Here is a 54,114-nt window from a genome sequence, read left to right on the forward strand (position 1 = left end):
ACAAATGCAAAAACAAGATAAAAAGTAGTTTCAAAAATTTTTATTAATTGTTGTAATCATCAATTAGCGAAAACGTCAATACGTTTAAAGGCCGAAGCCGCACAGGCATAACGTCCTCTGTTGTGGTTAGTGTGGACTGCGATGATTACTTACTATCAGGTAAACCTCATGTACGTTTATTACCCTTTCATCTAAAAAAGTACTGAAATATCGCATTGCACTAATTTTGTAAACTAAATGGTGTTGTACATATCTATTAGCGAGGGTTAATACTTTCTATTAAATGAATTGCAGCTTGTGGTACAAAAATAAACATCGTAATTGTTCACTTTACGACACCATTATAAGTAAATAATTGTAATGTCCGTAATACATGTTGTGTAGAAAAAAAAATAATTAATTGATCAATTAATGTATTAATAATCTGCTTAATTTATTGTTACATGTCATGGTTGTTTCACATGCACAAAATTTCTGAGCAACAGGCCCAAGAATTTTTCTGCAAACCAGGTAACATTTTTAAAAATATTTAGAGATACGTTTTGTAAAGTTAATTAATTTGTGTGGGCACGTTAATATTGTAAATATAAAAATCCGAGCTTTTTCAAATAAATTTTGATTTAATTTTACTAGAGCGATACTGCATACAAAAGTGGTTTGGATACATAAATATCTTTGTTCCACTCCTGTCTCTACTGCCAAATATCTATGTTTGCATATATATATTTATATTGCTCATACTATGTTTTAGCGTATGTAGAAGGAATATTAAGAAGCTATGTAGATGTTTCCATTTGAAGAGTAAGTACGAGTATTTTAGGATAAGACGATAAGATTACAGGAGGAGATATTGATATAGAGATATTGCAGCCGCAGCGTATTCTGTGATATCCATGGCTCGTATCTATAGGGGACAGTTACCATTTTCCGTCTGGTAGGTTGTCGGCTTGGTTGAAAACTTACTAACTCCTCTCACTACTTACCTAATCTAACATTGTACAGTTGAGTGTATATTTGTTTATTTAATTCGTTGTATATTTGAGCCCATTGATGCCATTCGATAAGCGCTTTGCCTACGTTCATATATTATGTCAATTTAATCTATTTGTATCTCGCTCGATCCTATCAATTAAGACAAATATATGACCATAATTTAACTACTAGTAGTTTATAAGAATATAGCACCTACCTAGTATTGCTTTATATAGTTACACCTTGAGCTCATACATTGCATACAAGAATTATGTTACGTGAACAATATAATTATATTGTTCACGTAACATAATTCTTGTATCAACAATCGTGATTTCGTTCCCATGACTGGAATATGTTGATTGACCAGAATAAATAGTAAATTTTGTCCTTCTCCATGCTAAATAGAAAAAGGAAAATATCAAAAGTACCCTGTACTGTGTTTACTAATGGGGAAAAATAGTATAAAAATCAAAACGATATTTTTATATATTTATTAAAAAAAAAAAAACATTTGGTAACATGTAAACAGCCAAATATTAAAATAACATTGATTGTAGGCGCCCAATGCGATTCATAACCCCGGTATCAAATTTGAAACTTCAGGTATTTAAGCGTTAATAAAATTGAGTGTAAATATCAATATCGTAATTTCCTACTATTTGATCGAATTAATAGTATAGTACAGTTGTTTTAAAAATTGTTGTTGAAATCGCTTAAAAAGTAAAAGTTAAACAGTATTCGAAGCTTTTTTTTAAAAGTCGATTACTCCTATTTTACCTTTTCCATAACGTGTTTTCTTCATTCTATAACCTCGAATCCTTCAAACGTAGCGTTAAAAAGCATTTAGTGAGCCGACATAGTGCGGCCAAACGTTGAGAGAAGAACATTCTCTTTTCGGTTGATCGCATCATACAGTTCTTGTTCAAACATGAGATTAAATGACTTTTATTACTGTTTATTATACGGAACAATTACCTAATATATATATATGTATGTATATATATATATATATATATATATATATATATATATATATATATATATATATATATATATATATATATATATATACACGATTAAATATAATATAATATAATATAATTGTTATTATATAATTCTATTATATAATTATTTTTTCGTTTCCCAAACTTCAGAATTGGCATTACACAGTGTCGCCATATGCTGTTTTATCTCGTTTTTAAACTTTAGTTTCGACCCTATAAAGAGAGCAATGTCAGAAAAGATTTTGTTATCTTGTAACTGTATTACTTGGTAATTTGACAAATAAAGAATTTTTGCCATAATTAGTAATATGGCGTACACATAAAAAAGTAAGTATTTCTGACAATTATATGAACTAATATTTTCGTTATTTTATTTTATTTAAAAACAGTATCACTCCTGTGATACTGTTTTCTTTTTTAAAACAAAATTTTACATTACCTATAATGACACAAAGTAACAGATTCCACTTACATATTAAAGGATTTTTATAATATTGTTTAGTAAAAGTATTTAAAGTAAAATTCTAAGAAAATATATACAGTATATTGGTCGTTCGATTAATTAAAGAGCTTCAGTAATTCGATACAGGGACGAATCGATTGTGTATGTATACCGATCGTGTTTGTTTGCCCTATACAGAAGCTAGTAGAAAACAAAAAGTAGTCAGTTTGCTACGTGTAATCAACTGCCGAAGTTTCTAGAATTGGATTTTCGCACAACTGTTACTTTCTCTTGGGTCGTTAAGCAAGGGCTGAATGTAGTCGTTCACTATAATATATGACACCAAATTGTTTGTTCGTTGGACCTTAATATCTTTGGAGCCTGATGTTTTGAATATTGCAATTGATTAATATATCAATTGTTTATTGGAAAACTTTGGAAATTGAAATGATTAGTATGGAAAATTATTGCCGTAAAAAATTATAACGGAATTTCATATTGCATACAAATCTGTTCCATACATAAAAATGTATACAAAAACATAGGTGATATGTTAATAGACATATCACCTTTGTTTTTATTTCAGTAGCCTATATAAACAAAACACAGCTTTACAGTTATGATAAATTTAATTAGTACAATTATAACTAGCAAATTAAAAACATAACTATTTTATTCAAAAGGAACTATTTAAAAAAAATAGCCACTCTCATTGGAGATAATATAAAGATTCAAACGATCCCGTATACATACATATATGTAAGTCTGTTCAGGCATTTAGTAGTTATGCGATTAAGCGAAGCTAATAATTATCTATGACAAGTTCTATAATAATAAAATAGTTATACATATCTACGGCGCTGTTCATAATGTATTATTAGCTGTAATATATTATTACTTTTGCTCAGTAAAGTAAAAAACTATACATGTGTATTAAAAAAAAGTAGTAGTTCTAATGAATAAAGTAGGTTGTAAATTATTGAATAATATATAAACATACGTAATATATGATCGCCATAAATCATGCTTCATTTTCAGCTTATACCTAATTTGAATTATAATTTGGAAATGGCCGATAAACGTAATACTCAAAGCATGTAACTTTCATGAATGTATTCATACGCAAGATGGTACGTGACTCAAATTGTTTATCCACCATGCAATCTGATTGAATTGGATTTATATGGCAAGGGCCTTTGATAAGAGTGTATAGAGACCTATAGATTGTAACCGGTGCAATGAAAAAATAAGTAGTAGAAATAGTTTCGTAAATACATATATTGTTTGCTTTTGGATTTTTTTTTAATATTATTTAGTAGTTTTCCTTAAGTAATGAAATGGATACATATATGTATATAATGTATATGAACGTAATATAAAAAAAATAAACATCCTAACATCTTTACAAACATTATATTTAAATTAAAGATCGGAACACCATTACAGATAAATATTTTAGTATTTGGATATCTAAAGACAGCAATAATAGGTATATTAGATATTATTTCCTCGAAATGGAGTCGTATTAAGTCCCGATTATAAATTTTAATATGTGTTAATAATGAGAAAGATAAAAATTAACTACTTATGACACCCACGGTAAAGAAAGGGGTGGCCTATTCTATAGTGAGTAATAACTACTGGGGTTACAATACATAATTTAAGGTTAGTAATAAAAATAATAAATATATATTCATTATTATTACGATATTGCGTAAGGTAAATATTTTAAAAGATATACGTTAAATACTTGCTAATAATAGTAATTAATGTATAATTAAGTATATTAACGATACGAGATAACGTTAATTATCAAGAAATTACAATTATGAACGTACTTAAGTTTTAATTAATATTCTACCAGGGTTTGTACAGTTTAATTTATTGAAAGGTATATTAAAAATATCCTTCGGTATTGTATCGCAAAATTTAATGGAGCAGCATGAGTGTAGGCTAATTTTCAAAACCAGTCAACTGATTTTAACGAAATTTTGGTATTGTTTGAACTTGAAAGACAGGGTAGTTTTTATTCTAAAAAAAACAACAGAGTACAGACGCTACAGGAAGCAAAACTAGGTCTAATGGGTTATCTATATTTGTTTATAATTTTACTTGGACAAGGAAAATAAAAACATAATAATTCATGAATATTTATTCTACTAAATGATACTTACAGTATTTTGTACGGGTATTGTTTTAATAAACTGAATATTTACTGTGTATCAATCTAATAATTAACAGTTTTTATAGCAAAAGCCCTTATTTTAAATCAATATCTTGTATTATTTAACCGAAAATAAATAAAATATTAAACTATTATCACAAATGTTAAGTAGAAAAATAAATTTCTGTATTACCATCAACACACTTCACATAGGAAAATATCGTCCACACCTTATTACAGATTAAATTTTTATATAATTATGAAGGCAGTACATTGATAAGTATAATCAAGCGTCTAATCAAGTGACATTGAACAGAATATATGTCAAATTAAAAGTATATACTTAGTGCTGAAATAAATAAGAAATATATATACAGTAAGCCAGTTAATCGTTATAATTTTTTTAAGATATATAATTATATTCTTCTATACACATATGTAGACAAAAGCCTTAATTTTATTTATTAGTGTCGTTCTATTATTATATATTATATAGGGCTTTTGTTAACCTCGTTGTATCCGTTATGTAAAGCCTTACGTCGTCATTGTAGAATAGGATTGTCATTTATGTGCTGTGAAGTTTCAAAGTTTAAGAGGCATTTAATGATTCAAATTACTTGAACATTTTTACACTAAAGTCGCTGAGCTGGACTAACACAGATTCAAACTTTTGAAAGAATCACAAGACCTGTTGCAATATTTCCTGATAGAGATAGAGAAAAACTGTTTGTATTATGTTTCAACGGAATTATTAATCTCGTGTTCTTCATGGTTATTATCGCCTGTTCTCATCTTCCGTTTCTCTATGACCTCCTTCGATACTGATTTCATGTCATAAGCCCATCCAATTTTAGCCATCAAGTTTATAAATCTCGTGGTCAAGTTAAGGGGTGCACCTAATTCAGCTGTTCTGTAGTCCCATGGGAACGTGTGGTGGTAGTTATGGTAGCCTTCTCCGAGTACCATCAAGGCTAAGATCTTATCGTCACCAGGGTTTATATTCTTGTCGTATGGTCTGTAACCCCACTTGTGGGCTGCAGAATTTATTAGCCACGTAACATTCATACCAACAATGAATCGGAAAACTGCACATACAAAGAAAGCATTCCATGCCGTCTCTCCCCACAATGTGGGTATGTATGTAGGAAGTATAAAGCAGGTCACCAACATAAGAGGCATGTAGTATCTGAAAAAAAAATATAATATAGAAGAAAATCTTACTTTATTGTTCCTATTTTTGTTCGTACTTTATTGTGTGCATATTGTGCAATATGATTGCCAATAATTAACTGATTTCGATCGTAGTTTTTCAAGCAATTAATCAATGAAAGTTTACGTCTGCACTAATATGATATTTATTTTAGTAGCACATCATATGTAAATATTATATACATATACATATATATTTATATATATGTATATTTTTTTTAATTTATATATGAATTTGTTATGTTTGTATGAGTAAAATATAAATTATTTTTTCATTTATTCGATTATCTCTGCACATCATAAAGATTGATTGGTAGAGAATTCCTATAGCATTAAATCCGCTATTAATATCAGATTATATTGGTCTAAATAAAAAACAAAAGTTATTAGTTTAAATAGATGAGTTTCATATGATAGAAGAACTCTGTATTCTTTTTTCCTACTTGATAAATACAATTTTAGTAGATATGTATGATGTAAACAATATCATAAAACAACAGTGCTTGCATTGTTGTTTCGGTTTAAATCTATATGTTATACTGTGTGTGAAATGATGCCGTGAAATTATAGTATATGGAATTATAACACCATAATTCATAGGACTGGCAACAGACGACACTATCGCGTTTGATACAGTATATATTGTAGTATCCACAAAGTTGTTTACTTCTAATAATGCTTATAGGGACCAATTATAATTTTTCATCAACTTCATGGACTTCTATATTGTATAAAAATACTTACTTTTCCTGGTATCGAAGCACAGGATCAGCATATAAGTCGCTGAGGTCGATTTGCTGTCCTTTAGTTTTCACTTCTGGATGCTTCCGGAGCAGTAGCCAGCCGATATGAGAGAAGAAAAAGCCTCGAGTTGCGTTGTAAGGATCAGCATCGGTGTCTGAGTACTTGTGGTGGGCTCGGTGGTCGCGTGCCCATCTAAGCACGGGGTGCTGTAAAAAGGCCATGACATATTTTGTTATTTTTAAAATAAATTCCATTCTTTTAAAGTGTTTACTGAACACTAAAAATAAACAACTATATTGGCCCGTCTGGGTATTGTCGCCAGAATCCTTCTCCTATAAGGAAAGGTCCACTTCTAGCAGTGGTATATTCATGGGCGGTTAATAAGTTACGTTTGATATGAAGTAAAAAGTACAACAGAAGTTAATATTTAATACACAATATTTTTATAGTTCTATAAAAAAAATGTGTATTAAATTTTAAATACAAATTAAAATCAAAATCTTTGTCTAACCTGAAATGCCATACTGTTGAAGATTGCAAGGATGACACGTAAAGGAAAACGAGCTTTGTATGCTCTATGAGACCAGAGTCTGTGCACGCCCGCTGTAATGCCTAATCCGGCAATTATAAGCACAACGAAAGCTATAAGGGAAAAATTACACAATTATTATCTGTCGCAATTATTAAAATAAAGTAAAAATAAAGTTATAAATCATATATATTATATATCATAATATATATATTATTTAACAGGTTTTTGGTCATATGCGTGGAATTTAGAATTAGGTAACAAGTTCTAGATGGCATTTTAACATAAAACGTTTAAAAGATTTAAATTTAGATTTTTAGGATATAATTTTTTCAAAATATCTTTTATGTATAGACATTGTCAAGTTGCAATATTTTGTATGTATACAATTTTTTATATGTATAGATACCATGCATTTAAAAAAACATATTTAGAATTCTAATAATGTTATTATTTTAGTAATAAATTATATATTACCAAAGATACAGGTTAATAGTTTTACTTGTCCAAGGAAAAGATAGCAGCCGTAGAGGCCGGCGATATGTGCTATGAGAAATATGAATACATTAGGCCACACTATATCCCATTCTCTATCTTCAGCTGATCGTGGAATTACTTTTTCGAAATCTTTTTCTGATTGTTCGTTCTCGAACAACACATAAGATCCTTTCCTTTCTTCTCGTGGAGCCATTATTCTGTAACAGTAACGTTCAGTTTTTCTAAAATGTTCTTAACATTTAAAGATCGAGGACAATTTTATTCGCTTAAAAGTTATCAAGCTTTCTTATTCTAGCATAAGAATTTTATTACAAGTTTAAATTTCAAACATGAAGAAAAATAAAAAAAAACTTTTTTTATAATTTAAATTAATATTCTTTCTTATGTCTGTTACATGTTAATTGTCTTGCTTATTTCCTTATTGTATAATACAAATAAAGTATACTTATTCATTGATATTGGCATAGTCTGGCATTCTCTTTTTATGGTTTGTTAGGAACAAATCATAGATTAAGGATAGGAATTGTTACGAAACGGATAGATCTGAGGGAAAGTAAGCATTTAACTAGCAGAAAAAGACCGCCGTCATACTATCATTAATCTGTGAATAGAACAGATACATTTTAATAAAAGCATAAATAATAGTACCTACTGTCGATTCAGATTTATTCAAAAATAATATAAGGATAAGCGAACAAAATAAAACTGTGAGACGTAAGAAAGAAAAAAATTCAAATTGTAAATAAATAAAACACTAAAAAGGTGCATGTTGTAAATAAATGGCTTTTGGCTTATAACTTCATGGCGACTAGTATGAAATTATCAAAAATCCGTATAACTCTTATTTATATATTATACATAAAATTTGTAATAATGTTTCTCGGCTTTATATAAATATAAGCAATATTCCTTTGCATGAAAAGAAATAGGGAGAAATTATTCCATCTTTCATTATAAATGAAATGTATATTTTTAGGTATTTAACCTAACGGACATACTAATTTGAAAAACAAATCTTCAATCTGATTGAATTAATAAAATATTTCTTTTTTTTTCTGTTTTAGGAGAAGTAGAATAATAAGAAATATTTTTCAAAATCTCTATGGGTGTGGATGATATAGAGTAATAATATATTATAATTTTCATAGCAAATATTTTAAAATAATTTAAAATATAAAATAATAATTTAAAACAAAATACCATTTTACTTACATAACTTATAAACGGAAAATTCCTTTTAAGTTATAATTAGATGCAAATCTGATTTAATTTCAGCTAGCACCTTAATATTTAGAGGAGCTCTAGGTATTCATCGGCACAAATGCACGATTTCATTACCCAGAAAAGACTGGAGACAGAAAATTTCTCAAGCTCTTTATATATCATTAGTTTGTTTACAATAGCACGAAAAATAACTATTATCAATCAATCAAATAATCGTTCAATAATTTATTTGTTTAAATATAGGCATAATATTATATACACATAGATATAAATATTTTATACTCTGTAAATGCTGTGTTTTGCTATTATTGTGCGTACAAATATTATTACATAATTTTAATCTATTTTATATTTTAAGCTTACTGAATAAAAAATCTCTTTCCAATGTAAAAAAATAAAACGTGTTTTTTTTTTACAACACAGGGGGCAAACGAGCATGCGGCTCACCTGATGGTAAGTGACCGCCACCCATGATCACCTACAACACCAACGGCGTAGCAGGTATGCTGCCAGCCTTTTAAAAAGGAATATGCTCTTTTCTTGAGGGTTATGATGTCGTATCGGTTCAGAAATACTGCTGGCGGAAGTTGATTCCAAAGAGTGGGTGGGCGTGGAAGAAAGTGTCTTCAAAAACGCACAGGGAAGACTGCCATTTGTCCAGATGATTAGGATGAAATTTTAGTTTATGGCGGGTTGTGTCCCTATTTACAATTTTAAAATTATGAATCTTAAGATGGTGTCTAAATCATGTTATTATTGTCATAAAAATTCTGTGCAATATGGGTAATTATTTTAAGTTATTCGGTAATAATTTGTTGTAAATTTTTAGATTATTTGTAAATTATTTTTCTTTTGAGTCAAACGTTGTGAATGATATTATCAAGCAAGCATGGGAACAAAGCCACTCCTTACTCATAAATGTTTGTCAAAATTAATAATTTCAGAGAACAAAAGATGCGTCCTAAATGCGAACGCATCTTTCATTCTCTTAAAATATAATTTTTTTTTATTCGACATATATGCATTTTTCTGTACTCTAAAAATATTCAGTATTTTAAATGAATTCCCCTAAAATATAATTCCAAATTTTAACACGGGGCAGAAAACTATGGTAAGCAGTAAGCAAAGATTCTCTATTACATATTTTAGATAACTGATATAAGGCGTAGAAATACTTGTTGAGTTTTTTAATTATTTGTTTATATTTCTATGTTAAATTCTTATTTAATTGTTTAATTTTAATGTTCTTTTGTTAAGGAAATATTAAGTTTTCCTGGTAAAAATGAATAAAGAATGTTTATATAATATTGATTTTATGACGTGATTAAATTGTCGGAGTGGGTCAAAAGATTATACATATTTAAACAACTGCCTAGAAACGTGACTTTCTGAGCGTAGTTATTGTTTTTATATAATAATGTGCAATTAAATAGTTTGTACGTGACCAGGATTTGTTGACTGACCAGAACAAAAAAGACAGTGTTATTTTTACATCGATCTATCTATTTTTTCTTTGATCAATTTCCTTTGTTTGCATAAAAATAAGTCCAAATTATTAAATTATTTCGGTCGAGTCAATTTAGAACGTTAACTTTTCCACATTGGCTTCTGTATTCTTGGACTTCAGCTACAAACTTAAGAGTGTTTATATAGAAGAATCGAAGTGTCGTCCCGGTATAGGATAGGCCGCCCCTTCTTTTCCCGTGGGTGTCGTAAGAGGCGACTAAGGGAACTTAATGGTCGAGGAATGGGGAATGATATGTAAATATCATCAAAGTCTAACTGCGAAATCCAAGCTTATCTTATTAAACATAGCAACTAGTAGCAAAACCCCCTAATATGGGGAGACCTATGTTCAACAGTGGACGAATAGCGGCTAATATCATGATAATGATGATAATATAGAAGTATGTATTATTTGCTAATTTACAAATTAAAAATGTATAACAAAAAATATATTTTCTTTATTTATAAATGTTTTTGTAGCATATTAAAATGTGAATTATGCAATTAGATTCGTAGGTTTTTTTGATGGTACAGATGTATTTACAAAACGCAAAAACAAGATAAAAAAGTTTCAAAGATTCAAAGATTGTTATTAATCATCAATTAACAAAAAACGTCAATACCTTTGAAGGCCGGTGCCGCACAGGCAATACGTCCTTTGATGTTATTAGTGTCTATGGACTGTACAGATCACTCACTATCAGGGACATTTTCGTTAGTCACACTGCCATGTAGGAAAAAGTGCTGAAATATCGCAGTGCATTTATTTTGTGAACTCTATGGTGCTGTACATGTCTATTGGCGAAAAATTACTTTCTGTTAGATGAATTGCAGCTTGTTGTACAAAAATATTGCTGAATGTTTAGTAGTGAGGTAGATAAAAGCAATTATCCAATGATAATTGTTAACACTACGACACCATTATAGATAAATAATTCTAATGTCCATAATACGTGTCGCGTAAAAAAATAATTAATTGATAATTAATTTATTAATTATCCGCTTAATTTATTGTTGTCATAAACTCTGCACCAAGAAGTGTTTATTTAAAATGTAATTACGTTCAAACCCTAATCTATAAGTTGTTTTTAAAAGCATGTTTATCAATATCTAACCAACTACAGAGCAAAGATTCGATCTTTTGTTTGTAATAGATAAACTCAAAAGTTACTCAACTGATTTTAAAAATTCTTTCACTAATAGAAAGCTACATTATCAGCAATCTGATCGACTATTTTCTTTGGGGATATTTTAGAGAAGCTGTGTATGAAAAGTAAAATAGAGCTTCGACAAAAATTACATAGCAGATATAGTTCGAAGTAATATAAGAAGTAAGAATAATAGAAAATAAATAAATAAATAAATAAATAATTCTAAATACTGTGTATCATGTATGTACTTCATCTTTCAAACTGAAACAAGATGTATCCATGCAGACGATTTATATACAGCGTTTCTCTGGTAACTTGAAAACTTTTTGTTGTCAATTAACAATAAGTAAGTTCTAAATTAGACTATATAACGATAAGATGATAAATAGATAATAATAAGACGATAGATAGGTTTTTTATTGATGGGTGAAAATGGAATGGTAACCCCGCCTGCGCTAACGGGATACGCTGGCGGAGTACCAGTGAAGGGTGATAGATAAAAATGAAAACAAGCCAGTTAGCCTGATTAATCATTCATCAGGAATTAACCATGATAGTTTCCAGGGGGAACCGCGTGGAGATCGACTTGGTTGGGTATATTGCTAGCAATGGGACTCTCAGTCTACATTTCTAACAATCACTCTCCCCCCCCCCCCCCGATAAATAGGTTGTAATGACGATAGTTAATCATTACAACCTATTTATCGTCCACATATGAACATATGTCTTTCTTAAACTTTACTACAAAATATGATCTTGAACTACATGTACCATAAACCTCTTGGATCACTTTTGAGGTTGTCGCTCACTCTTGCAGGGAGTCGATCCAGACTACGTATATATCTGTATATGGTCGCCACTCGAGAATCTTTCCTTTTTATTCTAAAGGTCGGGAAGTGGACATTTCGCTGATTAAATAAAAAAGGTAAATTTCTTGTCTAACATAGTGTCTGTGTTTTAGTCTGTTTTTGTTGTTGAGTTTTAGCAAGACTAACGATCAGAAATTATTTACATATATATGTATATATATTTTGTATGTGGTGTCATATCAACGGCGGTTAATATTAGTTATATTTGTCTAGAGCGTCGAAATGGTTTAAGCTCTTAAAGCTAACAAAGTAATGGCTATATAAATATCATTATAATGTACGTGCATTCCATCAAGGTAACGCACATAAAACTAACATTTGTGATCATGTTTTGTTTCATAAGATCAAAATATAAACATACTATCAACATAATATGCAAAACAATACATATACAACAACATGCATAGCATTTTCTTGACTATGTTTATCTCTCGTTTGTTTCAAACTCTGATACTTTCGAAGAAGTTTCATTATTTTTCTCTGTAATATTCAGTTTACATGTGTATATTTAGGAGAGACCACATATTTCTACTACATTAAAAAAAGGACAAGCGTTCTTTAACCCCTAAATTCTAGAAGCAATTAAGTTTGAACATTCCATTATTTTATTTAATGGGTGCTGTTGCAATATATAGTACGTGAGAATCAGTACGGGCACGTTTTTCCCCTAGCTGGCACAATTCCAATTTCAATTCAGAAATCTATTTGACTATTAAGCGCTACATATCCCATATCAATGACTAAAAGTATTTACGAAGTATACTTTTTGTTCTAATTAATTAATACATACTATTATGAACATAATGTTATAAGGCTGATCCGAGTAGATTTGTTCACTATGGAAATTGATATAATCCCTTGGATGGAGAATGATGCAATATTTATAATAAATTGGTAATAAGAGTTAAGAATAATATTTAATAGGGTTGAAAATATGTTTATTTATCCATAATATAATAATGAATCGTTGAATGGGTTGCAAAAGCGCAAATCTCGTTCTCGAGATTAGCGAAATTAACGAAAAAAATTACCGATTTCGCTAATTTTTTTTTTAGAATATTTCTTGAAGTACGAGGATGGATTTTACGGAGAAAAAAAAATTAAAAAATTGCCTGAAAATGTCTAAAAACAATGTTTATCTATACTCCCATACAAACGATTCGTAAATATACTTAAAAGTAAATTTGAATTTTAATACCATACCATAAAGTTTAAGTGTCAGTGGAGAGGTTCCGGGAAAGAAAAACAATTGAGTGATGTGGCACGGCGTGTTTTACAATTTTTATTTTTTGACATAATGTAATTGTTGACTTATTAACTTTCTTTTTTCTTATTTTATCTTACTAGCTGACCCGCCGTCCCGAATAGCAGAATAAGTAAAAACTAAAACAATAAAGAATCGACTGTTAGGCGGTACGAAGCTCGCGGGGTCAATTCGTTTTTTATAATATTGTTTATAAAGTTTCTTAAAGGTCAGTACCGCGCGCGTGACATCCCTGGTATTACACGCGGCCATAGACTACGATAACCATGTTCACCATCAGATGGACCGTATGCTTGTTTGGCACCATAGTAGTATAAAAAAATTTGTTATCTTTAGTACTAAAAACGAGAAATATATATTTAAAATATAATTACAAAAATTATACTAACATTTTTATACATGTGGTGAATGAGTGCTTATGACTTTTATTAATAAATAATTAATACTAATAAATAATTAATAATAATATCGGTTCGAGATAATATTAATTATCTAAATGATCGGGAACTATGAAACGTAAAAGTACAGTCGATTATTAATATGCATATGCTAGGGTTTGTTCGGTATAAATTTGGTAAGTATATCAAATTTGTGCTTCGGTATCTTGCTTTAAAATTTATTAAAGCTTTTTTTATGTATGTCTTTGAGAACTGATTGAAGAATATGTTTATATAGATAATATAATGTGTAGATTTGCGGCGTTTGGAGTTGAAACTCTGGGTCCGTGGGGCCCCGAGGCCATGAAGCTTTTCAAAGAGATTTCACGCCGGCTGGTGGAAACCTCTGGTGACCAGGAGGCTGGCCTATACTTTGGTCAACGCATTTCCATTGCTATTCAGCGTGGAAATACAGCAAGTATCCTAGGCACCCTACCAGCTGGCAGTGATCTCACAGAATTTTTTTATCTTTAAATAATTTTTAAAATTTTTACTTACTTTTTCATGTGTAGATAATGTTAATATATATGTAACTATAAACTCCATTTTCAATTTCAACTTTTAGTTAGGGTTTGTTTTTTAGAGACAAAGCTAATGTTATATGTATGCTATGTAGTATGTATATATATACTGTGCGCTGTTGAACGCACACTATAATGATATAGAAAGGAGGAGTTTTGCCAACAGTTGCCATGCTGTGTATACAGGTTGGTAATCGCAATCAATCGCAATTAGGCTTTGGTGATGTTTTAAGAGGGACGCTGCTGTCCTTCTCTCGATTATTAAGTACCCTTTGTTTACTCTATGCCGGGACCAAACGGTATTATGTATTATTGTAAATGACGTACATTTTATATTAATCATAACATATTTTGTATATTATTATTTTATAGTAATTATAATTTTATGTATTCGTTTTTCATAATTTAGTTTATTAGTCTTTTTTATGTTTGTTATATAGATTATCTGGAATTCTTCTTTTACGGACTGTTTGAAATAAATCATAGATTGAGGTTAGTGCCTGCTAAGAAACGGATGGATCTCAGAAAAAGCAAGCATTCAACTCGCAGAAAGAGAATGCCACCAAAATATCCTTAATATAGAAGGTCATAGTAGAAATAAACTTTTTAGCAGCAACCATATATTTTGTAAATACAGATACAAGTTAAGAAAACAATTCGAAGAAAAACTAAATACAATAAGGAAAATAATATCCACATAAACATGTGGCCAGACTTAAATCTACTTATTGATTACAAAAAAGTTTCAATATTTAATCTATGAATAGACTATTTCAGTAAGTAACGATACAGCATAAAGACAGTACCTTAAAAATTGCAGTACCTGAGGTCGATACAAAGTTATTCACAGCGAAGAGAATACATGAGCAAGCGAAAAACAGAAAATTGTGAGACGTAAGAAAGAAGAATAATTCAAATTACAAAAAAAAGGTACGTTTAAAAAAGTGCAATTCGTGGATAATTGGGTTTTAGCTTGTAACCCCATGGCGATTGACCTTATATACCAAATATAAAATTATGAACAAAGATTAACATTGAAAATCTGTGTTATTTATATTCTATTACGTGAAAAAGAATGGGAGGGGGGATATTATTTCTAATTGTATTATAGGTGAAATGTATATTTAATGTAATTTGAGAAACAAGTCGTTCATCTGATTGAATAAATAAAATACTTCTTATTTTTTTTTTATTAGATGTAGAATAAAAAAGAATTTTCCGAAGTTTCTATGGGAATACGTGATATAAATATATTATTATAATTTTCTTACTAAATGTTTTTATAATAAAATATTACTTTCGCGTTGTTTACACATATTTTAAATACATTATTAGGACTTAGAACTGAAGTGAGCGGCGTCTGTGTCTGGCAACCCTGACTACGACATAATGCAATTCACGTCGAAATGTCGGAAATAAAGAAACAGGTATGTAGGTACTATTTATCTGCAAATTTTTCATCGCGTTAAATCCCTATTGTGTATTAAAAATATAAGTTGGTGGTTAAAAATCAAATACCGTTTTACTTACATAATTTACGAACAGAAAATTCCTTTTAAGTTATAATTAGATGCAAATATTTTTATTTCAGCTGGCATCTTGATGTTCAGAGGAGCTCTAGGTATTCTTCGGTAAAATTGCGCGACTTTAAAACTTAAAGAAGGAAGACTGGTAGTAGAAAATTTTACAAGCTTTTTATATATTATTGACTTGTTTACAATTGCTTGAAAAATACCTTATATATATAGTTACCACTATACCAATATGATATAGTTAAAATGTTGGGATGGGGCAAAAAGTTATATTTAACCAGCCATCAAGAAATGTGACTTTCATTTATAGTGACCGCTTATTTGTCATTCTAAGTGGCATAAAAAATCAGAATTAGACATCCTTAATAATTATAATATCGTGGGAATTTCACGGGAAGATATATTATTCTAGAGTTACCACTTTCTATTAAATGGATCGCAGTTAGTTGTACAAAAATATTGCTGAATGGTTAGGAGCTGCATAGATAAAAGCAATCGACCAATCATAAATGTTGATTTTACAACACAGACATAGATAAGTAATTCTAATTTCCGTGATATGTATTGCGTAAAAGGTTAATTAATTAAACAATTAATATATTAATTATCTGCTTAAGTTATTGTTATTAAAACCTTTGCACCGAGAAATGTTTATTTAAAATGTAAATACGTTCAAACCTTAATCTACGTTTTGTTAAGCACGTATATCCTATTAATATAAGAAATGCGAAAGTTTATTACGATGGATTGATTGTTATTATTATTTGTTACTCTTTCAAGTATAAACTACTGAACGATTTGAATGAAATTTGATACATGTGTAGGTTATGTTCTAACTTAATATATAGGGTACTTTATGTACAAATTCACTCGGACAGAACCGCAGGATATAGCTAATAGGTGTATAAAGCTATTTTTATCTAAACGTGCTATGGAAAAGTCAAATGATTAAACAAACTGAATTACACTTAACAAGTTTCGAGTAGCGATCCTCTACCGTGAGTTTCTGTAGACGCTTGTTTTTGTTCTTTCACTACAACTAAACTGTGGAATTAATTTCCAGCAGTAGTACTTTCGAACAAATAGGACATTGAAACCTTCAAGAAAAGAGTCCTTTCTAAAAGGCTAGCAATACACCTATGTGTGCATATGGGTGGAGAAAATAATATACCACTAGGTGAGCTGCAAACTCTGTTACTCTCTATGTTATTCATCATCTTCCTACCATTATCCCAATGTTATTATAATATATATATCAAATAATTGAAACAAGCTCAAAATATACTTACCTTAGTGACATTTCTAGAATACCAACTTAATTCTAAGAATAATTAATGATGATAGCTTTTTTTGTTGCGTCGCCTTTCTGAGCACTATAGTGTTATCTTTATACTTTATAATTTCACCATCTTATCTCACTTTTCAAACAGAAACGGTCTCTGTTAATACAAACATATTATTTTTATTCAAAAGAGTAAATTTTTTTATGAGTAGTTTTTTCTCTTAAACTCCTTAATCAGTTCTTTCGAGCGATTTAATCCTGGCTTTTATTTGTTATTTTGAAGCTCTCAAGTTTGAGATAGCTAAGCTTTAGGCTTCAAGGTATATTACAATAAGGTCTTGGTCTTATTTGGGTATCCTTTGAGTATGAATGATATGAATTCTGTAATTTCATCGCATTTTCCATCCTTTACGTTGAAATACAGATTTTCGGGTATCTTTGCTTAGTTAGCAGTTGAAACACAAGTAATAAAGAGGTACTGAAACAGATGATTACTGTACGAATTTTCCTTCTGGTAAAAGACTAAGTCCGGTTACTATTATTTATTGAAAAATGCTCACACTTCGCCGAGCACATTATCCGACGTGATAGAGGGGAGTTTGCCTATTGAAAATAAGATTTTCTTATTTTCCCATTTTATGTACTAGATTTAGTTCAGAGATATGACGTATAACTGAAAATAAGAAGTATTTTATTATATCGCTAGGTTCTTTCAGCTAAAATATTAATTTTTTTGACATATTTCATAATTTTGTGATATCTCTCTTTTACGAATTTCTAAGTATGTTTATTGTTTTGCGACGTCATAGATTAAGGATGATATCATATACGTGATACTTTATATAAATCATGTGTAATATTATAAGAACCGTCTGTCATAGTAATCACTACACACGTAGAATACTTACTATCCTTAATCTATGAATACACGAGTCTATTGTTAGTGGCAGAGTAGATAACTCTTATGCTCCTCATGACAAGTAGCGACTGAATATATCTATATATATGAACGCGTGAGTTTCTGTCGATAGTAGTTACTATTGATTTACGAAGCATAACCGTAATCTTAAAATATTAGAGGATAATAGGCTTATTTGGAATATCTACCTTAAAAGGTTTACAGTAAAATAATAGATATAATGCTTCTTATATAGTTCTGATGAAAACATCTTTAGTTTCCATTTATTAATTAAAAAAATTGAAATACTCTGTAAACAAAACTTTATTATAAACGTGTTACAATAAAGAAGTCATTATTATACATGGTTTTAAAAATTATACCATGAAGAATGAAATATCAAAAAGATGAAATAGTAGATCAAGTTAAAATGGCAACAATCGGCAAGAAAAGAGACTAAACATATTATAGCAATTTACTTGTTTTTCAGATTACTGATTGCCCAAGCTTACTTCTTACAAGCCGTTGTGTACTGTGAAATTTAGTGTAAATCCAAATTATCTTAAATCAGCTTTTAGCAAAATATCAATCTATCTTTTTAACTCATATCAATATTTTAAACATTTATACGAGTATACACCTGGATAACGGGAATTTAATTAAAATACTAAGTGCTCATTTCACCCTGAAGAAGATTTCCGAATAAATTCGAAACACTTGTCGGAAAGGACAAACTTAAATTCTTTAAATACCTCTCGCCGAATTATATTCATCATTTGAAAAAAAAAAGATTGTTAAGAAGGTTTGGAGCGATTGAAAACATTTCTAGTTACAAAATGTTACATCGTTTAAATTGCTTATATATATCTGAGTTACTCCATTCTCCTCTCCCTAAGATGGAATCCAATATATAGCTCGCATTAGCTATAGCATAAGACATATGTATATATAATTGCTTAGCTACTATATAGCCTGCATTTATTTCGCGCAATATAAAGCAATATCTTCCTCAATTTTAATACGATTTTTATGATGCACTTTATTTCTATATTAATTTTATCAAAGTAAACATCGTTCTTTCTCTTAAAATGAAATCTTATACATAATTTATTATTATCTATAATAAACAATAGAGGAAGTTTATATTGCGTAATAAATATTTAGAAATAAAAATCACTCGATTATACATGAAAGTTGACCTAATGACACTGATGTAGATAAAATAATTTAACATCCATAATACGTGTCGTGTAAGCTTAGTTAATTGTTCAATTAATTTATTAGTTATCATTCATTGTTTGTGTCATGATTTCTTGACGTAAGTTCATTATATCGACTATATGCATAATATTATTAATTTTTGTCAATTTTGATAATTCTCTATGCAATCAATAGATATACTGAACTGTTTCATCAATGTCATTACCATATCAGTCTACTATTTTCAACTGTTCACTGCTGACTCCCCCATAACGGGCGACGTGCTAGTAATTGCCACGTTTGGCAAGTAGGTTAGCAACCGCAGCCAGGTGATGTTTTTGTTGTTGAAAAGGGACATTGCTGCCCATTCCACGACAACTAGCCTAAGTGCTCGCTTTTTTTAAAATTAGTTAATTATTAGTTTCTAGTCATACTTGTAAAAAAAAATAATGTTAACTTAATTTTAAAATGAAGTTATTTTTTTTTTATTTTTAAGTAATAATTGTATGAGATAATTAAAAAAAATAAAAATATTATTGTTTAAATATAATTTAATAAGCATGCATTGTACATTGTTCTTGATTGTGGCGGAAATAGTCTAACCTGACATATACGTTACATGATCTTTAAAAAAACTCATATTGTTTTAATTTAAATACTTATTTGAGTAGAAAACCCCTACCAAATAAACTTCTTTAAACTCCAGAATTCATCCATCGCATTGAAGTCATTCGTGGTCTGTTAGTTTTAGATTGACCTTTGAAAAAATCCTGAAAGCGAAATAAAAAATATAGTCAAGAATATTCTTCTTTATGAACTTTCTGAAAAGAAAATGTGTCTGCTAACAAAGAAATTCATAGTGTTTTAAATATTAATACCATTAGATATTTTATAGTGCCATCTAATCTCAAACTAAGCAGAGTTTGGAATACAAATACTAGATAATTCATAAACTACTTATATAAGAATATTTTTTTAAATACATACATACTCGTATTATACATAGAAAATGCTCAGACCAGTACAAGCAAATACACACATGAATAAAAATGTTTGTATTGATCGAGGTCGAACTTGCAATCACTGAAAGGCCGATTGGTGTGTTAACAGTATCCGTAATTTCTGCTTACTGAAGTATGGCAACATTGCAATTATCTGTCAATGTTTCTGACTGATTATTCAAAAAGGGCTCTGCTTACAAACTAAAATATTAATTATAGAATATATTATATATAAATCTACTACTAAAGAGTACACCACATTTTGCTTCGAAATTTTTCAAATACATTTTTGCCCTCAAATCCTAAAAAAATCAGCGAGTGTTTAATAAAAATACTTTACTTGATTAAGGTTTTAGTAGCATCTTAAAACGTTATGTAATCATATTTTAATATTTACGTATTATATATAATAATAATATTTAAGCAGAGAACTAAATTATCAGTCACAATCATAGAAAATTATTATATTGTTTTAAAACTTGACAAATAATTGCGACGTTGTCACACTTCGGTTAAAAAAATATTTTTTATATACTTAAACCACTGGTCCACCAAGGTCGTCTAAAATACATATTTCAAAACAATTCTAAAGTACATCTATCAAAACCAACATAATTGACGGTATTGTTAATTAATCTTTTTCTTGAATAACTATTTACGTATTAGAACCGCCAAGATATTTCATGAAATATTTACTAAACAAGAAGTAACTGACAACTTGAACGAATAAAGGGATCTAACTCATGCCAGAAAACTCATCCTAATTTAATTAAATTTAACAATCTGATCTTGAAACTTAGTTCTATCTACTCATTATTCTTAATGGTATCTTGCTCTGTTTGAAACACCACTTCACTGTAATTTATATGCCTACACTTTACACATTCTTAATTTTACGCAAGCTTATATAATAGGTTAGGTACTGTACATAACAATACAAGAGGAAAATGGGTAACAGTTTGAGGTTAGAATTTTATTTTTCTTACAAGGTACCAACAAAATATTAGCGCTGCGGTACTCCGTGGCTTAATGCTGAGTTGGTTACCCTTTTATGTTGCGGCACATAAAACCACCTACGCATTCATGTGACGTTTGTAAGTTCAAAATTATGTGCTTGTAAAGATGAATAAACTATTTATCAATCTATTTATCTTAGACGTCAAATAGAATAAATATATGTATAATACATTAGTACAAAAGAATTAGTAGTATCAGTATTAGTATAAACAATTGACTGCATCATTGATATAAAAAAGAATACTAAGATGCACAATCGAAGACTAAAATCGGGGTAGATAATACATAGAATATATTTAATTAAAATTATGCATTAAATTATGATATTTTCTTACATAATTTTGTAAAAGAATATTATGAGTCATATGGAAATATAATTGATATTAAATTAAAAAATAATTTCTTTTTAAAATTTTATTGTAATTCATATCAGTTTTTGGTTCATTTCTTTTTTATATTAATGATTTTTTTATTTGTATAAAATATGCATACGAGGGAATTATTAAAAGCGCTCATAACGCTAAAAACTTGACACTCTTATAGATTCCGTGACAAGCCGCAATGAAAATATAGACATTAAATTAAGGTGACCAACTATACTCATTTACTGAGTTTTGTACTCTTTTTTCGTAAACCGTACTCTTTTCCAATCCTGTTATCTGAAAGTACTTATTTATATAATTTTATACTCATTTGTATTTAGAAAACATTTTTTTAGATTATTTTAATTCAATTTTATTAATTAAATATTTAAAATTATTTTGACAGTGATTTGATTTTCATTAGAATTTCAGTAGAACACATCCCACATGAAAATTTAAAGGTATTAATAGAAATTCTATGTCGGTGACTTTGGTTCTTTGCGGATATCTTCATTTCGGATTCTGTCACGCAAAGAAACTTCAAGCATAGCCCTTTTCATAGCTCGCTATGTGATTAGAAGCTTTTGCATACGGACAACTGTATAGGACTATGTTTCAGTTCCAAAGATTATCACTGGCTTACTAGTTAACGACTAGTGTCGTTTTGTAGTCGTCGACTAGTGTTGATTAGTGTAGTCTTTAACTAGTGCGTGTTGCTAGTGATTACCTATAAAACTCGTAGTATTAATATTATTATTTTAGCCGTTAAGTGTTCACTACTGAACATAATTTTTCCCCATAAGGGAATTTTTGCCAGTATTTGCCACGCTTGACAGGCGGGTTGGCAACCGCAGTTAGTCTTACGATATTATAATATGATAAATTATTATATTGGTTTATATAAATAAAATTATTCTTCTTTCATTTTTGTGAGGCTTAAAACGTAGGTCTTAAATTTCACAAAAATAAAAGAATGTATAACATTTATTTATTATAAAAATGCAAAGATAGATCTCTAAATATTTTACGATTATGTACCTATTACAAAACGCTTTATTTTTATGTGCATCCCGTTCTAAAGTTGTACTTACTTTGAATGCTTGTCTGAATTTCCGTGACATCAAACTGTATAGTATTGGATTTATGACCGTTGAGACGTAGCCATTGTAACACAAATAATTCACTATTCTCCAGATCTGCAAATATTGTAGACAATGTTATCAGACGATATAACAAATTTTCGTTAAATTAACAAATTTTGATATATATATATATATATATATATATATATATATATATATATATATATATATATATATATATATATATATATATATATATATATATATATATATATATAATGGTATATTAACATTTCTCTACTAGTTATTTATTTATTTGTAACACGTACAATCTTGATTAGTACAGTTTTATTTATCACCTAAATTCTGGATACATCATACAAAAAGTATCCGTCACAACTACAAATACAAATACAATTCTACCACGAAAACAAATTCCGGATTCTAGAATTATTTGCGCACGAAGAAATAAATTCACATCGAAATCGGGCTCATAAACGGAGAGTGACGCTTTACTCTTCATAAATTCTAGCATAAAATATCCGAACAATCGAAATTGCAGTAGCATTTTTTTTGTTATTTCAATTTCAAGTTCTTATATCGTTCGGCTCAGAGATTTTGGGAAAAGGAATAGTAAGTAGGCAGATGACATCTGTACATACGAACTGCATAAAAAACAAAGTATTCTATAATAGTCATTACTCACTACTATAGCCTGTTACAATAAATAGAACTTAACGTAAAGTTAATCACGTTTTGATATTATAAAAAAAAAACACTTGTACTTTTATACTAAAAGGTTTTATAATAAATATCTTTCTTTTTTTGTAATATTCTTATATACCTTTATAAATTACAATTATAAGAATTTTCGTTTATCAAACTTCGGAAATAAGATAGAAAATGATATTATTTACATATATTATTTATACGGAGTATAATCATACAGTTTTATCGATAGACAGGAGACAAACTAAAAGAGTTACGTTTTCAATTATCTCAATGTAGAAAGCAGATCTACAAATTCTAAAATAATATTAAAATTACACATCAAAACAGCAATACAATATATATATATATATATATATATATATATATATATATATATATATATATATACAATATAAATATACTTGTATACTACTCATACGCCCAAATAACTGCATCAGCTCCAGAGCCTGTGAACTTACTTAAATGAGACTCTAGTGGTCAATAATTTACGAGTATATGTAGAGAGCTCAAGAGAAAGTAAAGAAAAATATGCAAAGTTTGTATTAAATGTGTCAGGCAAAGCGATGAATATTCGGAATCTCGATTTATTTGTCACTACGAGTTCATTACAAATGTCCACATAATATAATTGAAATGTATGTTTTATTATATCTTATATATTATATCTTATATGAATCAATATAATATTATAATAAATATAATAATTATAATAAAATTTTATGTCAAAACCAATGTAATATCTGATTAATTTCTGCTACGCTTGGTAAGCGGATTAGCATCCGTAGTTAGGTTTTAGGGATGTTTTAGGAGGGACGCTGCTGCCCATCCCTCGTCCTCCCTCAGTTGTCACTTACGACACCCACGGGCAAGGAAGGGGTGCCCTATTCTATGGCGGGACCACACGGCTATAGGTAATATTCTAACTTAATGCACAAGATATTTTAATTACCGAATCACACAGGCAGAGCTGCGAAAACAGCTTAGTTTATCATAAAGAGGGGTTGAAATCAGTTTAAAAGAGAAACCAAAATAGTCTTATTTTATGAAGTGGTATTTTCTATTACTTACACAATATACATGTATACTACATCTACATGTATCTACATATATATAATAGTATATGCAGATATATATGAAGGTATTATTCTGTTTAAAGTTATTATTATATCATAATAACTTTTTCAGTCTAAAGGTTAAAATAAAAAAAAATATGCAACTTACATCATAGTAATCTTCATAACTAAACTTGGGATATACCATCATAAACCTCAGTAAACAATATGGCGACCAACAGAAGAAAAAAGACGCGGCTACGGCAGCTGAAAAGGAAAAAACAATTTCATTGGACAAGCTACTGTTTATATAAATTATCATCGGTATTAACATTAATATCATAAAAAGAAATATCATCCCACTACTGGGCACGAGACGCTTAAATAAAGTGGAGCTATTCGTCTGCTATTACCAGGCTGGCCTAAGAGCTTGATGTAGTGTTTTATTTCGAGAGTTTCCTTCTTTTTCACTGAACGTTTTTTATTTAATTTAATTTTATAGTATTTTACCTTATTTGGGTATTTTTATATTTTCATCTTGTTTATCCCAGAATTAATTTTTCAAATTAACTTTAAATAATTATTTGCCTATCTACGAAAAGAGAAGAATTAATTAATGTCACTGATTGGATATATAATATCTTCATTAACTTACTTATCATAAACAAAAAAACTGAACAAAGGAAATTGCATACAGTTTGATTTATAAAATATAATAGTTAATCCAGCAAACGTTATTTCGCTCCCTACTTTTATCTACAGAGTCTATATTTTCTTATCGTAATAAAAACTACCCTATCTCTCTAGTTGAAATAAACATTAACAGAATTTCATTAAAATCGACTGAGCGCCTACGAAGATTAGCGTGAGTGAACATCGTGATACAAGATCTTTATATATTAAGATACCTATATACAATAAGCTTTTAAGGACTGATAGTGAAATCTATAAACAGAGATATATGCTGCATATGTCAACGTACATATGAAAAAAATAAAATAGTACATAATAATATATAATAATAGATATCAAATTTGAATTACTTATCTTCTTATTATAAAACAATTTTTATCTGCAATCTGTGTCTACCTAAATTTTATGTAGGAATCAAAATTAGGTCGTAAATAGGCTCTATTGCATATAGTTTAAAATTACTATAACTAGATATTATTTGTTCATGGGCGAAATTTAACAAAATATCTCTATGTTTGTTTGTACAGACATCATTCAAAAATTACTACACCAAATTGGAAGCGGTTTTCATAGTTGTATTTCTAAAGGTCTAACTTAAAATCTAGTATCATTATGTTTTATCTCGGTACACAATCAAGAAGTAGTCTATGTTTATCTTACGTTTGAAATCCATTCACACAAAGTAGCGGGTAAAAATTTAGTCTAGATAGACTAAATTTATGTAGATACATAATAAAAAAAAAATATTGCCTAACATATCACTGCAAATTAGAATCAAAGTTCTGCTCAGCCTTCTTATAAAGAAATACATAAGTAAGTACCGAGAAAGGAGTTCTGAAACTTCCATGGAAATGGAAATAAGTGCTTCACGCGACTAAAGCTGCGGAAAATCGTTTGTGTCGTGTAATGTTTCGTTTTATAATAAAATCTATGTCAATCAAAAACACTATTTGTCATAGAGATAGGAATAGAATGCCGGAATCACAAAAATTATTCGAATTTCGTTCCTTTTTCATTATTTTCCAACATTTAAGTACATTGAAAATAGATCTGAATGAAAGGTCTACAACTATGCCCAAATTTGTGTCGATAGTTTTTGCATATATTGATAATAGCTATGCTTTTCGATCAGACAGTATTTTTTATTATTAAATCAATTCGTTTTACCACTAAAAAACAAAAAGAATAAATGAATAGTAGTTAGAGACGAGGTTATTTTAAGGATATGAAGGCGTAGATGTTTCCTATTAAAATTGTTTTTAAATCAATGAAAATGGTTGGCAGATACATGACTGTTTTGACGCTATCATTAGCAAATAATTAGATTATATAATATTTACAACTATAAAGATAAATTGTTTTTATTAAGTCTGCGTCAGGCTGCAAACATTTCTATACTATCTATATATCTATTATTTCTATAGTACTGCTATCTAATATCGTAACTATAGAAAGTTTCCAATTAATTAAAATGTTACTTAGTAGGTACTAGATACCTAATACCTGTAATAAAATTATAATTAGATTGTATTTGTTTGCGTATCTTTCAAAAACTATTGAATAGATTTTGATGTAATTTTGTTTAATAAAGTTTAAAATATAAAATATATTTACTATAGTAAAATATTTCAATGCCAAAAAATAAAAGAGCAAACAATTTTGCAAAAATAACTTGTCGATATTAATTTAATTACTATTGATATCATACTATCTGTAATAATCATTAATTAGTTTGATGGTACCTGATATTACTTAATTTATATATACGTATGCTAAAATTTGTTAAAATGATAATTATTCAATAAATGAGAAAAAGAATTATTATACCCACCTAACATTTTTACAGCTTTATCCCTATTCAAATTGCCATTTACTGGACTATTTTTCAGTCTTAAATGAGCTGATTTTAGTTTGATTGCTATCAACACGTACAGCACAAAAAGAAAAGTCATTGGCATCACAAAGAATACAAATAAATCCATAGCCATTAAATATCTTAATAGGCCCGGTAGTGTTACATAACAAAAAATAAACTTTTTCTTTTGCACAAGGTCTATATAAAATATGTCCGGAATGCAAAAAGCGAAAGATACAACCCAGATGATTGCGACGATTTTGTACACGCGTGACTTCACTGACAAAGTTTGACGAAGGAAAGGTTTCGATATCACTAAGTAACGCTCCAAGGAAAAAGCTGAAATTGTGAGTACGCTGCAGTTGTTCAGCCAGTCATAAAGAATAAAGTGGAGACGACATCCTTCTTCGCCCAGCGGGTAGACTTCTGGTATCCATATCAAGTAAATTTCCATGGGAACGAAGAATGCCATAAGCAGATCTGTAATGGCCAGGTTGAACAGGTAACAATTAGTAATGGTTCTCATGGTGCGATCTCGTGCGATGACTGCACATGTGCATACGTTTCCAACGATGCTCAGAACCATGCACACTCCGAGGAACACGCTTAAGACCACCTTTACAGAGAGATTGTTGTCTAAACCATTTTCTTCGGACAACACCATACCCACCGGTCCAAAAAATGAATACGATTTATTTGTGAACGCATCATCAGTTTCCCAAGACATTTCGGAGGCCCGAGAAAATGAAAAATATTTCAGTCTAATTAAACAACACTTTGTCTATATAGATACTATTTTTACACTGTAATATTACTAAAAGTAGATAGAATTATTTAATGAAACATAAGTACTGATAAGTCCTACTTTCATTACTGACACCTATCTGTGTTTATTCGCTACAATTGTATTTCTATTTCTCTAAGTAGTTGTTCTGCTGGCTACCACAGCCGAGTAACTGTTCCATGGAAAATTTCATATAGCACTTCAAATTAGCTTACAGGATGATGCCTTCTTACCCATGGCTATATTTTTTTTTCTAGTTTAATAAAATATATTTTATGTATTGTAGTATTAAAGTCTTCTGAAGTTTAAAATAAGTTTGTTATGCTCAACTTGGTACATTGTGAGTTATAAGTTAGTAACACATGGATACAAAATCTAAAAAAAAAAACTAATATTCCTATATATGTTGTTGCTTTAATATCAATTTTAATATTATCATGTAATAGGTTTTAGATGAAATAGTAAGATTGAAATACATTTATTGGTTATAAACGGCTTTTGAAATCAATATTTATGAATAATATAATAACATTTACCTATATAGAAAACGAATAAAAATCTAGGTGTATTATTATATCTTATCAATAAAATTAGATTCTTTATTATTAATAATCCTGGCTGCAAATAATTAAACTAACGTAATATGAAGACTAATTATAAATAAAGCTATATATGAGTGTAAGTTGACACATTCATTTGTTCATAATAAATATATACGATAAACTTCAGCTATCATAATTTAGACATTATATTAATACAATGTATTTGATTATTTATACCTTATAACAGCAATAAACCGTTCGAGATGTGGGTATTTATCTTGATCTGTTTGCGATATTGAGATATATTTATTAATTTTTTTCTTTCTTTCTCATTTATCTTGATATTATAGGCTGAACATAGTGAACCTTGGGTCAGTGACTTAAGAACTATAATGCAGCTTAAAGTAATCGAACTGGCTAAAGTGATCTTTTATTTTTGTATATCACTTCTATATACTATTAGGCACTTAATTGTAAGCATTTTCAGTAAATTGAGAATAATTCATCTATATTTTTATATATGTATGTTATTCAATATCTTCAGTAATTTAGAACCGATTTTTACAGTTCTTTTTACAATAGATAAGGTTTACTTGTCATGATAAAACCCTTTTTTTCTATATTATTATTATATTAACCGTTAACTATCCTCTGCTCAACATAGGCCTTCCTCATAAGGGAAGTTGCCAGTAGTTGCCACGCTTGGCGTGCTGGAATTACTGGCTTAGAATGTTGCTACCCATCCCTCGACCATTAAGTTCCTTCAGTTGCCTCTTACGACACCCACGGGATAGAAAAGGGTAGCCTATTCTATGCTGGAACTACACAGCGAATATTTTTCTATATACCTACATATAATCTCTTCATTACTACATATATGCGTTTTATTCCTTTATTTATCAAAATACTAGTCAAACTAATTGTTTTTTTTTTTGTCTTTTTTAAATAGTATAAAAAGAAACCGTTGTCGACGTTTATTGTAGTTTTTATAAATCACGCAATAGATTTTGATAATCATTTTACTGTTATTTAGATATTTTTTACGCAAGGTTTGAGTGTCAATAATTAACTACATCCTAATTAAATCTCATTTTCTTTATTAGTAAATTGCACTCACACATAGTCGAGGCAGGTCACTACTTATATTCGTTTATTAAATTGCTATAATTTGTTATTTTAATAGAATTAATCGACCTGTAATAATATTATTATTATGACGACCATAAAATACAGACATATATACATATCTATTACGCCTGTCTCCCATTAGGGTAGGCAGAAACAATGGAACGCCAAATGCTTTGAGTCAAATAAATCTCTTTCGCTTTTTTCACTTCCATCAATATTTTTATTCGCGCTCGCCGGTTACGGGCACTTTTAACAACTATATAATAAAAATATGTATAATATAATCATAAAACATATGTACATCATATAGTCTGCTGATGTCCAATAGTTGTACAAATAAAAAATCTATTATATTTCACTGTTTATTGTATTTTTATGATGGGACTTTATTACATCTCAATCACAATCAACTTCATTATAAATACGCCTGAGGATTAGAAAGGTTGAGGTTTCGAAACCAGTCACGTGTATAATAAAGGCAGTGGAATGAAGTATAAAGTATTATAAATAATACTACATAATCAAAAATTTATCAATTTATTACCGATTTCGTACAGAAGTACAAAAGTCGATTACCTTTGTTCCATTCGTGTTTCAACCGTAAAGCAGTTGTGTTTGCATGGCTGTGTTTCGGTATGGAATATGGCGTGAATTTACTGGAGGAATAACATCTGAGTCTTAAGGAATAGCAACGCATGGGGGGTATCGTGGGTAAAACAGTATACTCTTTTATGTCCATGGTACTGCTCATGTCTATAGGCGATAGTTACCACTTTTTTTCTATCAGGTGGACCGTCAGCTTGTTTGCCATTCTAAGTTGTATAAAAAAAATCTATTGAAATAAACTACTTACTTACAGTTTAGCCTTTGCTTTGCTTATTATTCATCTAAATAATATATTAAATAATACACCCTGAGGATGAATGTAATTGAATACGTATCCACACAAGCGCTGTCAATTTGATGGCAACCATATATCTGTTTGTAGATTGTCATACAGTCGTCCCTAATTGAAATTACTGTGTACTGTATATAACTAGACCTAACAGTTGCAAAAATAGACCTTGAGCTGTTCTTTTATTATTAAAAGATATATATATATATATATATATATATATATATATATATATATATATATATATATATATATATATATATATATATATATATATATATATATATATATATATATATATATATATATATATATATATATATATATATATATATATATATATAATAATAAAATAATTTAACAAAATTTATTTTGGAACAAAATTAAAAACTTTGAAACTTTTTCACTGATACTTAAACACATATTATCTGGTTACTATTAAAAGAAATGTTATACTTACAAATTTGGAAAGTTTCGTCAAACAACTAAGCTCTTTCTTAAAACAGTTTTCGTATTGAAACCTAAATATAACTACATTGTTATTTTCTTTTAGGTTACTCAAAAAGAAATAATAAACGAATAAGCTTACGACTATAATCCTTAAGAGTATAGTCGGTTGTTGATGTTATAGTAAATATAACACTTAACTTGCCGACAATTTGTTGAGCATGTTCTAACATCGACTCTAATCCAACGTATTAGAGCCTACCGCTATCACTCGGTATTACTAAAATAAAAATACCATAATCATATTTAATGCTATATAAGCTCAATGTTAAGTTGTAATAAAATATTGAGAAATGTAATTAGAGACATACAATATTGAAATTTTGTTAAATGAAATTGATTTTATAAATAAAATATCCAATTCCAACTATTAGTAATTATTTTGTCATTTTAATGTTGTTCTTAAGAGCTTTCTCCAGAATCTTCAATACTACCATATCCTTGGTCAGCCCTGTCCAAAATATACTAATTGGCTACTTACTTACTTTTATGTTTGTAACTCTATTGGTCTTTTCAGTCTCATTTTTCATATTCCAAGGATGTAAAATCCATCTCTATATTTCCAGTTTATTTTTTTAGTTAAGTACAATACTTACAAATTATATACGAATGTTCTGACATTACTGGTAGCTCAAATACATACAAACATATTTTTATGGGTTAGGTTTTAAAGTTTTATTAAGACTTTTTTATAATTTTAGGATCTCGAAATTTCTAATTAGAACAAACTTCTTCACAGAAATGAGTGGTTATCATTTAAGGTCAGAAATATCTTAAAATATTTTTTTAATAAGAATTGCTTCGTTATTTATATTTTATATTTAACCTTTAATTAACTTTTAAATTAAAATAAGCATCGCTTGTTTGTTTAAAAGTGGCCGTAGTAGCGTAAAAGTGTGAATTATAATTCAATTAAAATAATTAGAAAAAATAATTGGATAACAACATATTTCCGTTACAATTATCCATTGCTGTTGCTAATGATGGCAATGTGGCAGTCATATTTTAAACAGGAATTTTAATAATATAAGTAATTTGATTAATTAAGGTATTCAGTACGATTACAATCGTCGCTAAACTACTCAATCTTGTTACAGACATTTTCCGTTAAAATACAAAATAGTCCGTGTGGTCCTGGCATAGAACAGAGCACCCCTTCCTTTTCCGTGGGCGACTGAGGTGGAAGCGTGAGAGGTGAAAGCGAGAGATGGACAGCAGCGTTCCTCTAAAAAGGGTGAGAGTTATGTTCAGCAGTGGATTGTGTGTGTGTGTGTGTGTGTGTGTGTGTGTATGTGCGTGTATGTGCGTGTGTGCGTGCGTGCATGCGTGTGTGTGTGTGCGTGTTCGTGCGCGTGTGTGTGTGTGTGTGTGTGTGTGTGTGTGTGTGTGTGTATGTGTGTGTGTGTGTGTGTGTGTGTGTGTGTATAAGTGTGTGTATGTATATGTGTAAGAGTAGTATAATAAAGTAAAGAAAATGTGCGTGATGGACATAGATACATTATGATTTTATCTTATGACTCGTAACAAATATTTTGTACTTTCATAATTTAATATTAGAAGCCATTTAAAGAGCACATGTTTACAGTTATAAAAGATTAGTTGTAATATGTTCATTTTTTTATTAATTTTCTTGTAAATTGTTTATATATATGTCAAATTATAATTTAAGATTATGTCCCACAAAAATAACCAGCTTCATTTCTGACAAAAAATTATATTTATATATATAAATTTTATATTTTTATCTAAAAACTAAACTGGTGAAACTATTTTGAATAAATTTCTATGAGACCAATCTTTAAGTATTTTCCAAATCGGTTTAGAATTGACAGGGTTTTGTAACCAACATAAAAAAAACATAGAACTAAATTGAGAAACTTCTTGTTAAAGTCGGTTGAAAATGTTAAATAAATGTTCATTTTTATTGTTTTGTGAATTGGCAATAAAGATTAAGGATAAAAGATGATTTTAGGATTAGATATAAAGCGATAAAAAGAAATATAAGACAAGGAATGGCAACTCATGATGAATGCTGTGTTATGTTTATGTCTATGGTTATTACTTTCTTTCAGGTGAACCGAGCAGAGTCGAGTAAGTATGTGTTTAGTTGCAATATATTTTGTATTCAAAAAGTATTTTGATTACTCACATATGATATATTACTTGATATATGTAAAAGATAGGTAACTAAAAAATAGAGAGAAGATAAATAAAAATTGCAATTGATTGTGTGCAAAAATTTTTTCCCAACTAATTTAAAAAGAGTTTACTTCAAATGTGGTAGGTGCTTTGAAAAGATTTACTATGCTAGGAAGTTTATTATAATTATATGGTAAGTAGTATAACTTTTTCGTCACATACATGTATTTCTTTTTTCTGTTCGCAACATGTATGTCCAGGAGGGAAAGAGATTGTTAATAATGAGATTTAACAACACCATTGTTGTTAGCAATTATTGCTAATATACCCTATCAGGTCGATCTCCACACGGACCTCCACCTGGAAACTATAGTGCTTAATTTTTGTTTAATTGATCACTATGGGCTAACTGACCTGTTTTCATTCTCACCTATCACCCTTCACTGGTACCCTGCCTGCACATACCGATAGCGCAGGCAGGGTTACCATTTTATCTTCATCCATAAAAAAAAACATGTATGTCAAAAAAAATAGCATGCTTACTAAACTTATGTTTTATATGCAAAAGTTTTCAGCACAATAATGTCTATATAAACTGACCTTGATGTTAAATATTCAGAAGCTGCTATATAAATAAAACTTATGTACTTTACATTATCGACCTGTATTACCAGGTATTCGTATTACTTTGTTGTCAAACAATATCAATCAACTAATGTATCCACCTGCGTTAAACTATATACTGTACTAGAATTATATTATCTGTGACTATAATTGAATATCTTTATACTATTTTTTTATTTTTTATTGACCTCATTTGAAAAAAATATACGATTCAGGGTTATTCAGAGTGATAAGTAATATTATGTATAAGTGTGTCAGTATCTATTTTTTCTTTTAACACCCTAATTTTTTTTATATCTTAATATCAAAAATTAACTATCCACTGAGAAACAGGCTCGGCCTAGTTCGGTGGCCAGTAGATCAAACTAAATGTATGTTATTTATTATTCATAATAAATAACATACATTTAGTTCAATCATTCATAATAAAGACAGTTATTATTATACTATTATTATCATTTTTTTTGGTCCTGTGGTCCCGGCACAGAACAGGCCACCCCTTCCTTTCCCGTTGGTGTCGAACAGGTAACTAAGGGAACTTAATAGTCGAGAGCAGTGTTCCTCTTATAAGATTACTAAAGTCTAACTGCGATTACTAACCCGCCTGCCAAGCTTGGTAACTACTGCCAAAATCCAACCAAGGGGGAGACCCATGTTCAGCAGTGGATAGTATTATCATCGTTATCATCATCCAAATGTTAACACTAATCATCGTTAAATTTTGATATACGCTTAATTTGTGGGATTGAATTGCTTGGGCTTTTTTAATATTGGTTAATCAAAATATCGCAATCGTGTGAATAAAGTTACAGGCACATCTGGTAAATAAATATAATTTTATAAAGTTGTACGAGGAATGGGAGCATAGTTTACTATGATGACTATGAGTGTTAAAGATAGATGTGACATAATGCATTACAATGATGTGAAAACGAGCTATTATAAAAAAAAAAAAGTGAATGGAATACTCTATTTTCAACCGATTACAAAAAAAGCAAGAGGTTGAATTTTTATCGTTTATTAACATAGAACTCACATATTGTGGTAGAACTACCCTGTAAAACTATATGGTATTTATTGCAGCATGAATGGGCCGGCTCGACCGGGGAAGTACTACACCCTCATAGAATACCGATGCTAAGTGGACACAATTTTAGAGCACCACATTCCGTATGGTGAGTGAGGAAGTCTGGAGGCTCATTTTATACCCATCCCTTTTCTTATCCTAAAATCGTTCCCCCAACCCCATCCCCACCCATATTTCAATACGACCATGGCAGTGGAATTTAGAAAAAACAACGTACCCCAGGGAGGTACCAGTAACCATGTTGCTGGAGAATACTCTTTCGAGCAACCACGCTCGGGCTGCCCTGCAATAACCATCTCCGCATCTATGCATGCCTATACAAATCCTACAGCGGTAACACTAAAACCGATCAACTCATTGAGCACGCCCAAATGGCTACAGGTTCATTGCTCGAATTATTGATGATCAGCGCCTTACTGTCCGATTTAATCCACTGAAACTGCGTAGAGATGTTGCATCTCTGTGCATCTTTTACCAAATTTATCATGGAGAGTGTTCGAATTGATACCTGCTGCTGATTTTCACCACCGTACAACCCGACATAAAGTTTCATCCCAACTACCTGGAGAAGTGGCGGTCTTCCACCGTGCGTTTTTCAAGGCACTTTCTTCCACACACAACCACTTTTTGGAATCAACTTCCAGCAGCAATATTTCCGAACCGATACGATATCATAACTTTCAAGAAAAGAGCTTATTCCTTTTAAAAGGCCGGCAACACACCTGCAATGCCGTTGGTGTTGTGGGTGATCATGGGCGGTGGTAGTCACTTACCATCAGGTGAGGCGCATGCTTGTTTGCCCTTTGTGTTTTGTTCAGAAAGGGATATATTCATATAGAGATATGAATTACGTATTCACTAAAAAAGAGATTCTTGAAATACACACAAGAAGAATAATTGCCACAGTATTCACAACTTCCAGTAATATAATCAGAGTATGTTTACAAGTATTTTAAGTAAATCTACACTGCCTGGAATTCGTTAGACTTTTTTTAATGGGCACATTGCATGAAGTGGGAAAATAAGGAAAATATTTTACTGAACTAGGTGTTATCTTGCAGGAGTCCATATCACTAGTTATTCGATTAGAACTGTTTTGTGAAGTTGTGCCATCATTAGTATGTGTGTGACTGCCAACACTCGAAGATCGACCACCGCTATTACTACCAGAAGTTCCACAATCCGCCTGCCAAGCGTGGCAGCTACTAGCAAATATTCACCAAGGGAAAGACATATGTTCAGCAGTAGACAAATAAAGGCTGATATAATGATGATGAAGGAAAATGGTTCAATTTGTTTCAATAAAACTGTAATGAATGTAAATGTACGAAATGAATAATTGACCCGGACATAAAAAATGTACTGAAATACAATAGTAGTAGGTCCAAATAAAAAAATAAGATTCAATTTGTTACTAATTTTATTTAGAATGTGATTCTGTTATAATTTTAATAAAACTTAGTTACCATCACATTAAATTTTATTGAAACAAATTGTAGATATTTCAATCTATGAGAAATAGGTTGGTACTTATTCTAATAATTTTTGGTAAATTGCTTAATATGGACAAATATTTCAAGTTTGTAATCATTCTTATACAATTATATATAATATAATTCTAATATAGGAACATTCGCCACAACTATAACGAACCACAAATACCACTGGCTATCCCACAATGAATAACAGTAGTAATCATCTATTTATTTAATTTTAAATATTATATTAAAAACTATTTTACATAAATAACAATGAACAATTTTATAAATATTACAAATTAATAACAATTAATAAAATCCATAGGTCGCTAATAAAATATATTAATGTAATTTTAGATCAGAAATCATAATGAAACTAGTGAAAAAAAAAAAACAATTCTATTTCATTGTTTAATTAATGTTAAATTACTTTATTATCGCGCTGACTGTATAAACAATATTATGCCAATAACGTTATTAACCTTTACACATGGCTACGTTTGCCTTTGTATAGTTTGTTTTATAATTCTGATATCATTATGCCCTGTGATAAAAAATATACATGTATTCATTAATTAATAATTAATAAATAATCTCAAATTATTTAAGAACATTGTTCATTCAAATGTTTGATAAGTAGATAACAGAATAGGTATTACATTGTTAGTAACCCAGAATGTCAAAAAGTCAATTATTTTTAAACCACTACAGATATAATAATGTTTCTTCAGAGTTGGCAACAAGCACGTGGTACTTCTAATGTTGCAGGCGCCCATAGCCAAGTGACTATTTGACGGGTTGTATGCTTGTTTGCCACCTTTGTGGTATAAAAAAAAATAAGTTGGAATTTTTTTATGATAAGATTAGCTGAATAACTAAAATAGACCCAAAGTAGTACCTATTGTGATTGTAAAAAAAAAACCACCTATAAATTACTTCTGCTCGATGGTTTTTTCTAAATTGTAGATACTATACTATTACAATCTCTGCTTAAAATAAATTTTATTCAGTCTTTGCAGGGTTGATAATGAGCGTTTCTTTTTTATCATCACATGATAATTCTTTATCGCCCCATCCCCATACCGCATGAGATCCGTCGCCTGTTCTCAGCACACGTTTTTGTACAACATCCAAAGGTATTTCTTTCAGATCGTATGCCCACCCTATCTTCGCCATAAAGTCAATGAACAACTTAGTGAAGTTCAACCTGTTACCTAATTCACCCGTTTTGTAATCCCAAGGGAATGTGTGATGGTAGTTATGGTACCCTTCGCCAAGGACAAGAAAAGACACAGGCGACGTTTCAACTGGATTTATGTTTTTGTCATATGGTTTGCTACCCCACTTGTGAGCAGCTGAGTTGACGAGCCACGTCACATTTAGAGTATATATGTATCTGAAAACGGCACATACGAAGAACGCGTTCCAAACAGATTCACCCCACAGTGTTGGAATGTATGTAGGTAGAATGAAGCAGGCAAACGGCATGAGGAATTTGTAGTATCTGAAATATACAAATATAAGAAATTATATTGCTTTTATATTGTATTATGGTTTTTAAAAATTGTTAATTGACTACTTAATTAAGCAAAGGAATGTAACATTTTTCGGATCTATGCTTGAACCTTTGATGTGATATAAATTAAACAACTCGAGTGATTTTGATAAATGTTGTCATTAGATTTATCATAATCGTGAAAGTGCTTTTAGTTTATGTCAAATTCAGTGAAAAAATATTATAAATTTTGTAAAAAAAATAACAGTAGAGATTTCTCTGACTTTAAAACATCTTATTATACACTTATTAGATGTGTAAATACCGAATAGTAGGGATAAACTCAAGCGTTTGGATAAAAATTGACATTAAGATAAAAAAGAATGATTTCTTTTTTATCATAGCATACGATTTACTAAGGAATACATACATACATACATATCTGTCACGCCTGTCTCCCATTAGGGTAGGCAAAAACAATGGAACGCCAAATGCTTCGATTCAAACAAACCTCTTTTGCTTCTTCCACATTCATCAATCTTTTCATACACGCTCGCCGGTTACGGGTACTTTTAATTTGGCCCTTCTTTAGCACGTTGCCTATTTGGTCGACATACGTCCATCTAGGGCGGCCCCTACCGACCACTCCATTCATTCTTGCTTGATGAATCTCTTTCGTAATTCTTCTTTCATCCATCCTCTCCAAATGACCAAACCAATGAAATTTTTAGTAATTCTGTAAATGGGTAAATTATATTTTTATTCGTTCCTCTTAGCACCGTAATAGCGTTACTTACGCATTCATCAATAAATTTGATACCTATATATAAAATATTAGGGAAAGGGTTTAGCGAGGGATGAGTAGCATCGTCCTTTTTAAAACATCTCCAAAGCTTAATTGCGGTTGTCAATCTGCCTGCTAAGCATGGCAACTACTGGCAAAAGCCCCAAGGGAGAGGCTTATGTTCAGCAGTGAACAGTTAAAAGCTAATATGATGATCTAAAATATTTGGAATAGAAAAGTACTTAGACTACATTTTATTCTGTTCAATCAACATATCCTGAACAGGACAATTATGAGTAAAGATTACTAATAATATAAAATTGTAATATATAATTACATGCAATACACAATTTATAAATAATTAATGATTGTGTCCCACAAAAAATAACCGATTTCAAATGTTACTAAACCAGTTATTTTTATTTAAAAGCTAAACTACTAAATTGATTTTGATAAAAAATTTATGGTACTAATCTGTAAGTATATCCTTTTAGATAAAAAAGTGGTTTAGAACTGACAGTATTTGAGGTAATAAATATAAAAAAAATAAAACCGATTTGAGAACCTCCTTTTTTTAAAGTCTGTTGAAAAATAATATTTACTAAGTGACAAAATAATAATCCATCTATATAAATAAATTATTTTGAGTACCGTGATTCTACCAGCTGTATCCTGTGGCTTATTTTAGGACACAAAGTAGAAGTAATTAAGATGATAGGTTTATATAAGGTACTAGCGACCCGCGTCGGCTTCGCACGGGTGCCATGTAGAAACAATGTGGTGTCAGTGAGGAGTGATTAATTACTATTGTATCCATGTAAAGAGCTCGTCAAGCTCCAAATAATTGTATAATATTTTTTAAAACATTAAAATGGTTATAGAAAGCTATCTGTATAATATAGAAAGCCATCGTTGATTTTTTTGTAGTACTAATAAAGAGGAACAATTTCATCATACATTATTTTGTGCTATTTCAGCATTTTCGATTTTTCGAAGGCTCGCAGTCGATTTTTTCTTTCGACATCTTGAACTTATCATTTTTCAACAAATTAAAACAAAACAATAATAACTATGCGTATAAATAAACCTTCCTCTTAAATTACGTTATCTATTGATGACAATTGCATTAAAATCCGATACATAGTTTAAAAGATCTAAGAGAACAGACGGAGGGAAGCGACTTTATACATTTACTATGTAGTGATATATATATGTATAAAACATACTTTTTTTGAAACTTAAGAACAGGATCTCTCCATAAGTCATCCATCTCGATAATACGCCCCTTTTCTTTAATTTGTGGATGTTTTCGGACCAGCAACCAACCAATGTGGGAAAAGAAGAAGCCACGAGTTGCATTGTGGGGATCAGCGTCGGTTTCTGAGAACTTATGGTGAACTCGGTGATCACGCGCCCAATCCAATACGGAATCCTGTAATTTATTTATTGATAAAGCATATGAGTAGTGTGAAATAACATATAATATAAATAAAATAACACAAATATAATATAATAAAAAATTTCCAAATGATATAACATATAAAAGTCATGTTTTAAGGGGTAAATGAAGTAGTAATTCCACCTGCGCTATTAATATATGCTGGCGTGGTATCGACGGTCCGAAAACATTTCTTCCCAATTAGTTGAAGGTTCCGAGAACTTACCTATACATTGCCATTATCATTTAATTTACTTATCTTTAATATAAAATATAAAATATCCAAGTTGTTTTATTAAATTATATATATATATATATATATATAATTTAATAAAACAACTTGGATGAATAAAGTCATTAGCTTGATAAAAAATTTAATCTACCTTTAGAAGACCTTAAGTGCATAGAGAACAGTGCAGTAGTGTCACGTCATTAATCAACGATCAAAGGCAACGCGTAAGGTCCATGCTGCTGTTATTAAGCATATGTTGCATAGAATCATTTCCCGTTTTATTAATACGAGTGTAAGGACATTGTCGATTCTTAAATAACGATTATTTGCACTGTGGGTTGACATAGAATCCAGTTAAGTTAAATTAAATATATATATATATATATATATATATATATATATATATATATTATTCTGGCGTATCAATACTATTGGTTTAAAAAAAACATGCTAATAATCGATATTTGAAAGAGTCGATTTATGGCATGTTTTTTTAATGAAGCAATATCCAAGGAAATGGAAGAAATAATATGTGTAATACCGTGTGTCTGTGTAATATAATATAACTAAAATTTGCAAATGTCACATATATTTTTTAAAAATGAATATTTTGAATAGAGATATATAGGAAAAATATGACATTCTGTGGAAATGCTGTGTGATACGCGACTACTTGTACATATCATTTCTCCTAAAGGCGATAAGCTCCGAGTTAATTGTTTTCTGATGATATGAAATATTATTATGTTGAGTTTATGTTATTTATTTATGTTACTGTAATAGTCATGTAAAGTATTTCTCTACACTTGGTCACATCATGTTTCCATGTTACAGTAAAATTGACGATGACCGATATGTAGGGAAAATACTTAGGCAAATATCACAGCGTAAGAAGTGAATTTTTAAAACTATATTAATATTGTAAAACGATAAATTTCTTATAATACTTGATGGAGATATTACTGATACAATGTATTATCGCTGAGCCCAGCAAGATAGCAAATTATTTTATTATTGAGCTTAATTTATAACACTAAAAAAACTAGTATTAGTTTTTACCCATGACAGCGTGATTAGATATGTTTATTGTAGCCTAAATGATGTGTAACCTGATAAAAAGTAGCCTAGATCCTTCTCCATTCCATATAGTAAGTGTATACCAATTTGATAGTGATTACTGTTTCCTATTAAAGCAAACAAACTCACTTTCACATTTATAATATTATTTATAATATTATAATATATGCATACATTATCACTATAATTTTATTCCTCATCGGGGTAAGGTTAATTTTTCTATTAAATAAGTGGTTAAGAAATAAAAAATATTTCAAACAAACCTGGAATGCTATAGTGTTGGCAATAGTAAGTATGATGCGCAAAGGTAAACGCGCTTTATATGACTTGTGTGCCCATAATCTATGGGCTCCAGCGGTTATTCCCAAGCCGGAATAAACGATCATGAAAGCAGCTGCAAAGAGAAAATTAAACATAATTATTCCCAATTTTTGATTAAGTAATTTTTTTTATTTCATTTGTTATTATGTTAAATATCCCCCACCGTTAAAAAAAAAAGACATTTAATTTTAATAACTATACAATAATAATTTTGACCCAAATGTCATTCAAATCCATTCAACTATTTAATCGTGTACATAATTGAGCAACAAACATTAAAATTCCTTTACATTTATGTTTATAACTTTATCATTCTCTCACCATTTCCAAATTTAATTACTACTGATTTTCCTGGTAATTATTGCCCTTTAATGCACTTAATTGTTGTTCTTTTATCTTAAAAATTAGCAATACATCTTATATTAACAAATACCACCACTAGTTTTACAATATAAAACAGGCTTTGTTCCTACTTAATGATAAACATTAATCCTGAAGCCCAGCTTAAGCCAAATTTAATTAATTTAATAGTCATTTTCATATTGCTCTTTTATATTACGCATTATTTAAACTGTCATTAGTGTCTTATAATGGATTGGTACATAACAAGTCCAACTAGCTTATACCCGCAATTTCGTAAGTGTATTTTTTTCTTAAAAATCTTCTGTATACAGATATAATCATTAACTATTTTATTATATTATTTTCATTCATTAATTAATTCATATTAATAACATAACTACTAGATAGGATTAAAAGTATTAGTCTATTACTCACTAAATATCACTGTCGAAAACTTGATTTGCCCACACAACAGATAGGCACCGTAGACGGCGCCGGTGTGTAATAGTAAAAATATGATAACATTTCTCCATACTATATCCCATTTTCTCTTATCCGCTGATAGAGGAACTAATTCTTTTATGATATTATCGTTAACTTCGTTCTCAAATAGCACCGAGGATCCATTTCCTTGATTTTGTAGCATTTTGCTGTAACAATTACAAAAATATTAATCATTTGTAAAATTAATTAAATAAATCTGTATTCTAATTGCTATTATACTAGTATGATTAAATTTAATGTTAAATATGAAATTAATATATTATTATTATATTAGCCATTAACTGTCCACTGCTGAATATAGGTCTTCCCCATAAGGTGAGTTTTGCAAGTAGTTGCCATGCTTGGTAGGCGGATTGGCAACCGCAGTCAGACTTTAGTGGTGTTTTAAGAGGAACGCTGCTACCCATAAAGTTCCTTTAGTTTTCTCATGATACTCATGAGAAAGGAAGAGGCTCACATGCTATTATTATTAAAGTATAATATATATTTCATTAATGTCGTAAACAAGTTAAACAATAGGTTATAAATAGGTACATAATGCGATACAATTGTTAATTATTTTACGTAATTTAATATCATGTGGTTGATTATTGTGAATGGAGTAAATTGCAAGTTGTGCAATTTAAATTGACCAATCTGCAAGTGACAAGGTTGATCAACATGTAAATACGTTAGGTTATTATTATTTTATGTAAATTAAAAGAGCGGAACTTTTGTTCTTTCTTCTAGACATTTTCTCAGTTTTCTTTATCGCTAAAATAAGCATCCAAAAACTTTTATTTTTTTAATTGCAACTTTGAGTCTATTTAAACTCCAGTAATAAGGTTTTATATTAATTTTTACACTACATTGTTGTTTTATATTAGAAATATACACTAATTTTTAAGTTAACTAATTTAAGAAGATTTAAAAAATTTATTGATGAGGCTGTATTAAAATATTTTGAAATATGCCTAAATTAAATCACTTCTACAAAAACTATTGTTATGATAATTATCTGATCGGTTTCTGCGTTTAAGGCATTTTCAATTGATTGAACGGAGATTCTTTACTTTTTTTTTGTGTAATCATTCGAAGAGTGTCTAAAGTGTAAAATTTTTTTAGTAATATCAATATGTATACAAAGTTCCACTACGTGCCGATAATTACTAGTTAGTTTCGTTTTTTAACTAATTTAGTACTAAGTTTAAATAAATAGTTTGTAGCAACTTACTTATTATTTTAAAGTATTTTTCAAAGCTTTGTTTAGCTTTGCCATCAAATTGAATTAGTGTATTATCTTTTTTTTTACTTAATATGTTTATTTCGGTATTTTTCATTATTTTAGTAATATTAGTATATATCAGTATTTTTGTAAGAAAAATAAATTCAGTAATAATAAACGTCAATTTATAATTCCGTAATTCCGTATTCGGCGAAAGTTTGTTTCGTCACAAAAAAAAAATTGTGTAATTTATCGTCATAAAAATTGTTCTATTGCTCAAAATGAAGCAAATAATACGTATTTATAAAATTTCATTAATATCGGTTTCATAAAGATTTATGTCAGCTTTACTCAAGTTTCAATTCGGTGACATAAATAATTACAATACGTACAATACGACTCGTGACAGTTTCAACAATATCGGTTTCAATAAAGAACGGTATCATAAATTAGCTTGAACAAACTTAACGACAAGAAATTTTTATATACTATTATAACAATCCATGCTCGTCTTACTACTAGGCATAGGTTGCTTCACGTATAAAGAGAATAATAGACTATTATTACTACGCTAGTCGGACGGATACATTTTTTTTCGTTTTTATTTTATAATTTATTCATTTAAAGTTTCTTTCTCTCGATACTCATTTGGTTATACTAATTGACTTCTATTGGAAGCTTCAAATATTATAATTGTCTCGTATATCTATTAAAAATTGTTATTGATACTTTTTAAATTAAATAAAACTTCTATATATAAAATTATCTGGAACTATCTTACAACAGCCATAGAAATTATAATAAAAACCGGTAACTCATTTAAATTTTATCATTTTCAGCTAAAACTATTAATTTGATCGTCTTTAAATTTGGCAAAATAACAAAAAGATACTAAGAAATTCAAGTGTAAAAATAACATGATTAAGGTTTAAAGTATGGTTTTTCAATCAAAAAAGAATGTAAGATGGCGTAATAAAAAACAGTGCAACTGTTTAATTTTGCAAGTTTTTGACAACAGGCAAGTATAAAATATGTGATTTAGCGCTTACATAATGGTTATTACCTATAAAAACTGTGTTTCATTTTTGCTTGCATATTTTTTAATAATAAAGTCGAAGTATAATAACATTTAATTTTAAATCAGAAAACTTTAAATCCTCTAAATTAAGCAGTTTAAAGTTTTTTGATTGCAATACAGACCATAAATTTAAGATATGTTTATACATAGCTGAACATAAAAATATAAATAATTATATATTATTGTGCCATTGGAAAATTGTAAAGCGGTTAGAATTTAAACCCGCACTTTTTACTCTAAGTCGGAGCTAGTACTCAAAAGACGTTAAGTTAAAGATGGCTATATATTTATCTAGACATCTATGATTACTCTAAGTTCATTAGATAGAAAGGTCTTTAATTGGTAACTTAATGGCTCTGAATTTATTGACAGAGTATTATAAGATTAATAAATAATCTGTCTGTTATATGTCAGTTATATCAAGATGATGTATCCTAATATGAAACCTTTTCTGAAGCAAATTGACATCTCATTTAATGGAAAGTTGTAACCGTCTATAGATATGTACAATACAACATATATCACAGAGTACTAGAAAACAATGTCAAAATTAGGTATGTAACATTGAAAATAATAAAAAAAAAAATCATACAAGATATTTTTAACCAATATTGGTGTTAATTTTTTTATTATGGCTCGTTTTTGGTTAAAAAAAAAAACTGGTGAAAAACTTGACTCATCCAAAATCGCTACATTTTATATGTTGCGTAAAAATAAATTTAATTATTATTTTTTATATGCGGCTCACATATTGAGTGATATATTATTGTGCCATTGGCCATCGCCACACATATATTTAATAGTGGACAGTTAATGGCTGATATGATGACGATGATGAACTTAATTATTTGTAACGACACCTATGATAATTAGATAATTAAATATTTCGTCAGCTAATCAAATTTACACATATATTTAGTATAATGGAAGAAAATATACAAAAAGTTATAATATTATTGAAAATTACTTATTAAACTCAGAAAAGCCAAGTTAAAATGAATTAACGTTTTTAACAGATAAAATATAAGTACCAAGATTACAACTAAATAAGTCAAAGTAAAATAATGATTGTTATGCATTTTTTAGGTTCTGACTAAAAACTATTTTTGAAATAATTAGTTTTACTCATTTTAATTAATAAAATGGGTATGAATTTTTGGTTTATATTGATATGTGTAGTAAAAATTATTATCCAAATTTTATTTATAGTTTGTTATTATAGCTGTGAAATGGATGTAGAGGTTAAAATTTCATACACAGATTCTAAATATGTTTATATGTCCCACACACAACATTACCAGAGGGAAACTTTGTACAAAAGTCGATTGCTTGGGTACCTCTATCCCATTCGTGTTTCAACCGTAAAGCACTTGTGTTTGCATAGCTGTGTTTCGGTTTGAAGGGTGGGATATGGCGTGAATTTACTGGGTACGGAGGAATAACACCTGAGTCCTCAGGAATGGCAACGCATGGGGGGTATCATGGGCGAAACAGTATACTCTGTTATGTCCATGGTACTGCTCATGTCTATAGGCGACGGTTACTACTTTCCATCAGGTGGGCCGTCAGCTTGTTTGCCATTCTAAGTTGTATAAAAAAATATAATTTGTGAGGAAGTATTAAATCTGTAAAATGCTACTTAATATTCTATATAGAATTACACACGTACTATTTTCAAAATAGAAGAAGATTCTCAATTTGGCTGTATTTTTTTTTTATGTTTGTTAATTCTATCAATTTATAAACCGACATTGGAAAATTCTTTTCTATCTGAACGAATATACTTTTGGATTATTTTGTTATTATTTTTGAAGGGTATCTCAACTGATTATAATCTCACCTGATAGAAAGCGATGATGTGGTCTAAGATGGAGCGGGCACATGAATATACGAGCTCCATAAAAGTTTTATCAAAATCTATTTAATAGTTTATTTTTTAAGCAAAATAATAATTTTTGCCATTACAGAAGTCAATTTTTTTTTAGTGGAACACAATCTTAAATTATTTTTAATACCTTTAAAATATAAAAAAAGAATGTACCGTAGTCTGTAGCTAATGAAGTCTCAATTCAGGTCGCAAGTTTTAATCACTACTATTTAATTTTAATTCAGCAGCAATACTTGTGTTTAGCTGGACCGTGAGAAATGCTACTATGGTCATGAACGACACCGGCGTGTATGACCATGTCAAGTGGCGTGATCTTTGAATGATGCACTTTATAACCCGTCAGTTATCAGTGGATGATACTTAGATTAAAATTAATGTGTAAGTTTATAAATAATAAAGGTCAGTTTCTCTATTAAATAAAAAATATTGTTTTAGTTGATTCTGAGATGTTTGTTTATTCATAAATTGCATATATGTATATACACGTGTTCGTAAATATGATCCTATAACTTTCACTAGGGTACGCCAAAATAACAATTCATTCCAGTCAAACGAGTAAAATGAAATATTTAAAATTATAATGATAACTTCAAATAAATATTATAGTAGGGAAGTAAACTGAAATAACTTGAAAAATATTTTTTAGAACTTTGGAAAAACATGTGAACCCCGTTTTGATATTTTGCTTTGATAAAGAAGAGTAGATATCTCGAGTACGGGTAATATTGAATAAATAATTAAAAATGATCACATTGTTCCATGGTCACTACCTTAATAGGATTTTTTTTTTTAATGGAAAGCTATTTATTATATTAACAAATTTTTTTATAAATACAATAAAAATAAAAAAAAATATAAGACTGTGTGTATAAAATAATTCATTATTTTTATGTTTCATTAAACAATAAAACACAAGATGGTTAATTTTATTTATATCAAAAACCATGTATATTTTTATGTTCTAAGTATATATGTTTAAATTTCAACATTTTAAAACTTAAAAGTCACCTTAAATTACTCAAAACTGACGTAAAATTAAGTATAAATATTCAATAATTCAATTTTATGCTTCAGTTTTAGATTAAAATAAAAAAGAAAGACAAAAGTGGTATTCATAATTTTTACACTATATATCAGCTTGTCAGAAAGGATCTACTTTCTTCCCCAATATAGCCAAAAAGTTCATTTTTTATTTCATAACAGCGAAAATTAAAATTATATAGAATATCATTATTAAACCGTTAGCTGTATTTTGCTGTGGAAAATATTATGCTTCAATTCAATTAGAAATTACAAACATGAGAAAAAATTTTTAGTAATATTTTATATCGATATTTACTTTTGATATTTTAAAATTAATGTTTCTATAATAAATTCTGTAAATTAATTACAACACAGAATCCCATATAAATATAGAGTTATTTTTTAATAAATAACAAATCTTACCAAAAAATGTACTATATAGATGTCCTCAAATTTATGTGTACAATCCGTTTCATTGACACTATAATAAAAAAATTTTCCACGTGTGTTCAACTTTAAGAATTACGCACAACTAGGTAATCGAACATTTGTACAAGACAATATATATGCTTTTGAATTATTGTTGTAGGTATAATGCATAAAGTGAACACAAAAATATGCGATGGACTAGTTATATCGAAGTTAGGGTTCCGTATCAAAAAATTACAAAGCTTCGTCCGTCCATCTATCTGCCTCAGCACTTTATCTCTGCAATTGCTAATGCTATAATTTTTTTTTATATTGTTGGCTAAATACGTGTGATATTGCAGTAGAAATAATTGAAAAATATTTTTATTTTCTCTGCTGTAAAAGCTAAAAATAATACTCAAAATTTAACAAATAGTTTAATAGTGGAATATAATATGAAAGGGCTTCATTTATATATTTAATATATATATTTTATAACTGATTTTTATTTATTTTTATGCTGCGTAATTTACAACTTATGACAAAAGATAATAATGTGACAAAAAATATCATTCCCCACCAAAATAATTACAGTGTACAAAGGTGCTAGTTTTTGAGAATTCAAAAGAAAAAATCTCCGAAAACAAACTTAATGCGGTCGAATGAACAGAAATCTTGACGAGAGAGTTCAACTCACATATGACTATTTTCTAGGGTTTCGTACCATAAAGGTTTAATGGAACACTTATGGTTTGACTTTATCCATCCGTACGTCTGTCTGAACAGACTGTCTGTCTGACTGACTGACTGTCGTCCGTCTGTTATAAAATCTCAACAACTACTAATACTATATATTGCAATAGAAATAATGGATTTTTTTTATTAAGAAATCCAAAAGGACCCCTCAAAATTTCAAAATGAAGCTAATATTTCAAATAAGCTATCATATAAAAGGGGTTTCATTACGTAATTTATTATTAATTATTACTACGTAATTTGTGAAGAGAATAATCTTAAATAATTGCAATTTATAAAGGTATATATGAATATTACAAAAAAATAAAGCGATAATTCTAACTAGCAGCGTTTTTGAGTAATTATTAAAAACAAAATTATCAAAAAGAGTTTAAATAAAATTATGGCTGAAAATAAGAAATTACTAAATGAAGTACAAATAATAATAAAAATATGTATGTCTATCTTGTATAAAAAAAGTGATAAAGATAATTTTATTACTTGACTATTTATGTACGAAACCTTCGGAGTGTGAGTTCGCCTCGTACTTGACTGGTTTTTTTTATATATTTTAGCCACATATCATATCAAAAGACAACTTTACGTAGTACTTAACTACTATTCTGTCACTACTATAAACATGTACAAATATAATTACATTTTTGTTTGTACGTGTTAACTCACGTCCAAAATTTTTATTAGAGATATACTACATAAATGAATTACTATTATAAGTGGAAATATATTAAGGCGCCATATGGTCCCAAACTAAGCAGAAATTATATTATGTACTATGTAGCTATTACTAAAGGAGCTATTAATAAAAATATATTACACCTTATACTTATTACCTGACTCTTATACAATGATACCCTGTATTATGATAAAGTACTTATATCCTATCGCGTCGCTCATTCATATTTCAATTAAAAGTTTTCTGTGAGATAATAATTATATTAATATTATAATTATGAAAGTTTGTAACGAGGTATGAATGAATGTATAGATGGATGTTTGTTACACTTTTACACAAAATTTCTTGAACGATTTCAACTGAACTTTGATACACGGGTAGGTTATATTCTAACTTGGTACAGAGGACACTTTATATACAACATTACGCATATCAACCCGCGAGATACAGCAAGATTAACTCAATATTATCTTGATTTATTTGAATACAATTAGGTATACGAACATAATAGTATTCAAATCCAATAATACATTATTGACAAACTTCAAACATCTTTCGATTATAAATAAGTGTAGGGAGAAAGTATCATGTTGCAAATAAGCAATGTAGGTACTCACTCTGAAGAATCCTTCCGGATGAAATCCATATAGATATCTGAAACGACAAATATAGCTCATAAAATTTCTGTTACACAGACGCCATTAAATAATTAATATAATTTTTAAAAATATCTTTTTACTAACGGACACGTTTAAACACAAAATTCGTTCCGAATTGTAATGAAGTTATTTGAGATATGTTGAAGGTATTAGAACACTGTTCGTATTTTTTTTATGTTTGTTGCCTCATAACTCCGTCAATGAATAAACCGATTTGGATTTTTTTTATGAAAAGATATACTCACAGATTAATTCTGTAGAAATTATGAAATCAAAGTAACTGGTTTGTCACAACTGAAGTCTTTTTTTTTCTCTGGGACGCAAACTCACGGTCGCACTGAGAGCTGTTACTGATGTGATTGCTGTGAAGTATGATTACTGAAGTAACTTCATACTATGTATAAATTTTATGAAAATTAGTTAATGATTCATTAGGGGCTATTAACGGTAACTACTAATTTTGTTAATACATCAATTAACAATATTAATCACAATTAAGTAATATCTCATTAGTAAAAATTTAATGAACTTGCCTAAGTGCGGTAGTAAATTATGTAATATATATTATGTAATTATAGCAAGAATTCAATTGTTACAAAGACCATAACTGTTAAAATGTTGCGAAGCTCTACAGGTTTTTATATAGGCAACTTCTTAAGAAGAAACTGTTGACGGTTAATAAGTTAGATGAGATAGATAAAATAAAATTTATATTAAAATATGTTCTTGTTAATTGACTATTTAATCGTGTGGTCTCAGCATAAAATAGGCCATCTCTTATCTTCCCGTGGGTCTTGTAAGAGGCGACAACAAGGACATATGGTCGAGGCATAGGCAACAGCGTCCCTCTTAAAAATATTACCCAAAAGTCTAACTGTGGTTGCCAATCATGGCAACTACTAGTAAAACCTAACGGTAAACACCAATAAGAAATTGCACTAGTCCCCGGCGGTTTTGCTATTTCTGACCAAGGTAGCGGTCATGGTAAAGGTGGAGCATGGAGTGTTTGGAATCTCCGGCAGAGATTCGGCTAAAAAATGGACCTGGGCTATACCGACGGATATCCAAAAAATAAGATAGACTTCATCATGATGACTAATCGCTATTAGTTCAATAATGTGTCAGTGATCAGCAGGTTGGACGGAATAATAGTAGAGTTTCTGATAGCGGGTGGAAAACTTGTAGCTTTTCAGAAGCTATTTAATTTCGTCATCAGTAACGGCGTTACGTCAAAGGCGTGAAGCAGAAGTGTTATACTTCAACAAAAGTGGCAATAACCTATTAAAGAATTATGGACCGATATCCCTTCTGAATCGCATCTACGTACTATTTTTAAGATTCCTAACCAAATCGTCTTACTCTAATCGTAAACTTAACGAGTTTTAGTTACCTGAACAATCTGGCTCTCGAAAGGACTTTAGCAATAGAAACCACATACATACGCTACAGCAGATCATACAGAAGATAGAAGAGTGTAATATGCCACTATGCCTGGTATTTGTGGACTATGAGAAATCCTTTGGTTCGATCGAGACATAAGCGGAACTACAGTTCCTCCAGCGGTGCCATATTGACTATAGGTATATCGACGTATTAAAGTGTATATACAGTAAGATTACCACGTCTCTCTGAATAGAGAACCAGAGAACGAAACCCATCCCAGTGTAGAAAGGTGTAAGACAGTGTGACGTCATATCTTTGAAACTCTTCACAGTTGCATTAGATGATGTTTTCAAACTCCTAGACTGGAAAAGATTTGGTATAAACAACAATGCCGAATACATCACATACCTTTGACTTGTCAATGATATAATGATCATAGTGGAATCCCTAGTGCACTTGAACATTATGTTCAATGACCTTAGTAGTGCTTCTCAATTGGTAAATCTTACGATGAACATGAACAGGACTAAAATCATATGTCCATATCATACCTATACCGGTTATGATTGAGAACATTACGCTCGAAGTTGTCGATGGGTACGTATACGGAGGTCTCCCACTAGATGGATTGACCGTTCCTTATGGCAGTTTATGGGGGAGGCCTATGTTCAGCAGTGGGCAAATAATGGCTGAGATGATGATGATGATGAATTGATTTTTTTTCTAGATTAATACATTAATGACTGTAATCAAACAGCTACTACTACTACCTACTCAATTGTAATACTATTGTAACAAAATTATTTTGATAGATATATTTTGTAAATTATGTAAATAGGTTGTCAGAATCACAAATAAATTGCTATAAAAATAAAACTGGTTTTCCTTATTTTTTTCTACAGTCAAAACAAAGTCATATTGTTTTTATATTAGATAATAGACATTTTTACCGAACTCTTTTTTAAAATCGAATACAAAAGGTTACAGTTATGTTAAATTGTTTTGCAGTAAAAATAAACGTAAATTGTCTCTAGAATTGAAATTTGATCTGCAGCCGCAGGCAAACGTCACAACGATAACTATTTATTGCAGTACAAAGGAATAAATTATGTTTTTTAATCAAATGCTCTGTTTGTTTACAATGCAAATATAAGTAGCATAAAAGATAGAAGACACCATTCGTTAATATATATATATATATATATATATATATATATATATAGAAGAGAAAAGAATATATATATATATTCTTTTCTCTTCTTTAATTTGTCATATATTCATTGTTTTTCTAGTCTAACATACATATATTGTATATCTGGAAATAGAACGGTGCCCCATGTAGGTGCAAACTGAAAACCAGTGTTGAACGCACATCAGTCCAGCAAAAGCTGAGTTTGTATCTATTGCAAGACATACGAGTACTTCATAGTGTATTTATTAATATATGTTCTACAAATCTTGTAATTATTGTATGGTATTTATAAAAATGGCAATGAACACATTATATATTTCCAAAATAACTATCAGGGGGTGATTAGTGATTGATACTGATGCCAAATATGCAATCAGTAAAATTTTTGTCTGTCTGTCTGTATGTTCGTTATAGAAACAAAAACTACTCGACGGATTTTAAAAAAACCTGGTACATTTATTCTTCATACTCTTGGGCAGGTTATAGTATACTTTCATCACGCTACGATCAATAGGAGCAGAGCAGTGAAGGGAAATGTTGGAAAAACGGGAGAAGTTACTCCATTTTTAAGCTTCCATCGCGTATGCAGCCTTCATGGCCACTTTTTAAAATGTAAAAATTCACCCGTGCGACGCCGGGACGGGCCGCTAGTTATTAATATAAATATATGTTTGCCGTTCCAATTTAAATAAATAATATTGTGTCAATTTATTAAATTCATAGTTATTATATGTCGTCCTAATGCTACTGATATTATAAGTTTTTCAAGATGTTTGTTACTAAATTACGCTTAAACAATTTAATGACTTACGTGTAGTACACAAGTAGGTTGCATCCTAATTTAACCTATAAGATACAAATTCACACGAGCAAAGACGCACGAAACAGTGATTAATAAACATATTGTCATTTTAATATTACATTCTGTTGCAACTGAATTTGAAATTAAAATGTTTAATAAATTTGAAACTGTTATTAAAAAACACTTATTAAACAAAGCCTACTTATTGCACACTAAACGATTGCTTGAATGACAAATATGCACGGTGTTAGTCATGATCGACTAACATCATTTGCAAGTACGTCTTTTTAATGACTTGCATGGTCTCATTTTAGACGTAGTATATTTAAATAAATACACATAATATTAACAGAGATTTAAAAGAGTAACTGTTGAATTTCTTGTGGGCTCTTCTCAACAGATAAAAACTTTACCAACCCTGCTTTTAT

At 29.5% G+C, this 54,114-nt stretch overlaps 3 protein-coding genes across 4 annotated transcripts; all 3 read right to left on the reverse strand.

Annotated features, from left to right (window-relative positions):
- Positions 1-4,558: 4,558 nt before the first annotated feature.
- On the reverse strand, positions 4,559-8,926 carry LOC113512515 (acyl-CoA Delta-9 desaturase-like). The gene is made up of 5 exons (XM_052900171.1): positions 8,778-8,926; positions 7,545-7,762; positions 7,050-7,180; positions 6,539-6,744; positions 4,559-5,771 (listed from the first exon to the last, which is right to left on the reverse strand). Exons 2-5 carry the CDS (start codon positions 7,756-7,758, stop codon positions 5,318-5,320), a joined length of 1,005 nt encoding a protein of 334 aa, XP_052756131.1. The 5' UTR covers positions 7,759-7,762; positions 8,778-8,926; the 3' UTR covers positions 4,559-5,317.
- An 11,087-nt stretch (positions 8,927-20,013) lies between these two features.
- Positions 20,014-28,223, reverse strand: LOC113512514 (pyrokinin-1 receptor-like). The gene is made up of 4 exons (XM_052900162.1): positions 27,220-28,223; positions 24,865-24,962; positions 22,921-23,025; positions 20,014-20,219 (listed from the first exon to the last, which is right to left on the reverse strand). The coding sequence occupies exons 1-4, from the start codon at positions 27,968-27,970 to the stop codon at positions 20,145-20,147; spliced, it is 1,029 nt and encodes a 342-aa protein (XP_052756122.1). The 5' UTR covers positions 27,971-28,223; the 3' UTR covers positions 20,014-20,144.
- Positions 28,224-34,864: 6,641 nt separating this feature from the next.
- On the reverse strand, positions 34,865-48,392 carry LOC113512610 (acyl-CoA Delta-9 desaturase). Of its 2 annotated transcripts, none has more exons than XM_026896515.3 (5): positions 48,237-48,392; positions 42,552-42,766; positions 41,717-41,847; positions 39,933-40,138; positions 34,865-37,931 (listed from the first exon to the last, which is right to left on the reverse strand). In XM_026896515.3, exons 2-5 carry the CDS (start codon positions 42,760-42,762, stop codon positions 37,430-37,432), a joined length of 1,050 nt encoding a protein of 349 aa, XP_026752316.1. In that variant the 5' UTR covers positions 42,763-42,766; positions 48,237-48,392; the 3' UTR covers positions 34,865-37,429. The 2 variants fall into 2 exon arrangements, with proteins under 2 accessions (XP_026752316.1, XP_026752317.1); XM_026896516.3 differs by lacking the exon at positions 48,237-48,392 and adding an exon at positions 46,944-47,102.
- Positions 48,393-54,114: the final 5,722 nt, after the last annotated feature.

Source organism: Galleria mellonella, unplaced genomic scaffold (assembly GCF_026898425.1).
Source record: "Galleria mellonella isolate WM207_F2 unplaced genomic scaffold, CSIRO_AGI_GalMel_v1 utg64, whole genome shotgun sequence".
Lineage (NCBI taxonomy): Eukaryota > Metazoa > Arthropoda > Insecta > Lepidoptera > Pyralidae > Galleria > Galleria mellonella.

What these genes read in the sequence shown, in the direction of transcription:
- LOC113512610 (XM_026896515.3), bottom strand. Translation starts at nt 42,762, where the DNA reads ATGCTACAAAATCAAGGAAATGGATCCTCGGTGCTATTTGAGAACGAA. An exon ending in CCAACACTATAGCATTCCAG is followed by an intron (nt 40,139 to 41,716) that starts GTTTGTTTGAAA and finishes AATAAATTACAG; the next exon opens with GATTCCGTATTGGATTGGGC. An exon ending in GTTCTTAAGTTTCAAAAAAA is followed by an intron (nt 37,932 to 39,932) that starts GTATGTTTTATA and finishes TGTATATTTCAG; the next exon opens with ATACTACAAATTCCTCATGC.
- LOC113512514 (XM_052900162.1), bottom strand. Translation starts at nt 27,970, where the DNA reads ATGTCTTGGGAAACTGATGATGCGTTCACAAATAAATCGTATTCATTT. An exon ending in TAAAGCTGTAAAAATGTTAG is followed by an intron (nt 24,963 to 27,219) that starts GTGGGTATAATA and finishes TTTCCTTTTCAG; the next exon opens with CTGCCGTAGCCGCGTCTTTT. An exon ending in AATTCAGACAAGCATTCAAA is followed by an intron (nt 20,220 to 22,920) that starts GTAAGTACAACT and finishes TTTCGCTTTCAG; the next exon opens with GATTTTTTCAAAGGTCAATC.
- LOC113512515 (XM_052900171.1), bottom strand. Translation starts at nt 7,758, where the DNA reads ATGGCTCCACGAGAAGAAAGGAAAGGATCTTATGTGTTGTTCGAGAAC. An exon ending in ACTATTAACCTGTATCTTTG is followed by an intron (nt 7,181 to 7,544) that starts GTAATATATAAT and finishes TTTCCCTTATAG; the next exon opens with CTTTCGTTGTGCTTATAATT. An exon ending in TCAACAGTATGGCATTTCAG is followed by an intron (nt 6,745 to 7,049) that starts GTTAGACAAAGA and finishes GCCTTTTTACAG; the next exon opens with CACCCCGTGCTTAGATGGGC.